This window comes from Patagioenas fasciata, unplaced genomic scaffold (genome assembly GCF_037038585.1).
Source record: "Patagioenas fasciata isolate bPatFas1 unplaced genomic scaffold, bPatFas1.hap1 Unplaced_22, whole genome shotgun sequence".
NCBI lineage: Eukaryota > Metazoa > Chordata > Aves > Columbiformes > Columbidae > Patagioenas > Patagioenas fasciata.
Window position 1 is genome coordinate 732,804 of NW_027288644.1, and position 72,089 is coordinate 804,892.

The following is a 72,089-nucleotide window of genomic DNA, read 5'->3' on the forward strand; positions in this document are numbered from 1 at the left end:
ATAGTGTCACAATGGGTCCTGGGGAAAATGGGGTCCCCAGGATGTTACAATGGGTCCTGAGGACAGTGGGGGGTCCTGGGACGTCACAATGGGCCCTGGGGACAAGGAGGGATCCCCAGGATGTCACAATGGGCCCTGGGGACAAGGGGGGGTCCCCAGGATGTCACAATGGGCCCTGGGGACAACGGGGGGTCCTAAGACGTCACAATGGGCCCTGGGGCCAAGCAGGGATCCCCAGGATGTCACAATGGGCCCTGGACACAATGGGGGGTCCTGGGACGTCACAATGGGCCCCGTTGACAAGGGGGCATCCCCAGGATGTCAAAATGCGCCGTGGGGCCCTGGGGGGTCCTGCGATGTCACAATGGGCCCTGGGGACAAAGGGGGTCCCCTGGATGTCACAATGGACTCTGGGGACAAAGGGGATCCCCACGGTATCAGAATGGGCCCTAGGGACAAAGGGGGGTCCTGAGATGTCACAATGAGCCCTGCAGACAAGGGTGGTACCCACGGTGTCACAATGGTCACTGAGCACAAGGGGGGGTCCCTATAGTGTCACAATGGGTCCTGGGGACAAGTGGGGTCCTGGGATGTCACAATGGGCCCCAGTGACAAACGGGGGCCCCTGAATGTCACAACGGGCCCTGGGGACAAGGAGGGATCCCAAGGATGTCACAATGGGCCCTGGGGACAATGGCGGGTCCTGGGACGTCACAATGGGCCCTGGGGACAAGGGGGGGTCCCCAGGATGTCACAATGGGCCCTGGGGACAAAGAGGGGTCCCCTGAATGTCACAATGGGCCCTGGGCACAAGGGGGTGCCGAGGATGTCACAATGGGCCCTGGGGACAATGGGGGGTCCTGGGACCTCACAATGGGCCCTGAGGACAATGGTGGGTCCCCTGAATGTCACAATGGGCCCTGGGGACAAAGGGGGGTCCGCAGGATGTCACAATGGGTACTGGAGACAAAGGGGGGCGTCCCCATGGTGTCACAATGGGCCCAAGTGACAAGGAGGGTCACCACGGTGCCACGATGGGTCCTGGGGACAAGGGCGTCCCCCAGATGTCACAATGGGCCCTGGGGACAAAAGGGGTCCCCAGGATTTCACAATAGCACTGGGGACAAAGGGGGGTCATGGGATGTCACAATGGGCTCCAGTGACAAAGAGGGTCCTCATGGTGCCACAATGGGCCCTGGGGACAAAGGGGGTCCCCTGGATGTCACAATGGGCTCTGGGGACAAGGAGGGTCCCCAGGATGTCACAATGGGCCCTGGGGACAAAGAGCGTCCCCAGCATGTCACAATGGGCCCTGGGGACAAAGGGGGTCCCCACGGTATCAGAATGGGCCCTGGGGACAAAGGGGGGTCCCCTGAATGTCACAATGGGCCCTGGGGACAATGGGGGGTCCTGGGACGTCACAATGGGCCCTGGGGACAAGGGGGTGCAGAGGATGTCACAATGGGCCCTGGGGACAATGTCGGGTCCTGGGACGTCACAATGGGCCCTGGGGACAAGGGGGGGTCCCCAGGATGTCACAATGGGCCCTGGGGACAAAGAGGGGTCCCCTGAATGTCACAATGGGCCCTGGGGACAAGGGGGTGCATTGGATGTCACAATGGGCCCTGGGGACAATCGGGGGTGTCCAGGATGTGAGAATGAGTCCTGAGGACAAGGGGGGGTCCCCATGGTGTCACAATGGGTCCCCAGTGACAAGGAGGGGTCCCCATGGTGTCACAATAGGCCCTGGGGACAAAGTGGGGTCCAAGAATGTCACAATGGGCCCTGGGGACAAAAGGGGTTGCCATGGTGCCACAATGGGCCCTGGGGTCAAAGGGGGTCCCCATGGTGCTACAATGGGCCCTGGGGACAAAGGGGGGTCCTGGGATGTCACAATGGGCCCTGGGGACAAGGAGGGCACCCCAGGATGTCACACAGGGCCCTGGGGACAATGGCGGGTCCTGGGACGTCACAGTGGGCCCTGGGAACAAGGGGGGGTCCCCAGGATGTCACAATGGGCCCTGGGGACAAAGAGGGGTCCCCTGAATGTCACAATGGGCCTTGGGGACAAGGGGGTGCCGAGGATGTCACAATGGGCCCTGGGGAAAACGGGGGACCTGGGACGTCACGATGGGCCCTGGGGACAAGGAGGGATTCCCAGGATGTCACAATGGGCCCTGGGGACAAGGGTGGTACCCACGGTGTCACAATGGTCACTGGGCACAAGGGGGGGTCCCTATAGTGTCACAATGGGTCCTGGGGACAAGTGGGGTCCTGGGATGTCACAATGGGCCCCAGTGACAAACGGGGGCCCCTGAATGTCACAACGGGCCCTGGGGACAATGGGGGGTCCTGGGACGTCACAATGGGCCCTGGGGACAAGGAGGCATCCCAAGGATGTCACAATGGGCCCTGGGGACAATGGCGGGTCCTGGGACCTCACAATGGGCCCTGAGGACAATGGTGGGTCCCCTGAATGTCACAATGGGCCCTGGGGACAAAGGGGGGTCCGCAGGATGTCACAATGGGTACTGGAGACAAAGGGGGGCGTCCCCATGGTGTCACAATGGGCCCAAGTGACAAGGAGGGTCACCACCGTGCCACGATGGGTCCTGGGGACAAGGGCGTCCCCCAGATGTCACAATGGGCCCTGGGGACAAAAGGGGTCCCCAGGATTTCACAATAGCACTGGGGACAAAGGGGGGTCATGGGATGTCACAATGGGCTCCAGTGACAAAGAGGGTCCTCATGGTGCCACAATGGGCCCTGGGGACAAAGGGGGTCCCCTGGATGTCACAATGGGCTCTGGGGACAAGGAGGGTCCCCAGGATGTCACAATGGGCCCTGGGGACAAAGAGCGTCCCCAGCATGTCACAATGGGCCCTGGGGACAAAGGGGGTCCCCACGGTATCAGAATGGGCCCTGGGGACAAAGGGGGGTCCCCTGAATGTCACAATGGGCCCTGGGGACAATGGGGGGTCCTGGGACGTCACAATGGGCCCTGGGGACAAGGGGGTGCAGAGGATGTCACAATGGGCCCTGGGGACAATGTCGGGTCCTGGGACGTCACAATGGGCCCTGGGGACAAGGGGGGGTCCCCAGGATGTCACAATGGGCCCTGGGGACAAAGAGGGGTCCCCTGAATGTCACAATGGGCCCTGGGGACAAGGGGGTGCATTGGATGTCACAATGGGCCCTGGGGACAATCGGGGGTGTCCAGGATGTGAGAATGAGTCCTGAGGACAAGGGGGGGTCCCCATGGTGTCACAATGGGTCCCCAGTGACAAGGAGGGGTCCCCATGGTGTCACAATAGGCCCTGGGGACAAAGTGGGGTCCAAGAATGTCACAATGGGCCCTGGGGACAAAAGGGGTTGCCATGGTGCCACAATGGGCCCTGGGGTCAAAGGGGGTCCCCATGGTGCTACAATGGGCCCTGGGGACAAAGGGGGGTCCTGGGATGTCACAATGGGCCCTGGGGACAAAGGGGGTGTCCCCATGGTGCCACAACAGGCCCTGGGAGCAAGGGGATGGCCAGGATGTCACAATGGGTCCTGGGGAAAATGGGGGGTGCCCAGGATGTCACAATGGACCCTGAGGACAAGCGGGGGTCTCCATGGTGTCACAATGGGCCCCAGTGACAAAGGGGATCCCCTGAATGTCACAATAGGTCCTGGGGACAATGGGGGGTCCTGGGACATCATAATGGGCCCTGGGGACAAGGAGGGATCCCCAGGATGTCACAATAGGCCCTGGGGACAAAGAGGGGTCCCCTGAATGTCACAATGGGCCCTGGGGACAAGGGGGTGCCGAGGATGTCACAATGGGCCCTGGGGACAATGGTGGGTCCCCTGAATGTCACAATGGGCCCTGGGGACAAAGGGGTTTCCGCAGAATGTCACAATGGGCACTGGGGACAAAGGGGGGGTCCCCATGGTGTCACAATGGGCCCAAGTGACAAGGAGGGTCACCACGGTGTCACGATGGGTCCTGGGGACACGGGCGTCCCCCAGATGTCACAATGGGCCCTGGGGACAATGGGGTTGCCCAGGATTTCACAATGGGTCCTGGGGACAATGGGAGTCCCCAAGGTGTCAGAACGAGCCCTGGGGTCAAAGTGGAATCCTGGAATGTCACAATGGCCCCCAGTGACAAAGGGGTTCCCCATGGTGCCACAATGGGCCCTGGGGACAAAAGGGGTCCCCAGGATTTCACAATAGCACTGGGGATAAAGGGGGGTCATGGGATGTCACAATGGGCCCTGGGGACAAGGGAGATCCCCATGGTGTCACAATAAGCCCTGGGGACAAAGTGGGGTCCTGGGATGTCACAATGGGCCCCAGTGACAAACGGGGTCCCCATGTTGCCACAATGGGCCGTGGGGACAAATGGGGTCCCCAGGATGTCACAATGAACCCTGGGGACAAACGGTGGTCCTGGGACATTTCAATGGGCCCTGGGGACAAAGGGGGGACCCCAGGATGTCACAATGGGCCCTGGGGACAATGGGGGTCCTGGGACGTCACAATGGGCCCTGGAGACACAGAGGGGCCCTAGGACGTCACAATCAGCCCTGGGGACAAGGTGGGGTCCCCTGAGAGTCACAATGAGCCCTGGGAAGAGAGGGGGCTCCCACAGACATCACAATGGGCCCTGGGAACAATGGGAGGTCCTGGGACGTCACAATTGGCCCTGGAGACAAGGGCGGGTCTCCAGGATGTCACAATGGGCCCTGGGAACAAGGGGGGGTACCCATAGTGTCACAATGGGTCCTGGGGAAAATGGGGTCCCCAGGATGTTACAATGGGTCCTGAGGACAGTGGGGGGTCCTGGGACGTCACAATGGGCCCTGGGGACAAGGAGGGATCCCCAGGATGTCACAATGGTCCCTGGGGACAAGGGGGGGTCCCCAGGATGTCACAATGGGCCCTGGGGACAACGGGGGGTCCTAAGACGTCACAATGGGCCCTGGGGCCAAGCAGGGATCCCCAGGATGTCACAATGGGCCCTGGACACAATGGGGGGTCCTGGGACGTCACAATGGGCCCCGTTGACAAGGGGGCATCCCCAGGATGTCAAAATGCGCCCTGGGGCCCAGGGGGGTCCTGCGATGTCACAATGGGCCCTGGGGACAAAGGGGGTCCCCTGGATGTCACAATGGACTCTGGGGACAAAGGGGATCCCCACGGTATCAGAATGGGCCCTAGGGACAAAGGGGGGTCCTGAGATGTCACAATGAGCCCTCCAGACAAGGGTGGTACCCACGGTGTCACAATGGTCACTGGGCACAAGGCGGGGTCCCTATAGTGTCACAATGGGTCCTGGGGACAAGTGGGGGTCCCTATAGTGTCACAATGGGTCCTGGGGACAAGTGGGGTCCTGGGATGTCACAATGGGCCCCAGTGACAAACGGGGGCCCCTGAATGTCACAACGGGCCCTGGGGACAAGGGGGGGTCCCCAGGATGTCACAATGGGCCCTGGGGACAAGGAGGGGTCCCCTGAATGTCACAATGGGCCCTGGGCACAAGGGGGTGCCGAGGATGTCACAATGGGCCCTGGGGACAATGGGGGGTCCTGGGACCTCACAATGGGCCCTGAGGACAATGGTGGGTCCCCTGAATGTCACAATGGGCCCTGGGGACAAAGGGGGGTCCGCAGGATGTCACAATGGGTACTGGAGACAAAGGGGGGCGTCCCCATGGTGTCACAATGGGCCCAAGTGACAAGGAGGGTCACCACGGTGCCACGATGGGTCCTGGGGACAAGGGCGTCCCCCAGATGTCACAATGGGCCCTGGGGACAAAAGGGGTCCCCAGGATTTCACAATAGCACTGGGGACAAAGGGGGGTCATGGGATGTCACAATGGGCTCCAGTGACAAAGAGGGTCCTCATGGTGCCACAATGGGCCCTGGGGACAAAGGGGGTCCCCTGGATGTCACAATGGGGTCTGGGGACAAGGAGGGTCCCCAGGATGTCACAATGGGCCCTGGGGACAAAGAGCGTCCCCAGCATGTCACAATGGGCCCTGGGGACAAAGGGGGTCCCCACGGTATCAGAATGGGCCCTGGGGACAAAGGGGGGTCCCCTGAATGTCACAATGGGCCCTGGGGACAATGGGGGGTCCTGGGACGTCACAATGGGCCCTGGGGACAAGGGGGTGCAGAGGATGTCACAATGGGCCCTGGGGACAATGTCGGGTCCTGGGACGTCACAATGGGCCCTGGGGACAAGGGGGGGTCCCCAGGATGTCACAATGGGCCCTGGGGACAAAGAGGGGTCCCCTGAATGTCACAATGGGCCCTGGGGACAAGGGGGTGCATTGGATGTCACAATGGGCCCTGGGGACAATCGGGGGTGTCCAGGATGTGAGAATGAGTCCTGAGGACAAGGGGGGGTCCCCATGGTGTCACAATGGGTCCCCAGTGACAAGGAGGGGTCCCCATGGTGTCACAATAGGCCCTGGGGACAAAGTGGGGTCCAAGAATGTCACAATGGGCCCTGGGGACAAAAGGGGTTGCCATGGTGCCACAATGGGCCCTGGGGTCAAAGGGGGTCCCCATGGTGCTACAATGGGCCCTGGGGACAAAGGGGGGTCCTGGGATGTCACAATGGGCCCTGGGGACAAGGAGGGCACCCCAGGATGTCACACAGGGCCCTGGGGACAATGGCGGGTCCCGGGACGTCACAGTGGGCCCTGGGAACAACGGGGGGTCCCCAGGATGTCACAATGGGCCCTGGGGACAAAGAGGGGTCCCCTGAATGTCACAATGGGCCTTGGGGACAAGGGGGTGCCGAGGATGTCACAATGGGCCCTGGGGAAAACGGGGGACCTGGGACGTCACGATGGGCCCTGGGGACAAGGAGGGATTCCCAGGATGTCACAATGGGCCCTGGGGACAAGGGTGGTACCCACGGTGTCACAATGGTCACTGGGCACAAGGGGGGGTCCCTATAGTGTCACAATGGGTCCTGGGGACAAGTGGGGTCCTGGGATGTCACAATGGGCCCCAGTGACAAACGGGGGCCCCTGAATGTCACAACGGGCCCTGGGGACAATGGGGGGTCCTGGGACGTCACAATGGGCCCTGGGGACAAGGAGGGATCCCAAGGATGTCACAATGGGCCCTGGGGACAATGGCGGGTCCTGGGACCTCACAATGGGCCCTGAGGACAATGGTGGGTCCCCTGAATGTCACAATGGGCCCTGGGGACAAAGGGGGGTCCGCAGGATGTCACAATGGGTACTGGAGACAAAGGGGGGCGTCCCCATGGTGTCACAATGGGCCCAAGTGACAAGGAGGGTCACCACCGTGCCACGATGGGTCCTGGGGACAAGGGCGTCCCCCAGATGTCACAATGGGCCCTGGGGACAAAAGGGGTCCCCAGGATTTCACAATAGCACTGGGGACAAAGGGGGGTCATGGGATGTCACAATGGGCTCCAGTGACAAAGAGGGTCCTCATGGTGCCACAATGGGCCCTGGGGACAAAGGGGGTCCCCTGGATGTCACAATGGGCTCTGGGGACAAGGAGGGTCCCCAGGATGTCACAATGGGCCCTGGGGACAAAGAGCGTCCCCAGCATGTCACAATGGGCCCTGGGGACAAAGGGGGTCCCCACGGTATCAAATGGGCCCTGGGGACAAAGGGGGGTCCCCTGAATGTCACAATGGGCCCTGGGGACAATGGGGGGTCCTGGGACGTCACAATGGGCCCTGGGGACAAGGGGGTGCAGAGGATGTCACAATGGGCCCTGGGGACAATGTCGGGTCCTGGGACGTCACAATGGGCCCTGGGGACAAGGGGGGGTCCCCAGGATGTCACAATGGGCCCTGGGGACAAAGAGGGGTCCCCTGAATGTCACAATGGGCCCTGGGGACAAGGGGGTGCATTGGATGTCACAATGGGCCCTGGGGACAATCGGGGGTGTCCAGGATGTGAGAATGAGTCCTGAGGACAAGGGGGGGTCCCCATGGTGTCACAATGGGTCCCCAGTGACAAGGAGGGGTCCCCATGGTGTCACAATAGGCCCTGGGGACAAAGTGGGGTCCAAGAATGTCACAATGGGCCCTGGGGACAAAAGGGGTTGCCATGGTGCCACAATGGGCCCTGGGGTCAAAGGGGGTCCCCATGGTGCTACAATGGGCCCTGGGGACAAAGGGGGGTCCTGGGATGTCACAATGGGCCCTGGGGACAAAGGGGGTGTCCCCATGGTGCCACAACAGGCCCTGGGAGCAAGGGGATGGCCAGGATGTCACAATGGGTCCTGGGGAAAATGGGGGGTGCCCAGGATGTCACAATGGACCCTGAGGACAAGCGGGGGTCTCCATGGTGTCACAATGGGCCCCAGTGACAAAGGGGATCCCCTGAATGTCACAATAGGTCCTGGGGACAATGGGGGGTCCTGGGACATCATAATGGGCCCTGGGGACAAGGAGGGATCCCCAGGATGTCACAATAGGCCCTGGGGACAAAGAGGGGTCCCCTGAATGTCACAATGGGCCCTGGGGACAAGGGGGTGCCGAGGATGTCACAATGGGCCCTGGGGACAATGGTGGGTCCCCTGAATGTCACAATGGGCCCTGGGGACAAAGGGGTTTCCGCAGAATGTCACAATGGGCACTGGGGACAAAGGGGGGGTCCCCATGGTGTCACAATGGGCCCAAGTGACAAGGAGGGTCACCACGGTGTCACGATGGGTCCTGGGGACACGGGCGTCCCCCAGATGTCACAATGGGCCCTGGGGACAATGGGGTTGCCCAGGATTTCACAATGGGTCCTGGGGACAATGGGAGTCCCCAAGGTGTCAGAACGAGCCCTGGGGTCAAAGTGGAATCCTGGAATGTCACAATGGCCCCCAGTGACAAAGGGGTTCCCCATGGTGCCACAATGGGCCCTGGGGACAAAAGGGGTCCCCAGGATTTCACAATAGCACTGGGGATAAAGGGGGGTCATGGGATGTCACAATGGGCCCTGGGGACAAGGGAGATCCCCATGGTGTCACAATAAGCCCTGGGGACAAAGTGGGGTCCTGGGATGTCACAATGGGCCCCAGTGACAAACGGGGTCCCCATGTTGCCACAATGGGCCGTGGGGACAAATGGGGTCCCCAGGATGTCACAATGAACCCTGGGGACAAACGGTGGTCCTGGGACATTTCAATGGGCCCTGGGGACAAAGGGGGGACCCCAGGATGTCACAATGGGCCCTGGGGACAATGGGGGTCCTGGGACGTCACAATGGGCCCTGGAGACACAGAGGGGCCCTAGGACGTCACAATCAGCCCTGGGGACAAGGTGGGGTCCCCTGAGAGTCACAATGAGCCCTGGGAAGAGAGGGGGCTCCCACAGACATCACAATGGGCCCTGGGAACAATGGGAGGTCCTGGGACGTCACAATTGGCCCTGGAGACAAGGGCGGGTCTCCAGGATGTCACAATGGGCCCTGGGAACAAGGGGGGGTACCCATAGTGTCACAATGGGTCCTGGGGAAAATGGGGTCCCCAGGATGTTACAATGGGTCCTGAGGACAGTGGGGGGTCCTGGGACGTCACAATGGGCCCTGGGGACAAGGAGGGATCCCCAGGATGTCACAATGGTCCCTGGGGACAAGGGGGGGTCCCCAGGATGTCACAATGGGCCCTGGGGACAACGGGGGGTCCTAAGACGTCACAATGGGCCCTGGGGCCAAGCAGGGATCCCCAGGATGTCACAATGGGCCCTGGACACAATGGGGGGTCCTGGGACGTCACAATGGGCCCCGTTGACAAGGGGGCATCCCCAGGATGTCAAAATGCGCCCTGGGGCCCAGGGGGGTCCTGCGATGTCACAATGGGCCCTGGGGACAAAGGGGGTCCCCTGGATGTCACAATGGACTCTGGGGACAAAGGGGATCCCCACGGTATCAGAATGGGCCCTAGGGACAAAGGGGGGTCCTGAGATGTCACAATGAGCCCTCCAGACAAGGGTGGTACCCACGGTGTCACAATGGTCACTGGGCACAAGGCGGGGTCCCTATAGTGTCACAATGGGTCCTGGGGACAAGTGGGGGTCCCTATAGTGTCACAATGGGTCCTGGGGACAAGTGGGGTCCTGGGATGTCACAATGGGCCCCAGTGACAAACGGGGGCCCCTGAATGTCACAACGGGCCCTGGGGACAAGGGGGGGTCCCCAGGATGTCACAATGGGCCCTGGGGACAAAGAGGGGTCCCCTGAATGTCACAATGGGCCCTGGGCACAAGGGGGTGCCGAGGATGTCACAATGGGCCCTGGGGACATTGGGGGGTCCTGGGACCTCACAATGGGCCCTGAGGACAATGGTGGGTCCCCTGAATGTCACAATGGGCCCTGGGGACAAAGGGGGGTCCGCAGGATGTCACAATGGGTACTGGAGACAAAGGGGGGCGTCCCCATGGTGTCACAATGGGCCCAAGTGACAAGGAGGGTCACCACGGTGCCACGATGGGTCCTGGGGACAAGGGCGTCCCCCAGATGTCACAATGGGCCCTGGGGACAAAAGGGGTCCCCAGGATTTCACAATAGCACTGGGGACAAAGGGGGGTCATGGGATGTCACAATGGGCTCCAGTGACAAAGAGGGTCCTCATGGTGCCACAATGGGCCCTGGGGACAAAGGGGGTCCCCTGGATGTCACAATGGGGTCTGGGGACAAGGAGGGTCCCCAGGATGTCACAATGGGCCCTGGGGACAAAGAGCGTCCCCAGCATGTCACAATGGGCCCTGGGGACAAAGGGGGTCCCCACGGTATCAGAATGGGCCCTGGGGACAAAGGGGGGTCCCCTGAATGTCACAATGGGCCCTGGGGACAATGGGGGGTCCTGGGACGTCACAATGGGCCCTGGGGACAAGGGGGTGCAGAGGATGTCACAATGGGCCCTGGGGACAATGTCGGGTCCTGGGACGTCACAATGGGCCCTGGGGACAAGGGGGGGTCCCCAGGATGTCACAATGGGCCCTGGGGACAAAGAGGGGTCCCCTGAATGTCACAATGGGCCCTGGGGACAAGGGGGTGCATTGGATGTCACAATGGGCCCTGGGGACAATCGGGGGTGTCCAGGATGTGAGAATGAGTCCTGAGGACAAGGGGGGGTCCCCATGGTGTCACAATGGGTCCCCAGTGACAAGGAGGGGTCCCCATGGTGTCACAATAGGCCCTGGGGACAAAGTGGGGTCCAAGAATGTCACAATGGGCCCTGGGGACAAAAGGGGTTGCCATGGTGCCACAATGGGCCCTGGGGTCAAAGGGGGTCCCCATGGTGCTACAATGGGCCCTGGGGACAAAGGGGGGTCCTGGGATGTCACAATGGGCCCTGGGGACAAGGAGGGCACCCCAGGATGTCACACAGGGCCCTGGGGACAATGGCGGGTCCCGGGACGGCACAGTGGGCCCTGGGAACAAGGGGGGGTCCCCAGGATGTCACAATGGGCCCTGGGGACAAAGAGGGGTCCCCTGAATGTCACAATGGGCCTTGGGGACAAGGGGGTGCCGAGGATGTCACAATGGGCCCTGGGGAAAACGGGGGACCTGGGACGTCACGATGGGCCCTGGGGACAAGGAGGGATTCCCAGGATGTCACAATGGGCCCTGGGGACAAGGGTGGTACCCACGGTGTCACAATGGTCACTGGGCACAAGGGGGGGTCCCTATAGTGTCACAATGGGTCCTGGGGACAAGTGGGGTCCTGGGATGTCACAATGGGCCCCAGTGACAAACGGGGGCCCCTGAATGTCACAACGGGCCCTGGGGACAATGGGGGGTCCTGGGACGTCACAATGGGCCCTGGGGACAAGGAGGCATCCCAAGGATGTCACAATGGGCCCTGGGGACAATGGCGGGTCCTGGGACCTCACAATGGGCCCTGAGGACAATGGTGGGTCCCCTGAATGTCACAATGGGCCCTGGGGACAAAGGGGGGTCCGCAGGATGTCACAATGGGTACTGGAGACAAAGGGGGGCGTCCCCATGGTGTCACAATGGGCCCAAGTGACAAGGAGGGTCACCACCGTGCCACGATGGGTCCTGGGAACAAGGGCGTCCCCCAGATGTCACAATGGGCCCTGGGGACAAAAGGGGTCCCCAGGATTTCACAATAGCACTGGGGACAAAGGGGGGTCATGGGATGTCACAATGGGCTCCAGTGACAAAGAGGGTCCTCATGGTGCCACAATGGGCCCTGGGGACAAAGGGGGTCCCCTGGATGTCACAATGGGCTCTGGGGACAAGGAGGGTCCCCAGGATGTCACAATGGGCCCTGGGGACAAAGAGCGTCCCCAGCATGTCACAATGGGCCCTGGGGACAAAGGGGGTCCCCACGGTATCAGAATGGGCCCTGGGGACAAAGGGGGGTCCCCTGAATGTCACAATGGGCCCTGGGGACAATGGGGGGTCCTGGGACGTCACAATGGGCCCTGGGGACAAGGGGGTGCAGAGGATGTCACAATGGGCCCTGGGGACAATGTCGGGTCCTGGGACGTCACAATGGGCCCTGGGGACAAGGGGGGGTCCCCAGGATGTCACAATGGGCCCTGGGGACAAAGAGGGGTCCCCTGAATGTCACAATGGGCCCTGGGGACAAGGGGGTGCATTGGATGTCACAATGGGCCCTGGGGACAATCGGGGGTGTCCAGGATGTGAGAATGAGTCCTGAGGACAAGGGGGGGTCCCCATGGTGTCACAATGGGTCCCCAGTGACAAGGAGGGGTCCCCATGGTGTCACAATAGGCCCTGGGGACAAAGTGGGGTCCAAGAATGTCACAATGGGCCCTGGGGACAAAAGGGGTTGCCATGGTGCCACAATGGGCCCTGGGGTCAAAGGGGGTCCCCATGGTGCTACAATGGGCCCTGGGGACAAAGGGGGGTCCTGGGATGTCACAATGGGCCCTGGGGACAAAGGGGGTGTCCCCATGGTGCCACAACAGGCCCTGGGAGCAAGGGGATGGCCAGGATGTCACAATGGGTCCTGGGGAAAATGGGGGGTGCCCAGGATGTCACAATGGACCCTGAGGACAAGCGGGGGTCTCCATGGTGTCACAATGGGCCCCAGTGACAAAGGGGATCCCCTGAATGTCACAATAGGTCCTGGGGACAATGGGGGGTCCTGGGACATCATAATGGGCCCTGGGGACAAGGAGGGATCCCCAGGATGTCACAATAGGCCCTGGGGACAAAGAGGGGTCCCCTGAATGTCACAATGGGCCCTGGGGACAAGGGGGTGCCGAGGATGTCACAATGGGCCCTGGGGACAATGGTGGGTCCCCTGAATGTCACAATGGGCCCTGGGGACAAAGGGGTTTCCGCAGAATGTCACAATGGGCACTGGGGACAAAGGGGGGGTCCCCATGGTGTCACAATGGGCCCAAGTGACAAGGAGGGTCACCACGGTGTCACGATGGGTCCTGGGGACACGGGCGTCCCCCAGATGTCACAATGGGCCCTGGGGACAATGGGGTTGCCCAGGATTTCACAATGGGTCCTGGGGACAATGGGAGTCCCCAAGGTGTCAGAACGAGCCCTGGGGTCAAAGTGGAATCCTGGAATGTCACAATGGCCCCCAGTGACAAAGGGGTTCCCCATGGTGCCACAATGGGCCCTGGGGACAAAAGGGGTCCCCAGGATTTCACAATAGCACTGGGGATAAAGGGGGGTCATGGGATGTCACAATGGGCCCTGGGGACAAGGGAGATCCCCATGGTGTCACAATAAGCCCTGGGGACAAAGTGGGGTCCTGGGATGTCACAATGGGCCCCAGTGACAAACGGGGTCCCCATGTTGCCACAATGGGCCGTGGGGACAAATGGGGTCCCCAGGATGTCACAATGAACCCTGGGGACAAACGGTGGTCCTGGGACATTTCAATGGGCCCTGGGGACAAAGGGGGGACCCCAGGATGTCACAATGGGCCCTGGGGACAATGGGGGTCCTGGGACGTCACAATGGGCCCTGGAGACACAGAGGGGCCCTAGGACGTCACAATCAGCCCTGGGGACAAGGTGGGGTCCCCTGAGAGTCACAATGAGCCCTGGGAAGAGAGGGGGCTCCCACAGACATCACAATGGGCCCTGGGAACAATGGGAGGTCCTGGGACGTCACAATTGGCCCTGGAGACAAGGGCGGGTCTCCAGGATGTCACAATGGGCCCTGGGAACAAGGGGGGGTACCCATAGTGTCACAATGGGTCCTGGGGAAAATGGGGTCCCCAGGATGTTACAATGGGTCCTGAGGACAGTGGGGGGTCCTGGGACGTCACAATGGGCCCTGGGGACAAGGAGGGATCCCCAGGATGTCACAATGGTCCCTGGGGACAAGGGGGGGTCCCCAGGATGTCACAATGGGCCCTGGGGACAACGGGGGGTCCTAAGACGTCACAATGGGCCCTGGGGCCAAGCAGGGATCCCCAGGATGTCACAATGGGCCCTGGACACAATGGGGGGTCCTGGGACGTCACAATGGGCCCCGTTGACAAGGGGGCATCCCCAGGATGTCAAAATGCGCCCTGGGGCCCAGGGGGGTCCTGCGATGTCACAATGGGCCCTGGGGACAAAGGGGGTCCCCTGGATGTCACAATGGACTCTGGGGACAAAGGGGATCCCCACGGTATCAGAATGGGCCCTAGGGACAAAGGGGGGTCCTGAGATGTCACAATGAGCCCTCCAGACAAGGGTGGTACCCACGGTGTCACAATGGTCACTGGGCACAAGGCGGGGTCCCTATAGTGTCACAATGGGTCCTGGGGACAAGTGGGGGTCCCTATAGTGTCACAATGGGTCCTGGGGACAAGTGGGGTCCTGGGATGTCACAATGGGCCCCAGTGACAAACGGGGGCCCCTGAATGTCACAACGGGCCCTGGGGACAAGGGGGGGTCCCCAGGATGTCACAATGGGCCCTGGGGACAAAGAGGGGTCCCCTGAATGTCACAATGGGCCCTGGGCACAAGGGGGTGCCGAGGATGTCACAATGGGCCCTGGGGACATTGGGGGGTCCTGGGACCTCACAATGGGCCCTGAGGACAATGGTGGGTCCCCTGAATGTCACAATGGGCCCTGGGGACAAAGGGGGGTCCGCAGGATGTCACAATGGGTACTGGAGACAAAGGGGGGCGTCCCCATGGTGTCACAATGGGCCCAAGTGACAAGGAGGGTCACCACGGTGCCACGATGGGTCCTGGGGACAAGGGCGTCCCCCAGATGTCACAATGGGCCCTGGGGACAAAAGGGGTCCCCAGGATTTCACAATAGCACTGGGGACAAAGGGGGGTCATGGGATGTCACAATGGGCTCCAGTGACAAAGAGGGTCCTCATGGTGCCACAATGGGCCCTGGGGACAAAGGGGGTCCCCTGGATGTCACAATGGGGTCTGGGGACAAGGAGGGTCCCCAGGATGTCACAATGGGCCCTGGGGACAAAGAGCGTCCCCAGCATGTCACAATGGGCCCTGGGGACAAAGGGGGTCCCCACGGTATCAGAATGGGCCCTGGGGACAAAGGGGGGTCCCCTGAATGTCACAATGGGCCCTGGGGACAATGGGGGGTCCTGGGACGTCACAATGGGCCCTGGGGACAAGGGGGTGCAGAGGATGTCACAATGGGCCCTGGGGACAATGTCGGGTCCTGGGACGTCACAATGGGCCCTGGGGACAAGGGGGGGTCCCCAGGATGTCACAATGGGCCCTGGGGACAAAGAGGGGTCCCCTGAATGTCACAATGGGCCCTGGGGACAAGGGGGTGCATTGGATGTCACAATGGGCCCTGGGGACAATCGGGGGTGTCCAGGATGTGAGAATGAGTCCTGAGGACAAGGGGGGGTCCCCATGGTGTCACAATGGGTCCCCAGTGACAAGGAGGGGTCCCCATGGTGTCACAATAGGCCCTGGGGACAAAGTGGGGTCCAAGAATGTCACAATGGGCCCTGGGGACAAAAGGGGTTGCCATGGTGCCACAATGGGCCCTGGGGTCAAAGGGGGTCCCCATGGTGCTACAATGGGCCCTGGGGACAAAGGGGGGTCCTGGGATGTCACAATGGGCCCTGGGGACAAGGAGGGCACCCCAGGATGTCACACAGGGCCCTGGGGACAATGGCGGGTCCCGGGACGGCACAGTGGGCCCTGGGAACAAGGGGGGGTCCCCAGGATGTCACAATGGGCCCTGGGGACAAAGAGGGGTCCCCTGAATGTCACAATGGGCCTTGGGGACAAGGGGGTGCCGAGGATGTCACAATGGGCCCTGGGGAAAACGGGGGACCTGGGACGTCACGATGGGCCCTGGGGACAAGGAGGGATTCCCAGGATGTCACAATGGGCCCTGGGGACAAGGGTGGTACCCACGGTGTCACAATGGTCACTGGGCACAAGGGGGGGTCCCTATAGTGTCACAATGGGTCCTGGGGACAAGTGGGGTCCTGGGATGTCACAATGGGCCCCAGTGACAAACGGGGGCCCCTGAATGTCACAACGGGCCCTGGGGACAATGGGGGGTCCTGGGACGTCACAATGGGCCCTGGGGACAAGGAGGCATCCCAAGGATGTCACAATGGGCCCTGGGGACAATGGCGGGTCCTGGGACCTCACAATGGGCCCTGAGGACAATGGTGGGTCCCCTGAATGTCACAATGGGCCCTGGGGACAAAGGGGGGTCCGCAGGATGTCACAATGGGTACTGGAGACAAAGGGGGGCGTCCCCATGGTGTCACAATGGGCCCAAGTGACAAGGAGGGTCACCACCGTGCCACGATGGGTCCTGGGAACAAGGGCGTCCCCCAGATGTCACAATGGGCCCTGGGGACAAAAGGGGTCCCCAGGATTTCACAATAGCACTGGGGACAAAGGGGGGTCATGGGATGTCACAATGGGCTCCAGTGACAAAGAGGGTCCTCATGGTGCCACAATGGGCCCTGGGGACAAAGGGGGTCCCCTGGATGTCACAATGGGCTCTGGGGACAAGGAGGGTCCCCAGGATGTCACAATGGGCCCTGGGGACAAAGAGCGTCCCCAGCATGTCACAATGGGCCCTGGGGACAAAGGGGGTCCCCACGGTATCAAATGGGCCCTGGGGACAAAGGGGGGTCCCCTGAATGTCACAATGGGCCCTGGGGACAATGGGGGGTCCTGGGACGTCACAATGGGCCCTGGGGACAAGGGGGTGCAGAGGATGTCACAATGGGCCCTGGGGACAATGTCGGGTCCTGGGACGTCACAATGGGCCCTGGGGACAAGGGGGGGTCCCCAGGATGTCACAATGGGCCCTGGGGACAAAGAGGGGTCCCCTGAATGTCACAATGGGCCCTGGGGACAAGGGGGTGCATTGGATGTCACAATGGGCCCTGGGGACAGTCGGGGGTGTCCAGGATGTGAGAATGAGTCCTGAGGACAAGGGGGGGTCCCCATGGTGTCACAATGGGTCCCCAGTGACAAGGAGGGGTCCCCATGGTGTCACAATAGGCCCTGGGGACAAAGTGGGGTCCAAGAATGTCACAATGGGCCCTGGGGACAAAAGGGGTTGCCATGGTGCCACAATGGGCCCTGGGGTCAAAGGGGGTCCCCATGGTGCTACAATGGGCCCTGGGGACAAAGGGGGGTCCTGGGATGTCACAATGGGCCCTGGGGACAAAGGGGGTGTCCCCATGGTGCCACAACAGGCCCTGGAAGCAAGGGGATGGCCAGGATGTCACAATGGGTCCTGGGGAAAATGGGGGGTGCCCAGGATGTCACAATGGACCCTGAGGACAAGCGGGGGTCTCCATGGTGTCACAATGGGCCCCAGTGACAAAGGGGATCCCCTGAATGTCACAATAGGTCCTGGGGACAATGGGGGGTCCTGGGACATCATAATGGGCCCTGGGGACAAGGAGGGATCCCCAGGATGTCACAATAGGCCCTGGAGACAAAGAGGGGTCCCCTGAATGTCACAATGGGCCCTGGGGACAAGGGGGTGCCGAGGATGTCACAATGGGCCCTGGGGACAATGGTGGGTCCCCTGAATGTCACAATGGGCCCTGGGGACAAAGGGGTTTCCGCAGAATGTCACAATGGGCACTGGGGACAAAGGGGGGGCCCCCATGGTGTCACAATGGGCCCAAGTGACAAGGAGGGTCACCACGGTGTCACGATGGGTCCTGGGGACACGGGCGTCCCCCAGATGTCACAATGGGCCCTGGGGACAATGGGGTTGCCCAGGATTTCACAATGGGTCCTGGGGACAATGGGAGTCCCCAAGGTGTCAGAACGAGCCCTGGGGTCAAAGTGGAATCCTGGAATGTCACAATGGCCCCCAGTGACAAAGGGGTTCCCCATGGTGCCACAATGGGCCCTGGGGACAAAAGGGGTCCCCAGGATTTCACAATAGCACTGGGGATAAAGGGGGGTCATGGGATGTCACAATGGGCCCTGGGGACAAGGGAGATCCCCATGGTGTCACAATAAGCCCTGGGGACAAAGTGGGGTCCTGGGATGTCACAATGGGCCCCAGTGACAAACGGGGTCCCCATGTTGCCACAATGGGCCGTGGGGACAAATGGGGTCCCCAGGATGTCACAATGAACCCTGGGGACAAACGGTGGTCCTGGGACATTTCAATGGGCCCTGGGGACAAAGGGGGGACCCCAGGATGTCACAATGGGCCCTGGGGACAATGGGGGTCCTGGGACGTCACAATGGGCCCTGGAGACACAGAGGGGCCCTAGGACGTCACAATCAGCCCTGGGGACAAGGTGGGGTCCCCTGAGAGTCACAATGAGCCCTGGGAAGAGAGGGGGCTCCCACAGACATCACAATGGGCCCTGGGAACAATGGGAGGTCCTGGGACGTCACAATTGGCCCTGGAGACAAGGGCGGGTCTCCAGGATGTCACAATGGGCCCTGGGAACAAGGGGGGGTACCCATAGTGTCACAATGGGTCCTGGGGAAAATGGGGTCCCCAGGATGTTACAATGGGTCCTGAGGACAGTGGGGGGTCCTGGGACGTCACAATGGGCCCTGGGGACAAGGAGGGATCCCCAGGATGTCACAATGGTCCCTGGGGACAAGGGGGGGTCCCCAGGATGTCACAATGGGCCCTGGGGACAACGGGGGGTCCTAAGACGTCACAATGGGCCCTGGGGCCAAGCAGGGATCCCCAGGATGTCACAATGGGCCCTGGACACAATGGGGGGTCCTGGGACGTCACAATGGGCCCCGTTGACAAGGGGGCATCCCCAGGATGTCAAAATGCGCCCTGGGGCCCAGGGGGGTCCTGCGATGTCACAATGGGCCCTGGGGACAAAGGGGGTCCCCTGGATGTCACAATGGACTCTGGGGACAAAGGGGATCCCCACGGTATCAGAATGGGCCCTAGGGACAAAGGGGGGTCCTGAGATGTCACAATGAGCCCTCCAGACAAGGGTGGTACCCACGGTGTCACAATGGTCACTGGGCACAAGGGGGGGTCCCTATAGTGTCACAATGGGTCCTGGGGACAAGTGGGGGTCCCTATAGTGTCACAATGGGTCCTGGGGACAAGTGGGGTCCTGGGATGTCACAATGGGCCCCAGTGACAAACGGGGGCCCCTGAATGTCACAACGGGCCCTGGGGACAAGGGGGGGTCCCCAGGATGTCACAATGGGCCCTGGGGACAAAGAGGGGTCCCCTGAATGTCACAATGGGCCCTGGGCACAAGGGGGTGCCGAGGATGTCACAATGGGCCCTGGGGACAATGGGGGGTCCTGGGACCTCACAATGGGCCCTGAGGACAATGGTGGGTCCCCTGAATGTCACAATGGGCCCTGGGGACAAAGGGGGGTCCGCAGGATGTCACAATGGGTACTGGAGACAAAGGGGGGCGTCCCCATGGTGTCACAATGGGCCCAAGTGACAAGGAGGGTCACCACGGTGCCACGATGGGTCCTGGGGACAAGGGCGTCCCCCAGATGTCACAATGGGCCCTGGGGACAAAAGGGGTCCCCAGGATTTCACAATAGCACTGGGGACAAAGGGGGGTCATGGGATGTCACAATGGGCTCCAGTGACAAAGCGGGTCCTCATGGTGCCACAATGGGCCCTGGGGACAAAGGGGGTCCCCTGGATGTCACAATGGGCTCTGGGGACAAGGAGGGTCCCCAGGATGTCACAATGGGCCCTGGGGACAAAGAGCGTCCCCAGCATGTCACAATGGGCCCTGGGGACAAAGGGGGTCCCCACGGTATCAGAATGGGCCCTGGGGACAAAGGGGGGTCCCCTGAATGTCACAATGGGCCCTGGGGACAATGGGGGGTCCTGGGACGTCACAATGGGCCCTGGGGACAAGGGGGTGCAGAGGATGTCACAATGGGCCCTGGGGACAATGTCGGGTCCTGGGACGTCACAATGGGCCCTGGGGACAAGGGGGGGTCCCCAGGATGTCACAATGGGCCCTGGGGACAAAGAGGGGTCCCCTGAATGTCACAATGGGCCCTGGGGACAAGGGGGTGCATTGGATGTCACAATGGGCCCTGGGGACAATCGGGGGTGTCCAGGATGTGAGAATGAGTCCTGAGGACAAGGGGGGGTCCCCATGGTGTCACAATGGGTCCCCAGTGACAAGGAGGGGTCCCCATGGTGTCACAATAGGCCCTGGGGACAAAGTGGGGTCCAAGAATGTCACAATGGGCCCTGGGGACAAAAGGGGTTGCCATGGTGCCACAATGGGCCCTGGGGTCAAAGGGGGTCCCCATGGTGCTACAATGGGCCCTGGGGACAAAGGGGGGTCCTGGGATGTCACAATGGGCCCTGGGGACAAGGAGGGCACCCCAGGATGTCACACAGGGCCCTGGGGACAATGGCGGGTCCCGGGACGTCACAGTGGGCCCTGGGAACAAGGGGGGGTCCCCAGGATGTCACAATGGGCCCTGGGGACAAAGAGGGGTCCCCTGAATGTCACAATGGGCCTTGGGGACAAGGGGGTGCCGAGGATGTCACAATGGGCCCTGGGGAAAACGGGGGACCTGGGACGTCACGATGGGCCCTGGGGACAAGGAGGGATTCCCAGGATGTCACAATGGGCCCTGGGGACAAGGGTGGTACCCACGGTGTCACAATGGTCACTGGGCACAAGGGGGGGTCCCTATAGTGTCACAATGGGTCCTGGGGACAAGTGGGGTCCTGGGATGTCACAATGGGCCCCAGTGACAAACGGGGGCCCCTGAATGTCACAACGGGCCCTGGGGACAATGGGGGGTCCTGGGACGTCACAATGGGCCCTGGGGACAAGGAGGGATCCCAAGGATGTCACAATGGGCCCTGGGGACAATGGCGGGTCCTGGGACATCACAATGGGCCCTGGGGACAAGGGGGGGTCCCCAGGATGTCACAATGGGCCCTGGGGACAAAGAGGGGTCCCCTGAATGTCACAATGGGCCCTGGGCACAAGGGGGTGCCGAGGATGTCAGAATGGGCCCTGGGGAGAATGGGGGGTCCTGGGACCTCACAATGGGCCCTGAGGACAATGGTGGGTCCCCAGGATGTCACAATGAACCCTGGGGACAAACGGTGGTCCTGGGACATTTCAATGGGCCCTGGGGACAAAGGGGGGACCCCAGGATGTCACAATGGGCCCTGGGGACAATGGGGGTCCTGGGACGTCACAATGGGCCCTGGAGACACAGAGGGGCCCTAGGACGTCACAATCAGCCCTGGGGACAAGGTGGGGTCCCCTGAGAGTCACAATGAGCCCTGGGAAGAGAGGGGGCTCCCACAGACATCACAATGGGCCCTGGGAACAATGGGAGGTCCTGGGACGTCACAATTGGCCCTGGAGACAAGGGCGGGTCTCCAGGATGTCACAATGGGCCCTGGGAACAAGGAGGGGTACCCATAGTGTCACAATGGGTCCTGGGGAAAATGGGGTCCCCAGGATGTTACAATGGGTCCTGAGGACAGTGGGGGGTCCTGGGACGTCACAATGGGCCCTGGGGACAAGGAGGGATCCCCAGGATGTCACAATGGTCCCTGGGGACAAGGGGGGGTCCCCAGGATGTCACAATGGGCCCTGGGGACAACGGGGGGTCCTAAGACGTTACAATGGGCCCTGGGGCCAAGCAGGGATCCCCAGGATGTCACAATGGGCCCTGGACACAATGGGGGGTCCTGGGACGTCACAATGGGCCCCGTTGACAAGGGGGCATCCCCAGGATGTCAAAATGCGCCCTGGGGCCCAGGGGGGTCCTGCGATGTCACAATGGGCCCTGGGGACAAAGGGGGTCCCCTGGATGTCACAATGGACTCTGGGGACAAAGGGGATCCCCACGGTATCAGAATGGGCCCTAGGGACAAAGGGGGGTCCTGAGATGTCACAATGAGCCCTGCAGACAAGGGTGGTACCCACGGTGTCACAATGGTCACTGGGCACAAGGGGGGGTCCCTATAGTGTCACAATGGGTCCTGGGGACAAGTGGGGTCCCCTGAAAGTCACAATGGGCCCTGGGGACAATGTGGGGTCCTGGGATGTCACAATGGGGCCCCGTGACAAACGGGGGCCCCTGAATGTCACAATGGGCCCTGGGGAAAATGGGGGGTCCTGGGATGTCACAGTGGGCCCTGGGGACAAGGAGGGATCCCCAGGATGTCACAATGGGCCCTGGGGACAAAGAGGCGTCCCCTGAATGTCACAATGGGCCCTGGGGACAAGGGGGTGCCGAGGATGCCACAATGGGCCCTGGGGACAAGGGAGATCCCCATGGTGTCACAATAAGCCCTGGGGACAAAGTGGGGTCCTGGGATGTCACAATGGGCCCTGGGGACAAGGGGGTGCAGAGGATGTCACAGTGGGCCCTGGGGACAATGGGGGTCCTGGGACGTCACAATGGGCCCTGGGGACAATGGGGGTCCCCACGGTGCCACGATGGGTCCTGGGGACAAGGGCGTCCCCCTAGATGTCACAATGGGCCCTGGGGACAATGGGGTTGCCCAGGATGTCACAATGGACCCTGGGGACAAAGGGGGGTGCGCAGGATGTCACAATGGGCACTGGGGACAAAGGGAGGGTCCCCATGGTGTCACAATGGGTCCCCAGTGACAAGGAGGGTTCCCCATAATGTCGCAATAGGCCCTGGGGAGAAAGTGGGGTCCTAGAATGTCACAATGAGCCCTGGGGACAAAGGGGGGTCCTGGGATGTCACAATGAGCCCTGCGGACAAGGGTGGTACCCACATTGTCACAATGGGCTCTGGGCACAAGGGGGGGTCCCCATAGTGTCACAATGGGTCCTGGGGACAAGTGGGGTCCCCAGGATGTCACAATGGGCCCTGGGGACAATGTGGGGTCCTGGGATTTCACAATGGGCCCTAGTGACAAAGGGGGTCCCCTGAATGTCACAATGGGCCCTGGGGACAATGGGGGGTCCTGGGACGTCACAATGGGCCCTGGGGACAAGGAGGGATCCCCAGGATGTCACAATGGGTACTGGAGACAAGGGCGTCCCCCAGATCTCACAATGGGCACTGGGGACAATGGGGTTACCCAGGATGTCACAATGGACCCTGGGGACAAAGGGGGGTGCACAGGATGTCACAATGGGCCCTGGGGACAATGGGAGTCCCCAAGGTGTCAGAACGAGCCCTGGGGACAAAGTGGAATCCTGGGATGTCACAATGGCCCCCAGTGACAAAGGGGTTCCCCATGGTGCCACAATGGGCCCTGGGGACAAAAGGGGTCCCCAGGATTTCACAATAGCACTGGGGATAAAGGGGGGTCATGGGATGTCACAATGGGCCCTGGGGACAAGGGAGATCCCCATGGTGTCACAATAAGCCCTGGGGACAAAGTGGGGTCCTGGGATGTCACAATGGGCCCCGGTGACAAAGGGGTTCCCCATGGTGCCACAATGGGCCGTGGGGACAAATGGGGTCCCCAGGATGTCACAATGAACCCTGGGGACAAACGGTGGTCCTGGGACATTTCAATGGGCCCTGGGGACAAAGGGGGGACCCCAGGATGTCACAATGGGCCCTGGGGACAAAGGGGGTCCCCTGGATGTCACAATGGGCCCTGGGGACAATGGGGGGTCCTGGGACGTCACAATTGGCCCTGGGGACAAGGGCGGGTCTCCAGGAAGTCACAATGGGCCCTGGGAACAAGGGGGGGTACCCATAGTGTCACAATGGGTCCTGGGGAAAATGGGGTCCCCAGGATGTCACAATGGGCCCTGGGGACAATGTGGGGTCCTGGGATGTCACAATGGGCCCCAGTGACAAAGGTGGTCCCCTGAATGTTACAATGGGTCCTGAGGACAGTGGGGGGTCCTGGGACGTCACAATGGGCCCTGGGGACAAGGAGGGATCCCCAGGATGTCACAATGGGCCCTGGGGACAAGGGGGGGTCCCCAGGATGTCACAATGGGCCCTGGGGACAACGGGGGGTCCTAAGACGTCACAATGGGCCCTGGGGCCAAGCAGGGATCCCCAGGATGTCACAATGGGCCCTGGGGACAAGGGGGGGTCCCCAGGATGTCACAATGGGCCCTGGGGACAACGGGGGGTCCTAAGACGTCACAATGGGCCCTGGGGCCAAGCAGGGATCCCCAGGATGTCACAATGGGCCCTGGACACAATGGGGGGTCCTGGGACGTCACAATGGGCCCCGTTGACAAGGGGGCATCCCCAGGATGTCAAAATGCGCCCTGGGGCCCAGGGGGGTCCTGCGATGTCACAATGGGCCCTGGGGACAATGTGGGGTCCCCAGGATGTCACAATGGGTACTGGAGACAATGTGGGGTCCCCATGGTGTCACAATGGGCCCAAGTGACAAGGAGGGTCCCCACAGTGCCACGATGGGTCCTGGGGACAAGGGCGTTCCCCAGATGTCACAGTGGGCCCTGGGGACAAAAGGGGTCCCCAGGATTTCACAATAGCACTGGGGATAAAGGGGGGTCATGGGATGTCACAATGGGCCCTGGGGACAAGGGAGATCCCCATGGTGTCACAATAAGCCCTGGGGACAAAGTGGGGTCCTGGGATGTCACAATGAGCCCTGCGGACAAGGGTGGTACCCACGGTGTCACAATGGGCCCTGGGCACAAGGGGGGGTCCCCATAGTGTCACAATGGGTCCTGGGGACAAGTGGGGTCCCCAGGATGTGACAATGTGTCCTGGGGACAATGTGGGGTCGTGGGATGTCACAATGGGCCCCAGTGACAAAGGGGCCCCCTGAATGTCACAATGGGTCCTGGGAACAATCGGGGGTCCTGGGACGTCACAATGGGCCCTGGGGACAAGGAGGGATCCCCAGGATGTCACAATGGGCCCTGGGGACAATGGGGGGTCCTGGGACGTCACAATGGGCCCCAGTGACAAGGGGGGGTCCCCAGGATGTCACAGTGTGCCCTGGGTACAAAGAGGCGTCCCCGGAATGTCAAAATCGGCCCTGGGGACAAAGGGCGGTCCTCAGGATATCACAATGGGCCCTGGGGACAAAGGGTGGTCGCCAGGATATCACAATGGGCTCTGGTGACAATGGGGTCCCCAGGATGTCACAATGGGCCCTGGGGACAAGTTGGGGTCCCCTGAATTTCACAATGGGCCCTGGGGACAAAGAGGGCTCCCCAGCATATCACAATGGGCCCTAGGGACAAAGGGTGGTCGCCAGGATATCACAATGGGCTCTGGTGACAATGGGGTCCCCAGGATGTCACAATGGGCCCTGGGGACAAGTTGGGGTCCCCTGAATTTCACAATGGGCCCTGGGGACAAAGAGGGCTCCCCAGCATATCACAATGGGCCCTGGGGACAATGGGGGGTCCTGGGACGTCACAATGGGCCCTGGGGACAAGGGGGGGTCCCCAGGATGTCACAATGGGCTCTGGGGACAAGGAGGGTCCCCAGCATGTCACAATGGGCCCTGGGGACAAAGGGGGGGTCCCCAGGATGTCACAATGTGCGCTGGGGACAAAGAGAGTCCCCAGCATGTCACAATGGGCCCTGGGGACAAAGGGGGTCCCCACGGTATCAGAATGGGTCCTGGGGACAAGTGGAGTCCCCTGAAAGTCACAATGGGCCCTGGGGACAAAGGGGGGTCCTGGGATCTCACAATGGGCCCTGGGGACAAAGGCGGTGTCCCCATGGTGCCACAATGGGCCCTGGGAGCAAGGGGGTGGCCAGGATGTCACAATGGACCCTGAGGACAAGCGGGGGTCTCCATGGTGTCACAATGGGCCCCAGTGACAAAGGGGGTCCCCTGAATGTCACAATAGGTCCTGGGGACAATGGGGGGTCCTGGGACGCAACAATGGGCCCTGGGGAAAAGGAGGGATCCCCAGGATGTCACAATGGGCCCTGGGGACAATGGGGGGTCCTGGGACGTCACAATGGGCCCTGGGGACAAGGGGGGGTCCCCAGGATGTCACAATGGGCCCTGGGGACAAGGGGGGGTCCCCAGGATGTCACAATGGGCCCTGGGGACAAAGAGGGGTCCCCTGAATGTCACAATGGGCCCTGGGGACAAGGGGGTGCAGAGGATGTCACAATGGGCCCTGGGGACAATGGGGGGTCCTGGGACATCACAATGGGCCCTGGGGACAAGGAGGGATCCCCAGGATGTCACAACGGGCCCTGGGGACAATGGGGGGTCCTGGGACGTCACAATGGGCCCTGGGGACAAGGGGGGGTCCCCAGGATGTCACAATGGGCCCTGGGGACAAGGGCGTGCCGAGGATGTCACAATGGGCCCTGGAGACAATGGGGGGTCCTGGGATGTCACAATGGGCCCTGGGGACAAGGGGGGGTCCCCAGGAAGTCACAATGGGCCTTGGGAACAAGGGGGTCCCCCAGATATCACAATGGGCCCTGGGGACAATGTAAGGTCCTGGCCTGTCACAATGGACCCTGAGGACAAGGGGGGACCCCAGGATGTCACAATGAAGTCTTGGGACAAAGGGGGTCCCCAGGATGTCACAATGGGCCCTGGGGACAAAGGGGGTCCCCACGGTGTCAGAATGGGCCCTGGGGACAAGGGGGGTCCCCTGAATATCACAATGGGCCATGGGGACAATGGGGGGTCCTGGGATGTCACAATGAGCCCTGGGGACAAGGGTGGTACCCACAATGTCACAATGGGCCCTGGGCAAAAGGGGGGGTCTCCATAGTGTCACAATGGACCCTGGGGACAAGGGGGTGCCGAGTATGTCACAATGGGCCCTGGGGACAATGGGGGGTCCTGGGACCTCACAATGGGCCCTGAGGACAATGGTGGGTCCCCTGAATGTCAAAATGGGCCCTGGGGACAAAGGGGGGTCCGCAGGATGTCACAATGGGCACTGGGGATAAAGGGGGGGTCCCCAAGGTGTCACAATGGGCCCAAGTGACAAGGAGGGTCCCCACGGTGCCACGATGGGTCCTGGGGACAAGGGCGTCCCCCAGATGTCACAATGGGCCCTGGGGACAATGGGGTTGCCCAGGATGTCACAATGGGCCCTGGGGACAATGGGAGTCCCCAAGGTGTCAGAACGAGCCCTGGGGACAAAGTGGAATCCTGGAATGTCACAATGGCCCCCAGTGACAAAGGGGTTCCCCATGGTGCCACAATGGGCCCTGGGGACAAAAGGGGTCCCCAGGATTTCACAATAGCACTGGGGATAAAGGGGGGTCATGGGATGTCACAATGGGCCCTGGGGACAAGGGAGATCCCCATGGTGTCACAATAAGCCCTGGGGACAAAGTGGGGTCCTGGGATGTCACAATGGGCCCCAGTGACAAACGGGGTCTCCATGGTGCCACAATGGGCCGTGGGGACAAATGGGGTCCCCAGGATGTCACAATGAACCCTGGGGACAAAGGGTGGTCCTGGGACATTTCAACGGGCCCTGGGGACAAGGGGGGGACCCCAGGATGTCACAATGGGCCCTGGGGACAAAGGGGGGTCCCCATGGTTTCACAATGGGCCCTGGGGACAAGGGGGTCTCCCAGATATCGCAATGGGCCCTGGGGACAAAGTAAGTTCCTGGGCTGTCACAGTGGACCATGAGGACAAGGTGGGTCCCCCGGATGTCACAATGGGCCCTTGGGACCAGGGTGGGTCCTGGGATGTCACAATGGGCCCCAGTGACAAAGAGGGTCCTCATGGTGCCACAATGGGCCCTGGGGACAAAGGGGGTCCCCTGGATGTCACAATGGGCTCTGGGGACAAAGGGGGGTGTCGACGGTGTCAAAATGGGCACTGGGGACAAAGGGCGTCCCCAGGATGTCACCATGGGCCCTGGGGACAATAGGGGGTCCTGGGATGTCACAATGAGCCCTGCGGACAAGGGTGGTACCCACGGTGTCACAATGGGCCCTGGACACAAGGGGGGGTCCGCATAGTGTCACAATGGGTCCTGGGGACAAGTGGGGTCCCCAGGATGTCACAATAGGTCCTGGGGACAATATGGGGTCCCCTGAATGTCACAATGGGCCCTGGGGACAATGTGGGGTCCTGGGATGTCACAATGGGCCCCCGTGACAAACGGGGGCCCCTGAATGTCACAATGGGCCCTGGGGACAATGGGGGGTCCTGGGACGTCACAATGGGTCCTGGGGACAAAGAGGGATCCCCAGGATGTCACAATGGGCCCTGGGGACAATGGCGGGTCCTGGGACGTCACAATGGGCCCTGGGGACAAGGGGGGGTCCCCAGGATGTCACAATGGGCCCTGGGGACAAAGAGGGGTCCCCTGAATATCACAATGGGCCCTGGGCACAAGGGGGTGCCGAGGCTGTCACAATGGGCCCTGGGGACAATGGAGGGTCCTGGGACCTCACAATGGGCCCTGAGGACAATGGTGGGTCCCCTGAATGTCACAATGGGCCCTGGGGACAAAGGGGGGTCCGCAGGATGTCACAATGGGCACTGGGGACAAAGGGGGGTGTCCCCATGGTGTCACAATGGGCTCAAGTGACAAGGAGGGTCCCCACGGTGCCACGATGGGTCCTGGGGACAAGGGCGTCCCCCAGATGTCACAATGGGCCCTGGGGACAATGGGGTTGCCCAGGATGTCACAATGGGCCCTGGGGACAATGGGAGTCCCCAAGGTGTCAGAACGAGCCCTGGGGACAAAGTGGAATCCTGGAATGTCACAATGGCCCCCAGTAACAAAGGGGTTCCCCATGGTGTCATAATGGGCCCTGGGGACAAAAGGGGTCCCCAGGATTTCACAATAGCACTGGGGACAAAGGGGGGTCCTGGGATGTCACAATGGGCTCCAGTGACAAAGAGGGTCCTCATGGTGCCACAATGGGCCCTGGGGACAAAGGGGGTCCCCTGGATGTCACAATGGGCTCTGGGGACAAGGAGGGTCCCCAGGATGTCACAATGGGCCCTGGGGACAAAGAGCGTCCCCAGCATGTCACAATGGGCCCTGGGGACAAAGGGGGTCCCCACGGTATCAGAATGGGCCCTGGGGACAAAGGGGGGTCCCCTGAATGTCACAATGGGCCCTGGGGACAATGGGGGGTCCTGGGACGTCACAATGGGCCCTGGGGACAAGGGGGGGTCCCTAGGATGTCACAATGGGCCCTGGGGACAAAGAGGGGTCCCCTGAATGTCACAATGGGCCCTGGGGACAAGGTAGTGCAGTGGATGTCACAATGGGCCCTGGGGACAATGGGGGGTGTCCAGGATGTGAGAATGAGTCCTGAGGACAAGGGGGGGTCCCCGTGGTGTCACAATGGGTCCCCAGTGACAAGGAGGGGTCCCCATGGTGTCACAATAGGCCCTGGGGACAAAGTGGGGTCCAAGAATGTCACAATGGGCCCTGGGGACAAAAGGGGTTGCCATGGTGCCACAATGGGCCCTGGGGTCAAAGGGGGTCCCCATGGTGCTACAATGGGCCCTGGGGACAAAGGGGGGTCCTGGGATGTCACAATGGGCCCTGGGGACAAAGGGGGTGTCCCCATGGTGCCACAACAGGCCCTGGGAGCAAGGGGATGGCCAGGATGTCACAATGGGTCCTGGGGAAAATGGGGGGTGCCCAGGATGTCACAATGGACCCTGAGGACAAGCGGGGGTCTCCATGGTGTCACAATGGGCCCCAGTGACAAAGGCGATCCCCTGAATGTCAGAATCGGTCCTGGGGACAATGGGGGGTCCTGGGACCTCACAATGGGCCCTGAGGACAATGGTGGGTCCCCTGAAGGTCACAATGGGCCCTGGGGACAAAGGGGGGTCCGCAGAATGTCACAATGGGCACTGGGGTCAAAGGGGGGGTCCCCATAGTGTCACAATGGGCCCAAGTGACAAGGAGGGTCCCAACGGTGCCACGATGGGTGCCGGGGGACAAGGGCGTCCCCCAGATGTCGCAATGGGCCCTGGGGACAATGGGGTTGCCCAGGATGTCACAATGGGCCCTGGGGACAATGGGAGTCCCCAAGGTGTCAGAACGAGCCCTGGGGTCAAAGTGGAATCCTGGAATGTCACAATGGCCCCCAGTGACAAAGAGGTTGCCAATGGTGCCACAATGGGCCCTGGGGACAAAAGGGGTCCCCAGGATTTCACAATAGCACTGGGGACAAAGGGGGGTCATGGGATGTCACAATGGGCCCTGGGGACAAGGGAGATCCCCATGGTGTCACAATAAGCCCTGGGGACAAAGTGGGGTCCTGGGATGTCACAATGGGCTCTGGGGACAAGGAGGGTCCCCAGGATGTCACAATGGGCCCTGGGGACAAAGGGGGGTCCTGGGATGTCACAATGGGCTCCAGTGACAAAGAGGGTCCTCATGGTGCCACAATGGGCCCTAGGGACAAAGGGGGTCCCCTGGATGTCACAATGGGCTCTGGGGACAAGGAGGGTCCCCAGGATGTCACAATGGGTCCTGGGGACAAAGAGCGTCCCCAGCATGTCACAATGGGCCCTGGGGACAAAGGGTATCCCCACGGTATCAGAAAGGGCCCTGGGGACAAAGGGGGGTCCCCTGAATGTCACAATGGGCCCTGGGGACAATGGGGGGTCCTGGGACGTCACAATGGGCCCTGGGGACAAGGGGGGGTCCCTAGGATGTCACAATGGGCCCTGGGGACAAAGAGGGGTCCCCTGAATGTCACAATGGGCCCTGGGGACAAGGTAGTGCATTGCATGTCACAATGGGCCCTGGGGACAATGGGGGGTGTCCAGGATGTGAGAATGAGTCCTGAGGACAAGGGGGGGTCCCCGTGGTGTCACAATGGGTCCCCAGTGACAAGGAGGGGTCCCCATGGTGTCACAATGGGCCCTGGGGACAAAAGGGGTTGCCATGGTGCCACAATGGGCCCTGGGGTCAAAGGGGGTCCCCATGGTGCTACAATGGGCCCTGGGGACAAAGGGGGGTCCTGGGATGTCACAATGGGCCCTGGGGACAAAGGGGGTGTCCCCATGGTGCCACAACAGGCCCTGTGAGCAAGGGGATGGCCAGGATGTCACAATGGGTCCTGGGGAAAATGGGGGGTGCCCAGGATGTCACAATGGACCCTGAGGACAAGCTGGGGTCTCCATGGTGTCACAATGGGCCCCAGTGACAAAGGCGATCCCCTGAATGTCACAATCGGTCCTGGGGACAATGGGGGGTCCTGGGACCTCACAATGGGCCCTGAGGACAATGGTGGGTCCCCTGAAGGTCACAATGGGCCCTGGGGACAAAGGGGGGTCCGCAGAATGTCACAATGGGCACTGGGGACAAAGGGGGGGTCCCCATAGTGTCACAATGGGCCCAAGTGACAAGGAGGGTCCCAACGGTGCCACGATGGGTCCTGGGGACAAGGGCGTCCCCCAGATGTCACAATGGGCCCTGGGGACAATGGGGTTGCCCAGGATGTCACAATGGGCCCTGGGGACAATGGGAGTCCCCAAGGTGTCAGAACGAGCCCTGGGGTCAAAGTGGAATCCTGGAATGTCACAATGGCCCCCAGTGACAAAGAGGTTGCCAATGGTGCCACAATGGGCCCTGGGGACAAAAGGGGTCCCCAGGATTTCACAATAGCACTGGGGACAAAGGGGGGTCATGGGATGTCACAATGGGCCCTGGGGACAAGGGAGATCCCCATGGTGTCACAATAAGCCCTGGGGACAAAGTGGGGTCCTGGGATGTCACAATGGGCTCTGGGGACAAGGAGGGTCCCCAGGATGTCACAATGGGCCCTGGGGACAAAGGGGGGTCCTGGGATGTCACAATGGGCTCCAGTGACAAAGAGGGTCCTCATGGTGCCACAATGGGCCCTGGGGACAAAGGGGGTCCCCTGGATGTCACAATGGGCTCTGGGGACAAGGAGGGTCCCCAGGATGTCACAATGGGCCCTGGGGACAAAGAGCGTCCCCAGCATGTCACAATGGGCCCTGGGGACAAAGGGGGTCCCCACGGTATCAGAATGGGCCCTGGGGACAAAGGGGGGTCCCCTGAATGTCACAATGGGCCCTGGGGACAATGGGGGGTCCTGAGACGTCACAATGGGCCCTGGGGACAAGGGGGGGTCCCCAGGATGTCACAATGGGCCCTGGGGAAAAAGAGGGGTCCCCTGAATGTCACAATGGGCCCTGGGGACAAGGGGGTGCAGAGGATGTCACAATGGGCCCTGGGGACAATGGGGGGTCCTGGGACATCACAATGGGGCCTGAGGACAAGGAGGGATCCCCAGGATGTCACAATGGGCCCTGGGGACAATGGGGGGTCCTGGGACGTCACAATGGGCCCTGGGGACAAGGGGGGGTCCCCAGGATGTCACAATGGGCCCTGGGGACAAGGGGGTGCCGAGGATGTCACAATGGGCCCTGGGGACAATGGCGGGACCTGGGACGTCACAATGGGCCCTGGGGACAAGGGGGGGTCCCCAGGATCTCACAATGGGCCCTGGGGACAAAGAGGGGTCCCCTGAATGTCACAATGGGCCCTGGGGACAAGGGGGTGCAGAGGATGTCACAATGGGCCCTGGGGACAATGGGGGGTCCTGGGACATCACAATAGGCCCTGGGGACAAGGAGGGATCCCCAGGATGTCACAATGGGCCCTGGAGACAATGGGGGGTCCTGGGACGTCACAATGGGCCCTGGGGACAAGGGTGGGTCCCCAGGATGTCACAATGGGCCTTGGGGACAAGGGGGTCCCGAGGATGTCACAATGGGCCCTGGGGACAATGGGGGGTCCTGGGATGTCACAATGGGCCCTGGGGACAATGTGGGGTCCCCAGGATGTCACAATGAAGTCTTGGGACAAAGGGGGTCCCCAGGATGTCACAATGGGGCCTGGAAACCAGGGGGGGTCCTGGGATGTCACAATGGGCCCCAGTGACCAAAGGTGTCCCTATGGTGCCACAATGGGCCCTTGGGACAAAGGGGGTCCCCTGGATGTCACAATGGAGTCTGGGGACAAGGAGGGTCCCCAGGATGTCACAATGGGCCCTGGGGACAAAGGGGGTCCCCACGGTATCAGAATGGGCCCTGGGGACAAGGGGGTGTCCCCAGGATGTCACAATGGGCCCTGCGGACAAGGGTGGTACCCACGGTGTCACAATGGGCGCTGGGCACAAGGGGGGATCCCCATAGTGTCACAATGGGTCCTGGGGACAAGTGGGGTCCCCAGGATGTCACAATGGGCCCTGGGGACAATGTGGGGTCCCCTGAATGTCACAATGGGCCCTGGGGACAAGGGGGTGCCGAGGATGTCACAATGGGCCCTGGGGACAATGGGGGGTCCTGGGACCTCACAGTGGGCCCTGAGGACAATGGTGGGTCCCCTGAATGTCAAAATGGGCCCTGGGGACAAAGGGGGGTCCGCAGGATGTCACAATGGGCACTGGGGACAAAGGGGGTGTCCCCAGGATGTCACAGTGGGCCCTGGGGACAATGGCGGGTCCTGGGACGTCACAATGGGCCCTGGGGACAAGGGGGGGTCCCCTGGATGTCACAATGGGCCCTGGGGATAAGGAGGGATTCCCAGGATGTCACAATGGGCCCTGGGGACAAGGGGGGATTCCCAGGATGTCACAATGGGCCCTGGGGACAAGGGGGTGTCCCCAGGATGTCACAATGGGCCCTGCGGACAAGGGTGGTACCCACGGTGTCACAATGGGCACTGGGCACAAGGGGGGGTCCCTATAGTATCACAATGGGTCCTGGGGACAAGTGGGGTCCCCTGAAAGTCACAGTGGGCCCTGGGGACAATGTGGGGTCCTGGGATGTCACAATGGGCCCCAGTGACAAACGGGGGCCCCTGAATGTCACAATGGGCCCTGGGGACAAGGGGGTGCAGAGGATGTCACAATGGGCCCTGGGGACAATGGGGGGTCCTGGGACATCACAATAGGCCCTGGGGACAAGGAGGGATCCCCAGGATGTCACAATGGGCCCTGGAGACAATGGGGGGTCATGGGACGTCACAATGGGCCCTGGGGACAAGGGTGGGTCCCCAGGATGTCACAATGGGCCTTGGGGACAAGGTGGTCCCGAGGATGTCACAATGGGCCCTGGGGACAATGGGGGGTCCTGGGATGTCACAATGGGCCCTGGGGACAATGTGGGGTCCCCAGGATGTCACAATGGGTACTGGAGACAAAGAGGTGGTCCCCATGGTGTCACAATGGGCCCAAGTGACAAGGAGGGTCCCCACAGTGCCACGATGGGTCCTGGGGACAAGGGCGTTCCCCAGATGTCACAGTGGGCCCTGGGGACAAAAGGGGTCCCCAGGATTTCACAATAGCACTGGGGATAAAGGGGGGTCATGGGATGTCACAATGGGCCCTGGGGACAAGGGAGATCCCCATGGTGTCACAATAAGCCCTGGGGACAAAGTGGGGTCCTGGGATGTCACAATGGGCCCCAGTGACAAACGGGGTCCCCATGGTGCCACAATGGGCCGTGGGGACAAATGGGGTCGCCAGGATGTCACAATGAACCCTGGGGACAAACGGTGGTCCTGGGACATTTCAATGGGCCCTGGGGACAAAGGGGGGACCCCAGGATGTCACAATGGGCCCTGGGGACAATGGGGGTCCTGGGACGTCACAATGGGCCCTGGGGACACAGAGGGGCCCTAGGACGTCACAATCAGCCCTGGGGACAAGGTGGGGTCCCCTGAGAGTCACAATGATCCCTGGGAAGAGAGGGGGCTCCCACGGACATCACAATGGGCTCTGGGAACAATGGGGGGTTCTGGGACGTCACAAGTGGCCCTGGAGACAAGGGCGGGTCTCCAGGATGTCACAATGGGCCCTGGGAACAAGGGGGGGTACCCATAGTGTCACAATGGGTCCTGGGGAAAATGGGGTCCCCAGGATGTCACAATGGGCCCTGGGGACAATGTGGGGTCCTGGGATGTCACAATGGGCCCCAGTGACAAAGGTGGTCCCCTGAATGTTACAATGGGTCCTGAGGACAGTGGGGGGTCCTGGGATGTCACAATGGGCCCTGGGGACAAGGAGGGATCCCCAGGATGTCACAATGCGCCCTGGGGACAAGGGGGGGTCCCCAGGATGTCACAATGGGCCCTGGGGACAACGGGGGGTCCTAAGACGTCACAATGGGCCCTGGGGCCAAGCAGGGATCCCCAAGATGTCACAATGGGCCCTGGGGACAAGGGGGGGTCCCCAGGATGTCACAATGGGCCCTGGGGACAACGGGGGGTCCTAAGACGTCACAATGGGCCCTGGGGCCAAGCAGGGATCCCCAGGATGTCACAATGGGCCCTGGACACAATGGGGGGTCCTGGGACGTCACAATGGGCCCTGGGGACAAGGGGGGGTCCCCTGAATGTCACAATGGGCCCTGGGGACAAGGGGGTGCAGAGGATGTCACAATGGGCCCTGGGGACAATGGGGGGTCCTGGGACATCACAATGGGGCCTGAGGACAAGGAGGGATCCCCAGGATGTCACAATGGGCCCTGGGGACAATGGGGGGTCCTGGGACGTCACAATGGGCCCTGGGGACAAGGGGGGGTCCCCAGGATGTCACAATGGGCCCTGGGGACAAGGGGGTGCCGAGGATGTCACAATGGGCCCTGGGGACAATGGCGGGACCTGGGACGTCACAATGGGCCCTGGGGACAAGGGGGGGTCCCCAGGATCTCACAATGGGCCCTGGGGACAAAGAGGGGTCCCCTGAATGTCACAATGGGCCCTGGGGACAAGGGGGTGCAGAGGATGTCACAATGGGCCCTGGGGACAATGGGGGGTCCTGGGACATCACAATAGGCCCTGGGGACAAGGAGGGATCCCCAGGATGTCACAATGGGCCCTGGAGACAATGGGGGGTCCTGGGACGTCACAATGGGCCCTGGGGACAAGGGTGGGTCCCCAGGATGTCACAATGGGCCTTGGGGACAAGGGGGTCCCGAGGATGTCACAATGGGCCCTGGGGACAATGGGGGGTCCTGGGATGTCACAATGGGCCCTGGGGACAATGTGGGGTCCCCAGGATGTCACAATGAAGTCTTGGGACAAAGGGGGTCCCCAGGATGTCACAATGGGGCCTGGAAACCAGGGGGGGTCCTGGGATGTCACAATGGGCCCCAGTGACCAAAGGTGTCCCTATGGTGCCACAATGGGCCCTGGGGACAAAGGGGGTCCCCTGGATGTCACAATGGAGTCTGGGGACAAGGAGGGTCCCCAGGATGTCACAATGGGCCCTGGGGACAAAGGGGGTCCCCACGGTATCAGAATGGGCCCTGGGGACAAGGGGGTGTCCCCAGGATGTCACAATGGGCCCTGCGGACAAGGGTGGTACCCACGGTGTCACAATGGGCGCTGGGCACAAGGGGGGATCCCCATAGTGTCACAATGGGTCCTGGGGACAAGTGGGGTCCCCAGGATGTCACAATGGGCCCTGGGGACAATGTGGGGTCCCCTGAATGTCACAATGGGCCCTGGGGACAAGGGGGTGCCGAGGATGTCACAATGGGCCCTGGGGACAATGGGGGGTCCTGGGACCTCACAGTGGGCCCTGAGGACAATGGTGGGTCCCCTGAATGTCAAAATGGGCCCTGGGGACAAAGGGGGGTCCGCAGGATGTCACAATGGGCACTGGGGACAAAGGGGGTGTCCCCAGGATGTCACAGTGGGCCCTGGGGACAATGGCGGGTCCTGGGACGTCACAATGGGCCCTGGGGACAAGGGGGGGTCCCCTGGATGTCACAATGGGCCCTGGGGATAAGGAGGGATTCCCAGGATGTCACAATGGGCCCTGGGGACAAGGGGGGATTCCCAGGATGTCACAATGGGCCCTGGGGACAAGGGGGTGTCCCCAGGATGTCACAATGGGCCCTGCGGACAAGGGTGGTACCCACGGTGTCACAATGGGCACTGGGCACAAGGGGGGGTCCCTATAGTATCACAATGGGTCCTGGGGACAAGTGGGGTCCCCTGAAAGTCACAGTGGGCCCTGGGGACAATGTGGGGTCCTGGGATGTCACAATGGGCCCCAGTGACAAACGGGGGCCCCTGAATGTCACAATGGGCCCTGGGGACAAGGGGGTGCAGAGGATGTCACAATGGGCCCTGGGGACAATGGGGGGTCCTGGGACATCACAATAGGCCCTGGGGACAAGGAGGGATCCCCAGGATGTCACAATGGGCCCTGGAGACAATGGGGGGTCATGGGACGTCACAATGGGCCCTGGGGACAAGGGTGGGTCCCCAGGATGTCACAATGGGCCTTGGGGACAAGGTGGTCCCGAGGATGTCACAATGGGCCCTGGGGACAATGGGGGGTCCTGGGATGTCACAATGGGCCCTGGGGACAATGTGGGGTCCCCAGGATGTCACAATGGGTACTGGAGACAAAGAGGTGGTCCCCATGGTGTCACAATGGGCCCAAGTGACAAGGAGGGTCCCCACAGTGCCACGATGGGTCCTGGGGACAAGGGCGTTCCCCAGATGTCACAGTGGGCCCTGGGGACAAAAGGGGTCCCCAGGATTTCACAATAGCACTGGGGATAAAGGGGGGTCATGGGATGTCACAATGGGCCCTGGGGACAAGGGAGATCCCCATGGTGTCACAATAAGCCCTGGGGACAAAGTGGGGTCCTGGGATGTCACAATGGGCCCCAGTGACAAACGGGGTCCCCATGGTGCCACAATGGGCCGTGGGGACAAATGGGGTCGCCAGGATGTCACAATGAACCCTGGGGACAAACGGTGGTCCTGGGACATTTCAATGGGCCCTGGGGACAAAGGGGGGACCCCAGGATGTCACAATGGGCCCTGGGGACAATGGGGGTCCTGGGACGTCACAATGGGCCCTGGGGACACAGAGGGGCCCTAGGACGTCACAATCAGCCCTGGGGACAAGGTGGGGTCCCCTGAGAGTCACAATGATCCCTGGGAAGAGAGGGGGCTCCCACGGACATCACAATGGGCTCTGGGAACAATGGGGGGTCCTGGGACGTCACAAGTGGCCCTGGAGACAAGGGCGGGTCTCCAGGATGTCACAATGGGCCCTGGGAACAAGGGGGGGTACCCATAGTGTCACAATGGGTCCTGGGGAAAATGGGGTCCCCAGGATGTCACAATGGGCCCTGGGGACAATGTGGGGTCCTGGGATGTCACAATGGGCCCCAGTGACAAAGGTGGTCCCCTGAATGTTACAATGGGTCCTGAGGACAGTGGGGGGTCCTGGGATGTCACAATGGGCCCTGGGGACAAGGAGGGATCCCCAGGATGTCACAATGCGCCCTGGGGACAAGGGGGGGTCCCCAGGATGTCACAATGGGCCCTGGGGACAACGGGGGGTCCTAAGACGTCACAATGGGCCCTGGGGCCAAGCAGGGATCCCCAAGATGTCACAATGGGCCCTGGGGACAAGGGGGGGTCCCCAGGATGTCACAATGGGCCCTGGGGACAACGGGGGGTCCTAAGACGTCACAATGGGCCCTGGGGCCAAGCAGGGATCCCCAGGATGTCACAATGGGCCCTGGACACAATGGGGGGTCCTGGGACGTCACAATGGGCCCCGTTGACAAGGGGGCATCCCCAGGATGTCAAAATGCGCCCTGGGGCCCAGGGGGGTCCTGCGATGTCACAATGGGCCCTGGGGACAAAGGGGGTCCCCTGGATGTCACAATGGACTCTGGGGACAAAGGGGATCCCCACGGTATCAGAATGGGCCCTGGGGAAAAAGGGGGGTCCTGGGATGTCACAATGAGCCCTGCAGACAAGGGTGGTACCCACGGTGTCACAATGGGCCCTGGGCACAAGGGGGGGTCCCCATAGTGTCACAATGGGTCCTGGGGACAAGTGGGGTCCCCAGGATGTGACAATGTGTCCTGGGGACAATGTGGGGTCCTGGGATGTCACAATGGGCCCCAGTGACAAAGGGGCCCCCTGAATGTCACAATGGGTCCTGGGAACAATCGGGGGTCCTGGGACGTCACAATGGGCCCTGGGGACAAGGAGGGATCCCCAGGATGTCACAATGGGCCCTGGGGACAATGGGGGGTCCTGGGACGTCACAATGGGCCCCAGTGACAAGGGGGGGTCCCCAGGATGTCACAGTGTGCCCTGGGTACAAAGAGGCGTCCCCGGAATGTCAAAATCGGCCCTGGGGACAAAGGGCGGTCCTCACGATATCACAATGGGCCCTGGGGACAAAGGGTGGTCGCCAGGATATCACAATGGGCTCTGGTGACAATGGGGTCCCCAGGATGTCACAATGGGCCCTGGGGACAAGTTGGGGTCCCCTGAATTTCACAATGGGCCCTGGGGACAAAGAGGGCTCCCCAGCATATCACAATGGGCCCTGGGAACAATGGGGGGTCCTGGGACGTCACAATGGGCCCTGGGGACAAGGGGGGGTCCCCAGGATGTCATAATGGGCTCTGGGGACAAGGAGGGTCCCCAGCATGTCACAATGGGCCCTGGGGACAAAGGGGGGGTCCCCAGGATGTCACAATGTGCGCTGGGGACAAAGAGAGTCCCCAGCATGTCACAATGGGCCCTGGGGACAAAGGGGGTCCCCACGGTATCAGAATGGGTCCTGGGGACAAGTGGAGTCCCCTGAAAGTCACAATGGGCCCTGGGGACAAAGGGGGGTCCTGGGATGTCACAATGGGCCCTGGGGACAAAGGCGGTGTCCCCATGGTGCCACAATGGGCCCTGGGAGCAAGGGGGTGGCCAGGATGTCACAATGGACCCTGAGGACAAGCGGGGGTCTCCATGGTGTCACAATGGGCCCCAGTGACAAAGGGGGTCCCCTGAATGTCACAATAGGTCCTGGGGACAATGGGGGGTCCTGGGACGCAACAATGGGCCCTGGGGAAAAGGAGGGATCCCCAGGATGTCACAATGGGCCCTGGGGACAATGGGGGGTCCTGGGACGTCACAATGGGCCCTGGGGACAAGGGGGGGTCCCCAGGATGTCACAATGGGCCCTGGGGACAAAGAGGGGTCCCCTGAATGTCACAATGGGCCCTGGGGACAAGGGGGTGCAGAGGATGTCACAATGGGCCCTGGGGACAATGGGGGGTCCTGGGACATCACAATGGGCCCTGGGGACAAGGAGGGATCCCCAGGATGTCACAATGGGCCCTGGGGACAATGGGGGGTCCTGGGACGTCACAATGGGCCCTGGGGACAAGGGGGGGTCCCCAGGATGTCACAATGGGCCCTGGGGACAAGGGCGTGCCGAGGATGTCACAATGGGCCCTGGAGACAATGGGGGGTCCTGGGATGTCACAATGGGCCCTGGGGACAAGGGGGGGTCCCCAGGAAGTCACAATGGGCCTTGGGAACAAGGGGGTCCCCCAGATATCACAATGGGCCCTGGGGACAATGTAAGGTCCTGGCCTGTCACAATGGACCCTGAGGACAAGGGGGGACCCCAGGATGTCACAATGAAGTCTTGGGACAAAGGGGGTCCCCAGGATGTCACAATGGGCCCTGGGGACAAAGGGGGTCCCCACGGTGTCAGAATGGGCCCTGGGGACAAGGGGGGTCCCCTGAATATCACAATGGGCCATGGGGACAATGGGGGGTCCTGGGATGTCACAATGAGCCCTGGGGACAAGGGTGGTACCCACGGTGTCACAATGGGCCCTGGGCAAAAGGGGTGGTCCCCATAGTGTCACAATGGACCCTGGGGACAAGGGGGTGCCGAGTATGTCACAATGGGCCCTGGGGACAATGGGGGGTCCTGGGACCTCACAATGGGCCCTGAGGACAATGGTGGGTCCCCTGAATGTCAAAATGGGCCCTGGGGACAAAGGGGGGTCCGCAGGATGTCACAATGGGCACTGGGGATAAAGGGGGGGTCCCCAAGGTGTCACAATGGGCCCAAGTGACAAGGAGGGTCCCCACGGTGCCACGATGGGTCCTGGGGACAAGGGCGTCCCCCAGATGTCACAATGGGCCCTGGGGACAATGGGAGTCCCCAAGGTGTCAGAACGAGCCCTGGGGTCAAAGTGGAATCCTGGAATGTCACAATGGCCCCCAGTGACAAAGGGGTTCCCCATGGTGCCACAATGGGCCCTGGGGACAAAAGGGGTCCCCAGGATTTCACAATAGCACTGGGGATAAAGGGGGGTCATGGGATGTCACAATGGGCCCTGGGGACAAGGGAGATCCCCATGGTGTCACAATAAGCCCTGGGGACAAAGTGGGGTCCTGGGATGTCACAATGGGCCCCAGTGACAAACGGGGTCTCCATGGTGCCACAATGGGCCGTGGGGACAAATGGGGTCCCCAGGATGTCACAATGAACCCTGGGGACAAAGGGTGGTCCTGGGACATTTCAACGGGCCCTGGGGACAAGGGGGGGACCCCAGGATGTCACAATGGGCCCTGGGGACAAAGGGGGGTCCCCATGGTTTCACAATGGGCCCTGCGGACAAGGGGGTCCCCCAGATATCGCAATGGGCCCTGGGGACAAAGTAAGTTCCTGGGCTGTCACAGTGGACCATGAGGACAAGGTGGGTCCCCCGGATGTCACAATGGGCCCTTGGGACCAGGGTAGGGTCCTGGGATGTCACAATGGGCCCCAGTGACAAAGAGGGTCCTCATGGTGCCACAATGGGCCCTGGGGACAAAGGGGGTCCCCTGGATGTCACAATGGGCTCTGGGGACAAAGGGGGGTGTCGACGGTGTCAAAATGGGCACTGGGGACAAAGGGCGTCCCCAGGATGTCACCATGGGCCCTGGGGACAACAGGGGGTCCTGGGATGTCACAATGAGCCCTGCGGACAAGGGGGGTTACCCACGGTGTCACAATGGGCCCTGGACACAAGGGGGGGTCCGCATAGTGTCACAATGGGTCCTGGGGACAAGTGGGGTCCCCAGGATGTCACAATAGGTCCTGGGGACAATGTGGGGTCCCCTGAATGTCACAATGGGCCCTGGGGACAATGTGGGGTCCTGGGATGTCACAATGGGCCCCCGTGACAAACGGGGGCCCCTGAATGTCACAATGGGCCCTGGGGACAATGGGGGGTCCTGGGACGTCACAATGGGTCCTGGGGACAAGGAGGGATCCCCAGGATGTCACAATGGGCCCTGGGGACAATGGCGGGTCCTGGGACGTCACAATGGGCCCTGGGGACAACGGGGGGTCCCCAGGATGTCACAATGGGCCCTGGGGACAAAGAGGTGTCCCCTGAATGAAACAATGGGCCCTGGGCACAAGGGGGTGCCGAGGATGTCACAATGGGCCCTGGGGACAATGGAGGGTCCTCGGACCTCACAATGGGCCCTGAGGACAATGGTGGGTCCCCTGAATGTCACAATGGGCCCTGGGAACAAACGGGGGTCCGCAGGATGTCACAATGGGCACTGGGGACAAAGGGGGGCGTCCCCATGGTGTCACAATGGGCTCAAGTGACAAGGAGGGTCCCCACGGTGCCACGATGGGTCCTGGGGACAAGGGCGTCCCCCAGATGTCACAATGGGCCCTGGGGACAATGGGGTTGCCCAGGATGTCACAATGGGCCCTGGGGACAATGGGAGTCCCCAAGGCGACAGAACGAGCCCTGGGGACAAAGTGGAATCCTGGAATGTCACAATGGCCCCCAGTGACAAAGGGGTTCCCCATGGTGTCATAATGGGCCCTGGGGACAAAAGGGGTCCCCAGGATTTCACAATAGCACTGGGGACAAAGGGGGGTCGTGGGATGTCACAATGGGCCCTGGGGACAAGGGAGATCCCCATGGTGTCGCAATAAGCCCTGGGGACAAAGTGGGGTCCTGGGATGTCACAATGGGCTCTGGGGACAAGGAGGGTCCCCAGGATGTCACAATGGGCCCTGGGGACAAAGGGGGGTCCTGGGATGTCACAATGGGCTCCAGTGACAAAGAGGGTCCTCATGGTGCCACAATGGGCCCTGGGGACAAAGGGGGTCCCCTGGATGTCACAATGGGCTCTGGGGACAAGGAGGGTCCCCAGGATGTCACAATGGGCCCTGGGGACAAAGAGCGTCCCCAGCATGTCACAATGGGCCCTGGGGACAATGGGGGGTCCTGGGACGTCACAATGGGCCCTTGGGACAAGGGGGGGTCCCTAGGATGTCACAATGGGCCCTGGGGACAAAGAGGGGTCCCCTGAATGTCACAATGGGCCCTGGGGACAAGGTAGTGCAGTGGATGTCACAATGGGCCCTGGGGACAATGGGGGGTGTCCCCATGGTGTCACAATGGGTCCCCAAGTGACAAGGAGGGGTCCCCATGGTGTCACAATAAGCCCTGGGGACAAAGTGGGGTCCAAGAATGTCACAATGGGCCCTGGGGACAAAAGGGGTTGCCATGGTGCCACAATGGGCCCTGGGGAAAAAGAGGGGTCCCCTGAATGTCACAATAGGCCCTGGGGACAAGGGGGTGCAGAGGATGTCACAATGGGCCCTGGGGACAATGGGGGGTCCTGGGACATCACAATGGGGCCTGAGGACAAGGAGGGATCCCCAGGATGTCACAATGGGCCCTGGGGACAATGGGGGGTCCTGGGACGTCACAATGGGCCCTGGGGACAAGGGGGGGTCCCCAGGATGTCACAATGGGCCCTGGGGACAAGGGGGTGCCGAGGATATCACAATGGGCCCTGGGGACAAAGAGGGGTCCTGGGATGTCACAATGGGCCCCAGTGAGAAACGGGGGCCCCTGAAAGTCACAATGGGCCCTGGGGACAATGTGGGGTCCTGGGATGTCACAATGGGCCCCAGTGACAAACGGGGGCCCCTGAATGTCACAATGGGCCCTGGAGACAAGGGGGTGCAGAGGATGTCACAATGGGCCCTGGGGACAATGGGGGGTCCTGGGACATCACAATAGGCCCTGGGGACAAGGAGGGATCCCCAGGATGTCACAATGGGCCCTGGAGACAATGGGGGGTCATGGGACGTCACAATGGGCCCTGGCGACAAGGGTGGGTCCCCAGGATGTCACAATGGGCCTTGGGGACAAGGGGGTCCCGAGGATGTCACAATGGGCCCTGGGGACAATGGGGGGTCCTGGGATGTCACAATGGGCCCTAGGGACAATGTGGGGTCCCCAGGATGTCACAATGAAGTCTTGGGACAAAGGGGGTCCCCAGGATGTCACAATGGGGCCTGGAAACCAGGGGTGGTCCTGGGATGTCACAATGGGCCCCAGTGACAAAAGGGGTCCCTATGGTGCCACAATGGGCCCTGGGGACAAAGGGGGTCCCCTGGATGTCACAATGGACTCTGGGGACAAGGAGGGTCCCCAGGATGTCACAATGGGCCCTGGGGACAAAGGGGGTCCCCACGGTATCAGAATGGGCCCTGGGGACAAGGGGGTGTCCCCAGGATGTCACAATGGGCCCTGCGGACAAGGGTGGTACCCACGGTGTCGCAATGGGCCCTGGGCACAAGGGGGGGTCCCCATAGTGTCACAATGGGTCCTGGGGACAAGTGGGGTCCCCAGGATGTCACAATGGGCCCTGGGGACAATGTGGGGTCCCCTGAATGTCACAATGGGCAATGGGGACAAGGGGGTGCCGAGGATGTCACAATGGGCCCTGGGGACAACGGGGGGTCCTTGGACCTCACAGTGGGCCCTGAGGACAATGGTGGGTCCCCTGAATGTCAAAATGGGCCCTGGGGACAAAGGGGGGTCCGCAGGATGTCACAATGGGCACTGGGGACAAAGGGGGTGTCCCCAGGATGTCACAGTGGGCCCTGGGGACAATGGCGGGTCCTGGGACGTCACAATGGGCCCTGGGGACAAGGGGGGGTCCCCTGGATGTCACAATGGGCCCTGGGGATAAGGAGGGATTCCCAGGATGTCACAATGGGCCCTGGGGACAAGGGGGGATTCCCAGGATGTCACAATGGGCCCTGGGGACAACGGGGTGTCCCCAGGATGTCACAATGGGCCCTGCGGACAAGGGTGGTACCCACGGTGTCACAATGGGCACTGGGCACAAGGGGGGGTCCCTATAGTATCACAATGGGTCCTGGGGACAAGTGGGGTCCCCTGAAAGTCACAATGGGCCCTGGGGACAATGTGGGGTCCTGGGATGTCACAATGGGCCCCAGTGACAAACGGGGGCCCCTGAATGTCACAATGGGTACTGGAGACAAAGAGGGGGTCCCCATGGTGTCACAATGGGCCCAAGTGACAAGGAGGGTCCCCACAGTGCCACGATGGGTCCGGGGGACAAGGGCGTTCCCCAGATGTCACAGTGGGCCCTGGGGACAAAAGGGGTCCCCAGGATTTCACAATAGCACTGGGGATAAAGGGGGGTCATGGGATGTCTCAATGGGCCCTGGGGACAAGGGAGATCCCCATGGTGTCACAATAAGCCCTGGGGACAAAGTGGGGTCCTGGGATGTCACAATGGGCCCCAGTGACAAAGGTGGTCCCCTGAATGTTACAATGGGTCCTGAGGACAGTGGGGGGTCCTGGGACGTCACAATGGGCCCTGGGGACAAGGAGGGATCCCCAGGATGTCACAATGGGCCCTGGGGACAAGGGGGGGTCCCCAGGATGTCACAATGGGCCCTGGGGACAACGGGGGGTCCTAAGACGTCACAATGGGCCCTGGGGCCAAGCAGGGATCCCCAGGATGTCACAATGGGCCCTGGGGACAAGGGGGGGTCCCCAGGATGTCACAATGGGCCCTGGGGACAACGGGGGGTCCTAAGACGTCACAATGGGCCCTGGGGCCAAGCAGGGATTCCCAGGATGTCACAATGGGCCCTGGACACAATGGGGGGTCCTGGGACGTCACAATGGGCCCTGGGGACAAAGGGGGTCCCCTGGATGTCACAATGGACTCTGGGGACAAAGGGGATCCCCACGGTATCAGAATGGGCCCTGGGAAAAAAGGGGGGTCCTGGGATGTCACAATGAGCCCTGCGGACAAGGGTGGTACCCACGGTGTCACAATGGGCCCTGGGCACAAGGGGGGGTCCCCATAGTGTCACAATGGGTCCTGGGGACAAGTGGGGTCCCCAGGATGTGACAATGTGTCCTGGGGACAATGTGGGGTCCTGGGATGTCACAATGGGACCCAGTGACAAAGGGGCCCCCTGAATGTCACAATGGGTCCTGGGAACAATCGGGGGTCCTGGGACGTCACAATGGGCCCTGGGGACAAGGAGGGATCCCCAGGATGTCACAATGGGCCCTGGGGACAATGGGGGGTCCTGGGACGTCACAATGGGCCCCAGTGACAAGGGGGGGTCCCCAGGATGTCACAGTGTGCCCTGGGTACAAAGAGGCGTCCCCGGAATGTCAAAATCGGCCCTGGGGACAAAGGGCGGTCCTCACGATATCACAATGGGCCCTGGGGACAAAGGGTGGTCGCCAGGATATCACAATGGGCTCTGGTGACAATGGGGTCCCCAGGATGTCACAATGGGCCCTGGGGACAAGTTGGGGTCCCCTGAATTTCACAATGGGCCCTGGGGACAAAGAGGGCTCCCCAGCATATCACAATGGGCCCTGGGGACAATGGGGGGTCCTGGGACGTCACAATGGGCCCTGGGGACAAGGGGGGGTCCCCAGGATGTCACAATGGGCTCTGGGGACAAGGAGGGTCCCCAGCATGTCACAATGGGCCCTGGGGACAAAGAGGGGGTCCCCAGGATGTCACAATGTGCGCTGGGGACAAAGAGAGTCCCCAGCATGTCACAATGGGCCCTGGGGACAAAGGGGGTCCCCACGGTATCAGAATGGGTCCTGGGGACAAGTGGAGTCCCCTGAAAGTCACAATGGGCCCTGGGGACAAAGGGGGGTCCTGGGATCTCACAATGGGCCCTGGGGACAAAGGCGGTGTCCCCATGGTGCCACAATGGGCCCTGGGAGCAAGGGGGTGGCCAGGATGTCACAATGGACGATGAGGACAAGCGGGGGTCTCCATGGTGTCACAATGGGCCCCAGTGACAAAGGGGGTCCCCTGAATGTCACAATAGGTCCTGGGGACAATGGGGGGTCCTGGGACGCAACAATGGGCCCTGGGGAAAAGGAGGGATCCCCAGGATGTCACAATGGGCCCTGGGGACAATGGGGGGTCCTGGGACGTCACAATGGGCCCTGGGGACAAGGGGGGGTCCCCAGGATGTCACAATGGGCCCTGGGGACAAGGGGGGGTCCCCAGGATGTCACAATGGGCCCTGGGGACAAAGAGGGGTCCCCTGAATGTCACAATGGGCCCTGGGGACAAGGGGGGCAGAGGATGTCACAATGGGCCCTGGGGACAATGGGGGGTCCTGGGACATCACAATGGGCCCTGGGGACAAGGAGGGATCCCCAGGATGTCACAATGGGCCCTGGGGACAATGGGGGGTCCTGGGACGTCACAATGGGCCCTGGGGACAAGGGGGGGTCCCCAGGATGTCACAATGGGCCCTGGGGACAAGGGCGTGCCGAGGATGTCACAATGGGCCCTGGAGACAATGGGGGGTCCTGGGATGTCACAATGGGCCCTGGGGACAAGGGGGGGTCCCCAGGAAGTCACAATGGGCCTTGGGAACAAGGGGGTCCCCCAGATATCACAATGGGCCCTGGGGACAATGTAAGGTCCTGGCCTGTCACAATGGACCCTGAGGACAAGGGGGGACCCCAGGATGTCACAATGAAGTCTTGGGACAAAGGGGGTCCCCAGGATGTCACAATGGGCCCTGGGGACAAAGGGGGTCCCCACGGTGTCAGAATGGGCCCTGGGGACAAGGGGGGTCCCCTGAATATCACAATGGGCCATGGGGACAATGGGGGGTCCTGGGATGTCACAATGAGCCCTGGGGACAAGGGTGGTACCCACGGTGTCACAATGGGCCCTGGGCAAAACGGGGGGTCCCCATAGTGTCACAATGGACCCTGGGGACAAGGGGGTGCCGAGTATGTCACAATGGGCCCTGGGGACAATGGGGGGTCCTGGGACCTCACAATGGGCCCTGAGGACAATGGTGGGTCCCCTGAATGTCAAAATGGGCCCTGGGGACAAAGGGGGGTCCGCAGCATGTCACAATGGGCACTGGGGATAAAGGGGGGGTCCCCAAGGTGTCACAATGGGCCCAAGTGACAAGGAGGGTCCCCACGGTGCCACGATGGGTCCTGGGGACAAGGGCGTCCCCCAGATGTCACAATGGGCCCTGGGGACAATGGGGTTGCTCAGGATGTCACAATGGGCCCTGGGGACAATGGGAGTCCCCAAGGTGTCAGAACGAGCCCTGGGGACAAAGTGGAATCCTGGGATGTCACAATGACCCCCAGTGACAAAGGGGTTCCCCATGGTGCCACAATGGGCCCTGGGGACAAAAGGGGTCCCCAGGATTTCACAATAGCACTGGGGATAAAGGGGGGTCATGGGATGTCACAATGGGCCCTGGGGACAAGGGAGATCCCCATGGTGTCACAATAAGCCCTGGGGACAAAGTGGGGTCCTGGGATGTCACAATGGGCCCCAGTGACAAACGGGGTCTCCATGGTGCCACAATGGGCCGTGGGGACAAATGGGGTCCCCAGGATGTCACAATGAACCCTGGGGACAAAGGGTGGTCCTGGGACATTTCAACGGGCCCTCGGGACCAGGGTGGGTCCTGGGATGTCACAATGGGCCCCGGTGACAAAGAGGGTCCTCATGGTGCCACAATGGGCCCTGGGGACAAAGGGGGTCCCCTGGATGTCACAATGGGCTCTGGGGACAAAGGGGGGTGTCGACGGTGTCAAAATGGACACTGGGGACAAAGGGCGTCCCCAGGATTTCACCATGGGCCCTGGGGACAATAGGGGGTCCTGGGATGTCACAATGAGCCCTGCGGACAAGGGGGGTACCCACGGTGTCACAATGGGCCCTGGACACAAGCGGGGGTCCGCATAGTGTCACAATGGGTCCTGGGGACAAGTGGGGTCCCCAGGATGTCACAATAGGTCCTGGGGACAATGTGGGGTCCCCTGAATGTCACAATGGGCCCTGGGGACAATGTGGGGTCCTGGGATGTCACAATGGGCCCCCGTGACAAACGGGGGCCCCTGAATGTCACAATGGGCCCTGGGGACAATGGCGGGTCCTGGGACGTCACAATGGGCCCTGGGGACAAGGGTGGGTCCCCAGGAAGTCACAATGGGCCTTGGGAACAAGGGGGTCCCCCAGATATCACAATGGGCCCTGGGGACAATGTAAGGTCCTGGGCTGTCACAATGGACCCTGAGGACAAGGGGGGACCCCAGGATGTCACAATGAAGTCTTGGGACAAAGGGGGTCCCCAGGATGTCACAATGGGCCCTGGGGACAAAGGGGGTCCCCACGGTGTCAGAATGGGCCCTGGGGACAAGGGGGGTCCCCTGAATATCACAATGGGCCATGGGGACAATGGGGGGTCCTGGGATGTCACAATGAGCCCTGGGGACAAGGGTGGTACCCACGGTGTCACAATGGGCCCTGGGCAAAAGGGGGGGTCCCCATAGTGTCACAATGGACCCTGGGGACAAGGGGGTGCCGAGTATGTCACAATGGGCCCTGGGGACAATGGGGGGTCCTGGGACCTCACAATGGGCCCTGAGGACAATGGTGGGTCCCCTGAATGTCAAAATGGGCCCTGGGGACAAAGGGGGGTCCGCAGCATGTCACAATGGGCACTGGGGATAAAGGGGGGGTCCCCAAGGTGTCACAATGGGCCCAAGTGACAAGGAGGGTCCCCACGGTGCCACGATGGGTCCTGGGGACAAGGGCGTCCCCCAGATGTCACAATGGGCCCTGGGGACAATGGGGTTGCTCAGGATGTCACAATGGGCCCTGGGGACAATGGGAGTCCCCAAGGTGTCAGAACGAGCCCTGGGGACAAAGTGGAATCCTGGGATGTCACAATGACCCCCAGTGACAAAGGGGTTCCCCATGGTGCCACAATGGGCCCTGGGGACAAAAGGGGTCCCCAGGATTTCACAATAGCACTGGGGATAAAGGGGGGTCATGGGATGTCACAATGGGCCCTGGGGACAAGGGAGATCCCCATGGTGTCACAATAAGCCCTGGGGACAAAGTGGGGTCCTGGGATGCACAATGGGCCCCAGTGACAAACGGGGTCTCCATGGTGCCACAATGGGCCGTGGGGACAAATGGGGTCCCCAGGATGTCACAATGAACCCTGGGGACAAAGGGTGGTCCTGGGACATTTCAACGGGCCCTCGGGACCAGGGTGGGTCCTGGGATGTCACAATGGGCCCCGGTGACAAAGAGGGTCCTCATGGTGCCACAATGGGCCCTGGGGACAAAGGGGGTCCCCTGGATGTCACAATGGGCTCTGGGGACAAAGGGGGGTGTCGACGGTGTCAAAATGGACACTGGGGACAAAGGGCGTCCCCAGGATGTCACCATGGGCCCTGGGGACAATAGGGGGTCCTGGGATGTCACAATGAGCCCTGCGGACAAGGGGGGTACCCACGGTGTCACAATGGGCCCTGGACACAAGCGGGGGTCCGCATAGTGTCACAATGGGTCCTGGGGACAAGTGGGGTCCCCAGGATGTCACAATAGGTCCTGGGGACAATGTGGGGTCCCCTGAATGTCACAATGGGCCCTGGGGACAATGTGGGGTCCTGGGATGTCACAATGGGCCCCCGTGACAAACGGGGGCCCCTGAATGTCACAATGGGCCCTGGGGACAATGGCGGGTCCTGGGACGTCACAATGGGCCCTGGGGACAACGGCGGGTCCCCAGGATGTCACAATGGGCCCTGGGGACAAAGAGGGGTCCCCTGAATGTCACAATGGGCCCTGGGCACAACGGGGTGCCGAGGATGTCACAATGGGCCCTGGGGACAATGGAGGGTCCTGGGACCTTACAATGGGCCCTGAGGACAATGGTGGGTCCCCTGAATGTCACAATGGGCCCTGGGGACAAAGAGGGGTCCGCAGGATGTCACAATGGGCACTGGGGACAAAGGGGGGCGTCCCCATGGTGTCACAATGGGCTCAAGTGACAAGGAGGGTCCCCACGGTGCCACGATGGGTCCTGGGGACAAGGGCGTCCCCCAGATGTCACAATGGGTCCTGGGGACAATGGGGTTGCCCAGGATGTCACAATAGGCCCTGGGGACAATGGGAGTCCCCAAGGTGTCAGAACGAGCCCTGGGGACAAAGTGGAATCCTGGAATGTCACGATGGCCCCCAGTGACAAAGGGGTTCCCCATGGTGTCATAATGGGCCCTGGGGACAAAAGGGGTCCCCAGGATTTCACAATAGCACTGGGGACAAAGGGGGGTCCTGGGATGTCACAATGGGCTCCAGTGACAAAGAGGGTCCTCATGGTGCCACAATGGGCCCTGGGGACAAAGGGGGTCCCCTGGATGTCACAATGGGCTCTGGGGACAAGGAGGGTCCCCAGGATGTCACAATGGGCCCTGGGGACAAAGGGGGTCCCCACGGTATCAGAATGGGCCCTGGGGACAAAGGGGGGTCCCCTGAATGTCACAATGGGCCCTGGGGACAATGGGGGGTCCTGGGACGTCACAATGGGCCCTGGGGACAAGGGGGGGTCCCTAGGATGTCACAATGGGCCCTGGGGACAAAGAGGGGTCCCCTGACTGTCACAATGGGCCCTGGGGACAAGGTAGTGCAGTGGATGTCACAATGGGCCCTGGGGACAATGGGGGGTCCTGGGACGTCACAATGGGCCCTGGGGACAAGGGGGGGTCCCCAGGATGTCACAATGGGCCCTGGGGACAAGGGCGTGCCGAGGATGTCACAATGGGCCCTGGAGACAATGGGGGGTCCTGGGATGTCACAATGGGCCCTGGGGACAAGGGGGGGTCCCCAGGAAGTCACAATGGGCCTTGGGAACAAGGGGGTCCCCCAGATATCACAATGGGCCCTGGGGACAATGTAAGGTCCTGGCCTGTCACAATGGACCCTGAGGACAAGGGGGGACCCCAGGATGTCACAATGAAGTCTTGGGACAAAGGGGGTCCCCAGGATGTCACAATGGGCCCTGGGGACAAAGGGGGTCCCCACGGTGTCAGAATGGGCCCTGGGGACAAGGGGGGTCCCCTGAATATCACAATGGGCCATGGGGACAATGGGGGGTCCTGGGATGTCACAATGAGCCCTGGGGACAAGGGTGGTACCCACGGTGTCACAATGGGCCCTGGGCAAAACGGGGGGTCCCCATAGTGTCACAATGGACCCTGGGGACAAGGGGGTGCCGAGTATGTCACAATGGGCCCTGGGGACAATGGGGGGTCCTGGGACCTCACAATGGGCCCTGAGGACAATGGTGGGTCCCCTGAATGTCAAAATGGGCCCTGGGGACAAAGGGGGGTCCGCAGCATGTCACAATGGGCACTGGGGATAAAGGGGGGGTCCCCAAGGTGTCACAATGGGCCCAAGTGACAAGGAGGGTCCCCACGGTGCCACGATGGGTCCTGGGGACAAGGGCGTCCCCCAGATGTCACAATGGGCCCTGGGGACAATGGGGTTGCTCAGGATGTCACAATGGGCCCTGGGGACAATGGGAGTCCCCAAGGTGTCAGAACGAGCCCTGGGGACAAAGTGGAATCCTGGGATGTCACAATGACCCCCAGTGACAAAGGGGTTCCCCATGGTGCCACAATGGGCCCTGGGGACAAAAGGGGTCCCCAGGATTTCACAATAGCACTGGGGATAAAGGGGGGTCATGGGATGTCACAATGGGCCCTGGGGACAAGGGAGATCCCCATGGTGTCACAATAAGCCCTGGGGACAAAGTGGGGTCCTGGGATGTCACAATGGGCCCCAGTGACAAACGGGGTCTCCATGGTGCCACAATGGGCCGTGGGGACAAATGGGGTCCCCAGGATGTCACAATGAACCCTGGGGACAAAGGGTGGTCCTGGGACATTTCAACGGGCCCTCGGGACCAGGGTGGGTCCTGGGATGTCACAATGGGCCCCGGTGACAAAGAGGGTCCTCATGGTGCCACAATGGGCCCTGGGGACAAAGGGGGTCCCCTGGATGTCACAATGGGCTCTGGGGACAAAGGGGGGTGTCGACGGTGTCAAAATGGACACTGGGGACAAAGGGCGTCCCCAGGATTTCACCATGGGCCCTGGGGACAATAGGGGGTCCTGGGATGTCACAATGAGCCCTGCGGACAAGGGGGGTACCCACGGTGTCACAATGGGCCCTGGACACAAGCGGGGGTCCGCATAGTGTCACAATGGGTCCTGGGGACAAGTGGGGTCCCCAGGATGTCACAATAGGTCCTGGGGACAATGTGGGGTCCCCTGAATGTCACAATGGGCCCTGGGGACAATGTGGGGTCCTGGGATGTCACAATGGGCCCCCGTGACAAACGGGGGCCCCTGAATGTCACAATGGGCCCTGGGGACAATGGCGGGTCCTGGGACGTCACAATGGGCCCTGGGGACAAGGGTGGGTCCCCAGGAAGTCACAATGGGCCTTGGGAACAAGGGGGTCCCCCAGATATCACAATGGGCCCTGGGGACAATGTAAGGTCCTGGGCTGTCACAATGGACCCTGAGGACAAGGGGGGACCCCAGGATGTCACAATGAAGTCTTGGGACAAAGGGGGTCCCCAGGATGTCACAATGGGCCCTGGGGACAAAGGGGGTCCCCACGGTGTCAGAATGGGCCCTGGGGACAAGGGGGGTCCCCTGAATATCACAATGGGCCATGGGGACAATGGGGGGTCCTGGGATGTCACAATGAGCCCTGGGGACAAGGGTGGTACCCACGGTGTCACAATGGGCCCTGGGCAAAAGGGGGGGTCCCCATAGTGTCACAATGGACCCTGGGGACAAGGGGGTGCCGAGTATGTCACAATGGGCCCTGGGGACAATGGGGGGTCCTGGGACCTCACAATGGGCCCTGAGGACAATGGTGGGTCCCCTGAATGTCAAAATGGGCCCTGGGGACAAAGGGGGGTCCGCAGCATGTCACAATGGGCACTGGGGATAAAGGGGGGGTCCCCAAGGTGTCACAATGGGCCCAAGTGACAAGGAGGGTCCCCACGGTGCCACGATGGGTCCTGGGGACAAGGGCGTCCCCCAGATGTCACAATGGGCCCTGGGGACAATGGGGTTGCTCAGGATGTCACAATGGGCCCTGGGGACAATGGGAGTCCCCAAGGTGTCAGAACGAGCCCTGGGGACAAAGTGGAATCCTGGGATGTCACAATGACCCCCAGTGACAAAGGGGTTCCCCATGGTGCCACAATGGGCCCTGGGGACAAAAGGGGTCCCCAGGATTTCACAATAGCACTGGGGATAAAGGGGGGTCATGGGATGTCACAATGGGCCCTGGGGACAAGGGAGATCCCCATGGTGTCACAATAAGCCCTGGGGACAAAGTGGGGTCCTGGGATGCACAATGGGCCCCAGTGACAAACGGGGTCTCCATGGTGCCACAATGGGCCGTGGGGACAAATGGGGTCCCCAGGATGTCACAATGAACCCTGGGGACAAAGGGTGGTCCTGGGACATTTCAACGGGCCCTCGGGACCAGGGTGGGTCCTGGGATGTCACAATGGGCCCCGGTGACAAAGAGGGTCCTCATGGTGCCACAATGGGCCCTGGGGACAAAGGGGGTCCCCTGGATGTCACAATGGGCTCTGGGGACAAAGGGGGGTGTCGACGGTGTCAAAATGGACACTGGGGACAAAGGGCGTCCCCAGGATGTCACCATGGGCCCTGGGGACAATAGGGGGTCCTGGGATGTCACAATGAGCCCTGCGGACAAGGGGGGTACCCACGGTGTCACAATGGGCCCTGGACACAAGCGGGGGTCCGCATAGTGTCACAATGGGTCCTGGGGACAAGTGGGGTCCCCAGGATGTCACAATAGGTCCTGGGGACAATGTGGGGTCCCCTGAATGTCACAATGGGCCCTGGGGACAATGTGGGGTCCTGGGATGTCACAATGGGCCCCCGTGACAAACGGGGGCCCCTGAATGTCACAATGGGCCCTGGGGACAATGGCGGGTCCTGGGACGTCACAATGGGCCCTGGGGACAACGGCGGGTCCCCAGGATGTCACAATGGGCCCTGGGGACAAAGAGGGGTCCCCTGAATGTCACAATGGGCCCTGGGCACAACGGGGTGCCGAGGATGTCACAATGGGCCCTGGGGACAATGGAGGGTCCTGGGACCTTACAATGGGCCCTGAGGACAATGGTGGGTCCCCTGAATGTCACAATGGGCCCTGGGGACAAAGAGGGGTCCGCAGGATGTCACAATGGGCACTGGGGACAAAGGGGGGCGTCCCCATGGTGTCACAATGGGCTCAAGTGACAAGGAGGGTCCCCACGGTGCCACGATGGGTCCTGGGGACAAGGGCGTCCCCCAGATGTCACAATGGGTCCTGGGGACAATGGGGTTGCCCAGGATGTCACAATAGGCCCTGGGGACAATGGGAGTCCCCAAGGTGTCAGAACGAGCCCTGGGGACAAAGTGGAATCCTGGAATGTCACGATGGCCCCCAGTGACAAAGGGGTTCCCCATGGTGTCATAATGGGCCCTGGGGACAAAAGGGGTCCCCAGGATTTCACAATAGCACTGGGGACAAAGGGGGGTCCTGGGATGTCACAATGGGCTCCAGTGACAAAGAGGGTCCTCATGGTGCCACAATGGGCCCTGGGGACAAAGGGGGTCCCCTGGATGTCACAATGGGCTCTGGGGACAAGGAGGGTCCCCAGGATGTCACAATGGGCCCTGGGGACAAAGGGGGTCCCCACGGTATCAGAATGGGCCCTGGGGACAAAGGGGGGTCCCCTGAATGTCACAATGGGCCCTGGGGACAATGGGGGGTCCTGGGACGTCACAATGGGCCCTGGGGACAAGGGGGGGTCCCTAGGATGTCACAATGGGCCCTGGGGACAAAGAGGGGTCCCCTGACTGTCACAATGGGCCCTGGGGACAAGGTAGTGCAGTGGATGTCACAATGGGCCCTGGGGTCAATGGGGGGTGTCCAGGATGTGAGAATGAGTCCTGAGGACAAGGGGGGGTCCCCATGGTGTCACAATAGGCCCTGGGGACAAAGTGGGGTCCAAGAATGTCACAATGGGCCCTGGGGACAAAAGGGGTTGCCATGGTGCCACAATGGGCCCTGGGGTCAGAGGGGGTCCCCATGGTGCTACAATGGGCCCTGGGGACAAAGGGGGGTCCTGGGATGTCACAATGGGCCCTGGGGACAAAGGGGGTGTCCCCATGGTGCCACAACAGGCCCTGGGAGCAAGGGGATGGCCAGGATGTCACAATGGGTCCTGGGGAAAATGGGGGGTGCCCAGGATGTCACAATGGACCCTGAGGACAAGCGGGGGTCTCCATGGTGTCACAATGGGCCCCAGTGACAAAGGCGATCCCCTGAATGTCACAATCGGTCCTGGGGACAATGGGGGGTCCTGGGACCTCACAATGGGCCCTGAGGACAATGGTGGGTCCCCTGAAGTTCACAATGGGCCCTGGGGACAAAGGGGGGTCCGCAGAATGTCACAATGGGCACTGGGGACAAAGGGGGGGTCCCCATAGTGTCACAATGGGCCCAAGTGACAAGGAGGGTCCCCACGGTGCCACGATGGGTCCTGGGGACAAGGGCGTCTCCCAGATGTCACAATGGGCCCTGGGGACAATGGGGTTGCCCAGGATGTCACAATGGGCCCTGCGGACAATGGGAGTCCCCAAGGTGTCAGAACGAGCCCTGGGGTCAAAGTGGAATCCTGGAATGTCACAATGGCCCCCAGTGACAAAGAGGTTGCCAATGGTGCCACAATGGGCCCTGGGGACAAAAGGGGTCCCCAGGATTTCACAATAGCACTGGGGACAAAGGGGGGTCATGGGATGTCACAATGGGCCCTGGGGACAAGGGAGATCCCCATGGTGTCACAATAAGCCCTGGGGACAAAGTGGGGTCCTGGGATGTCACAATGGGCTCTGGGGACAAGGAGGGTCCCCAGGATGTCACAATGGGCCCTGGGGACAAAGGGGGGTCCTGGGATGTCACAATGGGCTCCAGTGACAAAGAGGGTCCTCATGGTGCCACAATGGGCCCTGGGGACAAAGGGGGTCCCCTGGATGTCACAATGGGCTATGGGGAGAAGGAGGGTCCCCAGGATGTCACAATGGGCCCTGGGGACAAAGAGCGTCCCCAGCATGTCACAATGGGCCCTGGGGACAAATGGGTCCCCTGAATGTCACAATGGGCCCTGGGGACAATGGGGGGCCCTGGGACGTCACAATGGGCCCTGGGGACAAGGGGGGGTCCCCAGGATGTCACAATGGGCCCTGGGGACAAAGAGGGGTCCCCTGAATGTCACAATGGGCCCTGGGGACAAGGGGGTGCAGAGGATGTCACAATGGGCCCTGGGGACAATGGGGGGTCCTGGGACATCACAATGGGCCCTGAGGACAAGGAGGGATCCCCAGGATGTCACAATGGGCCCTGGGGACAATGGGGGGTCCTGGGACGTCACAATGGGCCCTGGGGACAAGGGGGGGTCCCCAGGATCTCACAATGGGCCCTGGGGACAAAGAGGGGTCCCCTGAATGTCACAATGGGCCCTGGGGACAAGGGGGTGCAGAGGATGTCACAATGGGCCCTGGGGACAATGGGGGGTCCTGGGACATCACAATAGGCCCTGGGGACAAGGAGGGATCCCCAGGATGTCACAATGGGCCCTGGAGACAATGGGGGGTCCTGGGACGTCACAATGGGCCCTGGGGACAAGGGTGGGTCCCCAGGATGTCACAATGGGCCTTGGGGACAAGGGGGTCCCCAGGATGTCACAATGGGCCCTGGGGACAATGGGGGGTCCTGGGATCTCACAATGGGCCCTGGGGACAATGTGGGGTCCCCAGGATGTCACAATGAAGTCTTGGGACAAAGGGGGTCCCCAGGATGTCACAATGGGGCCTGGAAACCAGGGCGGGTCCTGGGATGTCACAATGGGCCCCAGTGACAAAAGGGGTCCCTATGGTGCCACAATGGGCCCTGGGGACAAAGGGGGTCCCCAGGATATCACAATGGGCCCTGGGGACAAAGGGGGTCCCCACGGTATCAGAATGGGCCCTGGGGACAAGGGGGTGTCCCCAGGATGTCACAATGGGCCCTGCGGACAAGGGTGGTACCCACGGTGTCACAATGGGCCCTGGGCACAAGGGGGGGTCCCCATAGTGTCACAATGGGTCCTGGGGACAAGTGTGGTCCCCAGGATGTCACAATGGGTCCTGGGGACAAGTGGGGTCCCCTGAAAGTCACAATGGGCCCTGGGGACAATGTGGGGTCCTGGGATGTCACAATGGGCCCCAGTGACAAACGGGGGCCCCTGAATGTCACAATGGGCCCTGGGGACAAGGGGGTGCAGAGGATGTCACAATGGGCCCTGGGGACAATGGGGGGTCCTGGGACATCACAATAGGCCCTGGGGACAAGGAGGGATCCCCAGGATGTCACAATGGGCCCTGGAGACAATGGGGGGTCCTGGGACGTCACAATGGGCCCTGGGGACAAGGGTGGGTCCCCAGGATGTCACAATGGGCCTTGGGGACAAGGGGGTCCCGAGGATGTCACAATGGGCCCTGGGGACAATGGGGGGTCCTGGGATGTCACAATGGGCCCTGGGGACAATGTGGGGTCCCCAGGATGTCACAATGGGGCCTGGAAACCAGGGGGGGTCCTGGGATGTCACAATGGGCCCCAGTGACAAAAGGGGTCCCTATGGTGCCACAAAGGGCCCTGGGGACAAAGGGGGTCCCCTGGATGTCACAATGGACTCTGGGGACAAGGAGGGTCCCCAGGATGTCACAATGGGCCCTGGGGACAAAGGGGGTGTCCCCAGGATGTCACAGTGGGCCCTGGGGACAATGGCGGGTCCTGGGACGTCACAATGGGCCCTGGGGACAAGGGGGGGTCCCCTGGATGTCACAATGGGCCCTGGGGATAAGGAGGGATTCCCAGGATGTCACAATGGGCCCTGGGGACAAGGGGGGATTCCCAGGATGTCACAATGGGCCCTGGGGACAACGGGGTGTCCCCAGGATGTCACAATGGGCCCTGCGGACAAGGGTGGTACCCACGGTGTCACAATGGGCACTGGGCACAAGGGGGGGTCCCTATAGTATCACAATGGGTCCTGGGGACAAGTGGGGTCCCCTGAAAGTCACAATGGGCCCTGGGGACAATGTGGGGTCCTGGGATGTCACAATGGGCCCCAGTGACAAACGGGGGCCCCTGAATGTCACAATGGGCCCTGGGGACAATGGGGGGTCCTGGGACGTCACAATGGGCCCTGGGGACAAGGAGGGATCCCCAGGATGTCACAATGGGCCCTGGGGACAAAGAGGCGTCCCCTGAATGTCACAATGGGCCCTGGGGACAAGGGGGTGCCGAGGATGTCACAATGGGCCCTGGGGACAAGGGAGATCCCCATGGTGTCACAATAAGCCCTGGGGACAAAGTGGGGTCCTGGGATGTCACAATGGGCCCTGGGGACACAGGTGGTCCCCAGGATGTCACAATGGGCCCTGGGGACAAAGTGGGGTCCTAAGATGTCACAATGGGCACTGGGGACAAAGGGGGTCCCCATGGTGTCACAATGGGCCTTGAGGACAATGGGGTCTCCCCAGGATGTCACAATGGGCCTTGGGGACAAAGGGGTGTCCCCTGAATGTGCATAATGGGCCCTGGGGACAAAGGGTGGTCGCCAGGATGTCTCAGTGGGCCCTGGGGACAATGGGGTGTCCTGGGATGTCACAATGGGCCCCAGTGACAAATGGGGTCTCCACGGTGTCACAATGGGCCCTGGGGATAAAGGGGGGTCTCCAGGATGTCACAATGGGCCCAAGTGATGAGTCCCCACAGTGCCACTATGGGCCCTGGAGACAAGGGGGTCCCACGGATGTCACAATGGGCCATGGGGACAAGGGGGGTCCCCAGGATGTCACGATGGGGCCTGGGGACAACGAGGGGTCCTGGGACGTCACAATGAGCCCTGGGGAAAAAGGGTGGTCCCCATGATGTCACAATGGGCACTGGAGACAGTGGGGGGTCCTGGGATGTCACAATGGGCCCTGGGGACAAAGTAAGGTCCTCGGCTGTCACAATGAGCCCTGAGGACAAGGGGGGTTCCCAGAATTTCACAATGAGCACTGGGGACAAAGTGGGGTCCTGGGATGTCAAAATGGGCCCTGGGGACAAAGGGGGTCCCTTAATTGACACAATGGGCCCTGGGGACAAGGGGGGTCCCTTAATTGTCACAATGGGCCCTGGGGACAAAGTGGGGTCCTGGAATGTCACAATGGGCCCAGAGGACAAAGGGGGTCCCCATGGTGCCACAGTGGGCCCTGGGGACAAAGGGGGTCCTGAGACGTCACAATGGGTCCTGGGGAAAAGGCGGGGTCCCCACGGTGTCACAATGGGCCCTGGGGACAATGGGGGGTCCTGGGATGTCACAATGGGCCCCAGTGACAAAGGGGTTCCCCATGGTGCGACAACGAGCTCTGGGGATAAAGGGTGTCTCCAGGATGTCACAATGGGCCCTGGGGACAAAGGAAGTCCCCAGAATGCCACAATGGGTCCTGGAAAGAAGTGGGGTCCCCACCGTGTCACAATGGGCCTTGGGGACAAAGGGGGGTCCCCAGGATGTCACAATGGGCCCCGGGGACAAAGGGGTCCCCAGGATGTCACAATGGGTACTGGGGACAAAGGCGGGGTCCCCTTGGTGTCACAATGGACCCAAGTGACAGGACGAGTCCCAACGGTACCACTATGGGCCCTGGAGACCAGGGGGTTCCCCGGATTTCACAATGGGCCCTGGGGACTAGGGGGTGGGGGTTCCCTCGGTGCCACGATGGGCCCTGGGGACAAGGGGGTCCCCAGGATGTCACAATGGGCCCTGAGGACAAATTGGGGTTCTGGGATGTCACAATGGGCCCTGGGGACAAAGGGGGTGTCCATGGTGCCACAATGGGCCCTGGGGACAAAGAGGGGTCCCCAGAATGTCACAATGGGCCCTGGGGACATTTGGGGTCCTCAGAATGTCACAATGGGCCGTGGGAACAATAGGGGGTCCTGGGACGTCACAATGGGCCCTGGAGTAAAGGGGGGTCCCCAGGATGTCACAATAGGCCCTGGGGACAAAGAGGAGTCCCCTGAATGTCATAATGGGCCCTGAGGACAAGGAGGGTCTCCACGGTGTCATAATGGGCCCTGGGGACAATGGGGGGTCCTGGGATGTCACAATAGGCCCTGGGGACAAAGAGGAGTCCCCTGAATGTCATAATGGGCCCTGAGGACAAGGAGGGTCTCCACGGTGTCACAATGGGCCCTGGGGACAATGGGGGGTCCTGGGATGTCACAATAGGCCCTGGGGACAAAGGGGGTCCCCATGATTTCACAATGGGCCCAGGGGACAATGGGGCATCCTGGGACGTCACAATGGGCCCTGGGGACAAAGGGGGTCTCCATGGTGTCACAACGGCCCTGGGGATAAAGGGGGACCCCAGGATGTGTATAATGGGGCCTGGGGACAATGGGGGGTCCTGGGATGTCACAATGGGCTCTGGGGACAATGGGGGGTCCTGGGATGTCACAATGGGCTCTGGGGACAATAGGGGGTCCTGGGACGTCACAATGGGCCCTGGAGAAAAGGGGGGGTCCTGGCATGTCACAATAGGCCCTGGGGACAAAGGGGGTCTTCAGGATGTCACAATGGGCCCGGGGGACAAAGGGGGTCCCCAGGATGTCACAATAGGCCCTGGGGAAAAAGAGGGCTCCCCAGGATATCACAATGGGCCCTGGGGACAAAGAGGGGTCCACAGGATGTGCACAATGGGCCCTGGGGACAAAGGGGGCTCCCCAGCATATCACAATGGGCTCTGGTGACATAGGGGTCCCCAAGATGTCACAACGGGTCCTGGGGACAAGGGGGGTCCCAAGGATGTCACAATGGGCACTGGAGACAAAGGGGGGGTCCCCACGGTGCCACGATGGGCCCTGGGGACAAGGGGGTCCCCAGGATGTAACAATGTGCCCTTGGGACAATGGGGGCTCCTGCGATGTCACAATGGGCCCTGGGGACAAAGGGAGGCCCCAGGATGTCACAATGGACCCTGGGGACAAAAGGGGTCCCCGGGATGTCACAATGGGCCCAGGGGACAACGAAGCATCCTGGGACGCCACAATGGGCCCGGGGAAAAAGGGGGGTCCCCAGGTTGTTCACAATGGGCCCTGGGGACAATGGGGGTCCTGGGATGTCACAATGAACCCTAGGGACAAAGGGGGTCCCCAGGATGTCACAATGGGCCCTGGGGATAAAGGGTACTCCCCAGGATGTCACAATAGGCCCTGGGACAAAGGGGGTCCCCAGGATGTCACAACGGGCCCTGGGTACAAGGGGGGTCCCACCCTGTCACAATGAGCACTGGGGACAAAGGGGGTCCCCAGGATGTCACAATGGGCACTGGAGACAAAGCGGGGGTCTCCACGGTGCCACAATGGGCCCTGGGGACAAGAGGGTCCCCACGGTTTCACAATGGGCCCTGGGGACAAGGGGGATCCCCGCCCTGTCACAATGGGCCCTGGGGCCAAAGGGATCCCCAGGATGTCACAATGGGCCCTGGGGACTGCGGGGGGTACTAGGATGTCACAATGGGTCTTGGGGACAAAGGGGGTACCCAGGATGTCACAATGGGCCCTGGGGACAATGGGGGGTCCCTTGAAGGTCACAATGGGCCCATGGGACAAAGAGGGTGCCCACGGTGTCACAGTGGGCCCTGGCGACAAAGGGGGATCCCCAGGATGTCACAATGGGCCCCGGGGACAAAGTAAAATCCTGGAATGTCACAATGGTCCCCAGTGACAAAGGCGCTCCCCATGGTGCCACAATGGGCCCTGGGGACAAAGTGGGTCCCCAGGATTTCACAATGAGCACTGGGGACAAAGGGGGGTCCCAGGATGTCACAATGGGCCCTGGGGACAAGGGGGGGTTCCCATGGAGTCACAATGGGTCCTGGGGACAACGAGGCGTCCTGGGACGTCACAATGGGACTTGGGGACAAAGGGGGTCTTCCACAGTCTCACAATGGGCCCTAGAGACAAGGGGAGATCCCCAGGATGACACAATAGGCCCTGGAGACAAAGAGGAGTCCCCCTAAATGTCACAATGGGCCCTGGGGACAAGGGGGGTCCCCATGGTATCACAATAAGCCCTGGGGACAAAGTGGGGTCCTGGGATGTCACAACTGGCCCCAGTGACAAAGGGTGTCCCCATGGTGCCACAATGGGCCCTGGGGACAAAGAGGGTCCCCAGGATGTCACAATGGGCTTTGGGGACAAGGCGGGGTCCCCAGGATGTCACAATGGGGTCTTGGGACAAAGGGGGTCCCCAGGATGTCACAATGGTCCCTGGGGACAATGGGGGTTCCTGGGACATCACAGTGGGCCCTGGGGACAAAGGCGGTCCCAGGGTGTCACAATAAGCCATGGGGACAAGGGGGGTCCCCAGGATGTCAGAATGGGCCCTGGGGACAACACGGGGTCCTGGGATGTCACAATGGGCCACGGGGACAAAGGCGATCCCCATGGTGTCACAATGGGCCCTGGGGACAAGGGGGTCCCCAGGATGTCACAATGGGCTCATGGGATAAAGGGGGTACCCACGGTGTCACTATAGGCCCTGGGGACAATGGGGGGTCCCCACGGTGCCACGATGGGTCGTGTGGACAAGGGGGTCCCCAGGATGTTCACAACGGGCCCTGAGGACAAAGGGGGTCCCCACGGTGTCACAATGGTCCCTGGGGACAACTTGGGGTCCTGGGATGTCACAATGGGCCCTGGGGACAAAGGCGGTCCCCAGGATGTCACAATAAGCCCTGGGGACAAGGGGGGTCCCCAGGATGTCACAATGGGCACTGGGGACAAAGGGGGTACCCACGGTGTCACTATAGGCTCTGGGGACAACGGGGGGTCCCCACGGTGCCACGATGGGCCCTGGGGACAAGGGGGTCCCCAGGATGTTCACAATGGGCCCTGGAGACAATGGGGTGTCCCCAGGATGTCACAATGGGCCCTGGGGACAAAGAGGGTCCCCAGGATGTCACAATCGGCCCTGGGCACAAAGGGGGGTGCACATGGTGTCAAAATGGGCCCTGGGGACAAAGGGCGTCCCCAGGATGTCACAGTGGGCCCTGGGGACAAAGTGGTCCCCATGGTATCAGAATGGGCCCTGGGGACAAAGAGGGGTGCCCTGAATGTCACAATGGGCCCTGAGGACAAAGGGGGGTCCCCAGGATGTCGCAATGGGCCTTGGGGACAATGGGGGGTCCTAGGATGTCACAATGCGCCCGAGTGACAAATGGGGTCTCCATGGTGTCACAATGGGACCTGAAGACAAAGGGGGTCCCCTGAATGTCACAATGGGCCCTGAGGAAAATGGGGGTTCCTGGAACGTCACAATGGGCCCTGGGGAGAAAGGGAGGTCCCCAGGATGTCACAATGGGCCCTGGAGACAATTGGGGGTTTTGGGATGTCACGATGGGCTCTGACGACAAGGGGAGGTGCCCATGGTGTCACAATGGGTCCTCAGTGACAAGGGGGGTCCCTATAGTGTCACAATGGGCTCTGCAGACAATGGGGGTCCTGGGATGTCACAATGGGCACCAGTGACAAAGGGGGTCCTCATGGTGCCACAATGGGCCCTGGAGAGTAAGTGGGGTCCTGGGATGTCACAATGGGTCCTGGGGACAAAGGGTGATCCTTTGATGTCACAAGGGGCCCTGGAGGCAAGGGGGTCCCCAGGATGTTACAATGGGCCCTGGGCACAAAGGGGGGTCCCCATAGTGTCACAATGGGTCCCCAGTGACAAGGGGGTCCCCACGGTGCCACGATGGGCCCTGGGGACAAGAGGGGGTCCCCATGGTGTCACAATGGACCCTGGGGTCAAAGGGGGTTCCCAGGACATCACAATGGGCTCTGGGGACAATGGGGATCCTGGGACATCACAATGAGCCCTGGGGACAAGGGGGGGTCCTGGGACGTCACAATGGGTCCTGGGGACAAAGCGGTTCCCCAGGATGTCACAATGGGCCCCGGGGACAAAGCAGGGTCCTGGGACGTCACAATGGGCCCTGGAGACAAAGGGATTCCCCAGGATGTCACAATGGGCCCTGGGGACAAAGGGGGTCCCCACAGTGTCACAATGGTCCCTGGGGACAAAGGAGATCCCCACAGTGTCACAATGGGCCCAGGGGACAAAAGGGGGACCCCAGGATGTCACAATGGGCCCAGGGGACAATGGGGGGTCCTGGGACGTTATAATGGGCCCTCGGGAAAAAGGGGGTCCACATGGTGCCACAATGGGCCCTGGGGACAACGGGGGTCCCAGGATGCCACAATGGACACTGGGGACAAGGGGGTCCCCAGGATGTCACAATGGGCCCTGGGGACAACGGTGGCTCCTGGGATGTCACAATGGGCCCTGGGGACACAGGTGGTCCCCAGGATGTCACAATGGGCCCTGGGGACAAAGTGGGGTCCTAAGATGTCACAATGGGCACCAGTGACAAAGGGGGTCCCCATGGTGCCACAATGGGCCTTGGGGACAATGGGGTCTCCCCAGGATGTCACAATGGGCCTTGGGGACAAAGGGGTGTCCCCTGAATGTGCATAATGGGCCCTGGGGACAAAGGGTGGTCGCCGGGATGTCTCAGTGGGCCCTGGAGAAAATGGGGTGTCCTGGGATGTCACAATGGGCCCCAGTGACAAATGGGGTCTCCACGGTGTCACAATGGGCCCTGGAGTAAAGGGGCGTCCCCAGGATGTCACAATAGTCCCTGGGGACAAAGAGGAGTCCCCTGAATGTCATAATGGGCCCTGAGGACAAGGAGGGTCTCCACGGTGTCACAATGGGCCCTGGGGACAATGGGGGGTCCTGGGATGTCACAATAGGCCCTGGGGACAAAGGGGGTCCCCATGATTTCACAATGGGCCCAGGGGACAATGGGGCATCCTGGGACGTCACAATGGGCCCTGGGGACAAAGGGGGTCTCCATGGTGTCACAATGGCCCTGGGGATAAAGGGGGACCCCAGGATGTGTATAATGGGGCCTGGGGACAATGGGGGGTCCTGGGATGTCACAATGGGCCCTGGGGACAAAGAGGGGTCCACAGGATGTGCACAATGGGCCCTGGGGACAAAGGGGGCTCCCCAGGATATCACAATGGGCTCTGGTGACATAGGGGTCCCCAAGATGTCACAACGGGTCCTGGGGACAAGGGAGGTCCCAAGAATGTCACAATGGGCACTGGAGACAAACGGGGGGTCCCCACGGTGCCACAATGGGCCCTGGGGACAAGGGGGTCCCCAGGATGTAACAATGTGCCCTTGGGACAATGGGGGCTCCTGCGATGTCACAATGGGCCCTGGGGACAAGAGGGTCCCCACGGTTTCACAATGGGCCCTGGGGACAAGGGGGATCCCCGCCCTGTCACAATGGGCCCTGGGGCCAAAGGGATCCCCAGGATGTCACAATGGGCCCTGGGGACTGCGGGGGGTACTAGGATGTCACAATGGGTCTTGGGGACAAAGGGGGTACCCAGGTTGTTCACAATGGGCCCTGGGGACAATGGGGGGTCCCTTGAAGGTCACAATGGGCCCATGGGACAAAGAGGGTGCCCACGGTGTCACAGTGGGCCCTGGCGACAAAGGGGGATCCCCAGGATGTCACAATGGGCCCCGGGGACAAAGTAAAATCCTGGAATGTCACAATGGTCCCCAGTGACAAAGGCGCTCCCCATGGTGCCACAATGGGCCCTGGGGACAAAGTGGGTCCCCAGGATTTCACAATGAGCACTGGGGACAAAGGGGGGTCCCAGGATGTCACAATGGGCCCTGGGGACAAGGGGGGGTTCCCATGGAGTCACAATGGGTCCTGGGGACAACGAGGCGTCCTGGGACGTCACAATGGGACTTGGGGACAAAGGGGGTCTTCCACAGTCTCACAATGGGCCCTAGAGACAAGGGGAGATCACCAGGATGACACAATAGGCCCTGGGGACAAAGAGGAGTCCCCCTGAATGTCACAATGGGCCCTGGGGACAAGGGGGGTCCCCATGGTATCACAATAAGCCCTGGGGACAAAGTGGGGTCCTGGGATGTCACAACTGGCCCCAGTGACAAAGGGTGTCCCCATGGTGCCACAATGGGCCCTGGGGACAAAGAGGGTCCCCAGGATGTCACAATGGGCTTTGGGGACAAGGCGGGGTCCCCAGGATGTCACAATGGGGTCTTGGGACAAAGGGCGTCCCCAGGATGTCACAATGGTCCCTGGGGACAATGGGGGGTCCTGGGACGTCACAATGGGCCCTGGGGACAAAGGCGGTCCCAGGGTGTCACAATAAGCCATGGGGACAAGGGGGGGTCCCCAGGATGTCACAATGGGCCCTGGGGACAAAGGGGGGTCCCCACGGTGCCATGATGGGCCCTGGCGACAAGGGGGTCCCCAGGATGTCACAATGGGCCCATGGGACAAAGGGGGTACCCATGGTGTCACAATGGGCCCTGGGGACGACTTGGGGTCCTGGGATGTCACAATGGGCCCCGGTGACAAAGGGGGTCCCCGTGGTGCCACAATGTACCCCTGGGACAAAGGGGGTCCCCAGAATGTCATAATGGGCACTGGGGACAAGGGGGGTCCCCAGGATGTCACAAGTGGCCCTGGGGATAAAGGGGGTCCCCATGGTGCCACAATGTGCCCCTGGGACAAAGGGGTCCCCAGGATGTCACAATAAGCCCTGGGGAGAAGGGGTGTCCCCAGGATGTCAGAATGGGCCCTGGGGACAACGCGGGGTCCTGGGATGTCACAATGGGCCACGGGGACAAAGGCGATCCCCATGGTGTCACAATGGGCCCTGGGGACTGCGGGGGGTACTAGGATGTCACAATGGGTCTTGGGGACAAAGCGGGTACTCAGGATATCACAATGGGCCCTGGGGACAATGGGGGGTCCCTTGAAGGTCACAATGGGCCCATGGGACAAAGAGGGTGCCCACGGTGTCACAGTGGGCCCTGGCGACAAAGTGGGATCCCCAGGATGTCACAATGGGCCCCGGGGACAAAGTAAAATCCTGGAATGTCACAATGGTCCCCAGTGACAAAGGCGCTCCCCATGGTGCCACAATGGGCCCTGGGGACAAAGTGGGTCCCCAGGATTTCACAATGGGGTCTTGGGACAAAGGGGGTCCCCAGGATGTCACAATGGGGTCTTGGGACAAAGGGGGTCCCCAGGATGTCACAATGGGCTCTGGGGACAATAGGGGGTCCTGGGACGTCACAATGGGCCCTGGAGAAAAGGGGGGGTCCTGGCATGTCACAATAGGCCCTGGGGACAAAGGGGGTCTTCAGGATGTCACAATGGGCCCGGGGGACAAAGGGGGTCCCCAGGATGTCACAATAGGCCCTGGGGAAAAAGAGGGCTCCCCAGGATATCACAATAGGCCCTGGGGACAAAGAGGGGTCCACAGAATGTGCACAATGGGCCCTGGGGACAAAGGGGGCTCCCCAGGATATCACAATGGGCTCTGGTGACATAGGGGTCCCCAAGATGTCACAACGGGTCCTGGGGACAAGGGGGGTCCCAAGGATGTCACAATGGGCACTGGAGACAAAGGGGGGGTCCCCACGGTATCAGAATGGGCCCTGGGGACAAAGGGGGGTCCCCTGAATGTCACAATGGGCCCTGGGGACAATGGGGGGTCCTGGGACGTCACAATGGGCCCTGGGGACAAGGGGGGGTCTCTAGGATGTCACAATGGGCCCTGGGGACAAAGAGGGGTCCCCTGAATGTCACAATGGGCCCTGGGGACAAGGTAGTGCAGTGGATGTCACAATGGGCCCTGGGGTCAATGGGGGGTGTCCAGGATGTGAGAATGAGTCCTGAGGACAAGGGGGGGTCCCCATGGTGTCACAATAGGCCCTGGGGACAAAGTGGGGTCCAAGAATGTCACAATGGGCCCTGGGGACAAAAGGGGTTGCCATGGTGCCACAATGGGCCCTGGGGTCAAAGGGGGTCCCCATGGTGCTACAATGGGCCCTGGGGACAAAGGGGGGTCCTGGGATGTCACAATGGGCCCTGGGGACAAAGGGGGTGTCCCCATGGTGCCACAACAGGCCCTGGGAGCAAGGGGATGGCCAGGATGTCACAATGGGTCCTGGGGAAAATGGGGGGTGCCCAGGATGTCACAATGGACCCTGAGGACAAGCGGGGGTCTCCATGGTGTCACAATGGGCCCCAGTGACAAAGGCGATCCCCTGAATGTCACAATCGGTCCTGGGGACAATGGGGGGTCCTGGGACCTTACAATGGTCCCTGAGGACAATGGTGGGTCCCCTGAAGGTCACAATGGGCCCTGGGGACAAAGGGGGGTCCGCAGAATGTCACAATGGGCACTGGGGACAAAGGGGGGGTCCCCATAGTGTCACAATGGGCCCAAGTGACAAGGAGGGTCCCCACGGTGCCACGATGGGTCCTGGGGACAAGGGCGTCCCCCAGATGTCACAATGGGCCCTGGGGACAATGGGGTTGCCCAGGATGTCACAATGGGCCCTGGGGACAATGGGAGTCCCCAAGGTGTCAGAACGAGCCCTGGGGTCAAAGTGGAATCCTGGAATGTCACAATGGCCCCCAGTGACAAAGAGGTTGCCAATGCTGCCACAATGGGCCCTGGGGACAAAAGGGGTCCCCAGGATTTCACAATAGCACTGGGGACAAAGGGGGGTCATGGGATGTCACAATGGGCCCTGGGGACAAGGGAGATCCCCATGGTGTCACAATAAGCCCTGGGGACAAAGTGGGGTCCTGGGATGTCACAATGGGCCCTGGGGACAATGGGGGGTGTCCAGGATGTGAGAATGAGTCCTGAGGAAAAGGGGGGGTCCCCGTGGTGTCACAATGGGTCCCCAGTGACAAGGAGGGGTCCCCATGGTGTCATAATGGGCCCTGGGGACAAAAGGGGTCCCCAGGATTTCACAATAGCACTGGGGACAAAGGGGGGTCATGGGATGTCACAATGGGCTCCAGTGACAAAGAGGGTCCTCATGGTGCCACAATGGGCCCTGGGGACAAAGGGGGTCCCCTGGATGTCACAATGGGCTCTGGGGACAAGGAGGGTCCCCAGGATGTCACAATGGGCCCTGGGGACAAAGAGCATCCCCAGCATGTCACAATGGGCCCTGGGGACAAAGGGGGTCCCCACGGTATCAGAATGGGCCCTGGGGACAAAGGGGGGTCCCCTGAATGTCACAATGGGCCCTGGGGACAATGGGGGGTCCTGGGACGTCACAATGGGCCCTGGGGACAAGGGGGGGTCCCCAGGATGTCACAATGGGCCCTGGGGAAAAAGAGGGGTCCCCTGAATGTCACAATGGGCCCTGGGGACAAGGGGGTGCAGAGGATGTCACAATGGGCCCTGGGGACAATGGGGGGTCCTGGGACATCACAATGGGCCCTGAGGACAAGGAGGGATCCCCAGGATGTCACAATGGGCCCTGGGGACAATGGGGGGTCCTGGGACGTCACAATGGGCCCTGGGGACAAGGGGGGGTCCCCAGGATGTCACAATGGGCCCTGGGGACAAGGGGGTGCCGAGGATGTCACAATGGGCCCTGGGGACAATGGGGGGTCCTGGGACGTCACAATGGGCCCTGGGGACAAGGGGGGGTCCCCAGGATCTCACAATGGGCCCTGGGGACAAAGAGGGGTCCCCTGAATGTCACAATGGGCCCTGGGGACAAGGGGGTGCAGAGGATGTCACAATGGGCCCTGGGGACAATGGGGGGTCCTGGGACATCACAATAGGCCCTGGGGACAAGGAGGGATCCCCAGGATGTCACAATGGGCCCTGGAGACAATGGGGGGTCCTGGGACGTCACAATGGGCCCTGGGGACAAGGGTGGGTCCCCAGGATGTCACAATGGGCCCTGGGGACAATGGGGGGTCCTGGGATGTCACAATGGGCCCTGGGGACAATGTGGGGTCCCCAGGATGTCACAATGAAGTCTTGGGACAAAGGGGGTCCCCAGGATGTCACAATTGGGCCTGGAAACCAGGGGGGGTCCTGGGATGTCACAATGGGCCCCAGTGACAAAAGGGGTCCCTATGGTGCCACAATGGGCCCTGGGGACAAGGGGGTGTCCCCAGGATGTCACAATGGGCCCTGCGGACAAGGGTGGTACCCACGGTGTCACAAGGGGCCCTGGGCACAAGGGGGGGTCCCCATAGTGTCACAATGGGTCCTGGGGACAAGTGGGGTCCCCAGGATGTCACAATGGGCCCTGGGGACAATGTGGGGTCCCCTGAATGTCACAATGGGCCCTGGGGACAAGGGGGTGCCGAGGATGTCACAATGGGCCCTGGGGACAATGGGGGGTCCTGGGACCTCACAGTGGGCCCTGAGGACAATGGTGGGTCCCCTGAATGTCAAAATGGGCCCTGGGGACAAAGGGGGGTCCGCAGGATGTCACAATGGGCACTGGGGACAAAGGGGGTGTCCCCAGGATGTCACAGTGGGCCCTGGGGACAATGGCAGGTCCTGGGACGTCACAATGGGCCCTGGGGACAAGGGGGGGTCCCCTGGATGTCACAATGGGCCCTGGGGATAAGGAGGGATTCCCAGGATGTCACAATGGGCCCTGGGGACAAGGGGGTGTCCCCAGGATGTCACAATGGGCCCTGCGGACAAGGGTGGTACCCACGGTGTCACAATGGGCACTGGGCACAA